The sequence below is a fragment of the Gobio gobio genome (assembly GCF_949357685.1).
Source record: "Gobio gobio genome assembly, chromosome: 3".
Taxonomy (NCBI): domain Eukaryota; kingdom Metazoa; phylum Chordata; class Actinopteri; order Cypriniformes; family Gobionidae; genus Gobio; species Gobio gobio.
In genome coordinates this window covers 68,082,092-68,154,180 of record NC_137099.1, presented here as the reverse complement: position 1 = coordinate 68,154,180, position 72,089 = coordinate 68,082,092, and the positions used below count along the sequence as shown (strand labels likewise).

At 40.5% G+C, this 72,089-nt stretch overlaps 2 protein-coding genes across 3 annotated transcripts in view; one reads left to right on the top strand and one right to left on the bottom strand.

The window, feature by feature from the left end:
* LOC307123832 (uncharacterized protein) overlaps nucleotides 1-474 on the bottom strand; it is a 7,557-nt gene extending 7,083 nt beyond the window's left edge. The window contains exon 1 of one of the 2 annotated variants that reach the window (XM_079812572.1): nucleotides 460-474. The gene's annotated coding sequence lies outside the window, so the exon portion shown is untranslated. Of the gene's footprint in view, nucleotides 1-130; nucleotides 189-459 lie in introns of those variants that run through there. The other variant, XM_079812571.1, reaches the window with a different exon arrangement.
* A 30,176-nt stretch (nucleotides 475-30,650) lies between these two features.
* LOC307124258 (uncharacterized protein) lies at nucleotides 30,651-71,648 on the top strand (the record flags this gene model as incomplete). Its single annotated transcript, XM_079813304.1, has 13 exons — nucleotides 30,651-32,082; nucleotides 32,124-32,706; nucleotides 44,952-45,125; nucleotides 53,615-53,788; nucleotides 53,900-54,073; nucleotides 54,145-54,318; nucleotides 60,849-61,001; nucleotides 61,228-61,416; nucleotides 63,525-63,579; nucleotides 63,833-63,939; nucleotides 68,216-68,262; nucleotides 68,343-68,919; nucleotides 70,496-71,648. Exons 1-13 carry the CDS (start codon nucleotides 30,666-30,668, stop codon nucleotides 71,646-71,648), a joined length of 4,977 nt encoding a protein of 1,658 aa, XP_079669430.1. The 5' UTR covers nucleotides 30,651-30,665.
* Nucleotides 71,649-72,089: the final 441 nt, after the last annotated feature.

The window sequence follows — 72,089 nt, the reverse complement described above, 5'->3', positions numbered from 1 at the left end:
TCTGGTTGTCACTCTAAGAGAGTGAGTATTTTGTGTATAATGTAAAATGTATATATTCAAGCAAAAATCACTTTTGTTTAATAGAGAAATATATTCTTCCACAAGTGATACAGAGAAAAAGAGACCATACCTTGTTGAAAACCGTCATATATTGTACCTTCCTGCTGTAGAAGAACAGATAAGCTGAAATGTGCGCTCACTATCTGAGAAACACTAAACCAGACGCCAGTCTGGGCGTGTCATAACTTCACGCTTCGGCTTCTACATGGGTTTCTGTACTGATTCTGTATCCTCCTCAGCACTAACTGCACATTTCTGATGTTTCTCTTATTAAAATGCCTGAATTAACTCTTCTTCTGATGAGTAATTACTTCATTGTGCTGGTGAGGCTCCAGAAACAGTTTGAAAATGACTCGACTACTGGGGCTTCATAAGATCCTGAAAGACAATACATCTTACCTGTGTGCAATTTTGTCCACTGAATCATATGATGTTTGGGTGTGGTTTACCTCAAGAGCTTGTAACGCTGTCCTTAAAGCGATAGTTCACCCAAAAATGAAAATATTCAAAAATATTCTTCCTTTGTGTTCAGCAGAACAACGAAATTCATACAGGTTTGGAACAATTTGACCGTGACTAAATTATGACAGAATTTTAATTTTTGGGTGAACTATCGCTTTAATGAAAATGTGGAAGTGGGAGGAGCTTCAGTGCTTCTGCTCAAAGGAGAAACTATAATTACTCATGGTAAGTTAGTACTATATACTAACTATAATCCTAATACTTGGATTCTGGAGCATTTTATTTTATTCTTAAAAATTAAAGCAATTACATTTTTTCAGATCTGACTTAAAAGTCTGAATGTGTTTCATGACTGAACTGAACTGACTGATATATTGAATTATTGTGTAATCTGTTCCTTATGTTATGTGTTATGTCACTAAGTAGGAGTTGTGAGAGCTTGTCATCATCTCAATCCTCAACCCTGACATGATGTTTGAGTGTGGAATGCACATCTGCAAACATAGATATACACTTGACCAGTAATTGTTTTGAATTAATGGATTTTAAATTCAATATTTTCTGAAATCTATTTTGTCAAGCTAACAACAATCAGTGTTTGTCTCTACTTCTGAGAACAAAGTGTGTTCCGCGAATTGGACCAGAAGAAGCTGCGAAGATCACTGTGATAATCCTGAGGAAGATGAACCAGAACAGTTAAAGAACAATCATAGTGAAGGCGATTCTGCTTGTTATCATCAGGTGTCTTCAATAATGGCCAATCATCACTCAATTAATCACTTAATTATCTCATTAACTTTAACACTGCTTCAGTGTTACTTTAACACTCTTATTTTAACACTTTAGCACTCTTAAGTGTGGTCTCACATACACTCCCAGGAGAGTTAATTTAACACTGGAGTTTTTGCTGTGTATGTATATGTGTGTGTGTATATATATATATATATATATATATATATATATATATATATATATATATATATATATATATATTAGGGATGAAACGGTATGGAAATTTCACATCACGATTATAGTGACCCAAATTATCACGGTTATCAATATTATCACGGTTTTGTTCAAACGAGTTGAAGGTGTTCAAAAAGAATAGATGCACACACTTCAAACATTTCAAGAAGTTTTATGTTTGAAAATCAACAAATAACTAAAGCAGCTCTATGCACTTTTTTTCTTCTGAGATTCTATGGGATTTCCTTCCTTATAATGGCCGTCGTCAATAGCAACACATAACGCATAAATAATAATAATTTGTCGTAAATATAATCTCTAATATTATCTCTGTAAATATATTCTCAAGCAATATTCTCATCAGTGTTCAGCAATGATGCATTTAAATCTAGCATATTTTGTGTAAGAGCCCAAACAGTATCCTAGTGAAATAATGCATATCCATATTTCCATATGATTTGACAGTTTATTTGATTAAATATCAAAATGTGTGCATCATACCTGACACCTAGATGATCACTTTACAGTCAGTTTTATGACTGTCATTCTCTTCAAATGCTATTGAAATTTGAAACGTGTATAACGTTACTAATGTTGTGTGTAACTTTAGAGACGGTCCCTAAATTCGCCAGCGTTATGCCAGTCATATCAGATGCGCTGTGGTTCTGCTGTGTTTTTTTTTAAACCATTTTCGCTACTGAAATAGAACAAAAACAGTCAACCACCACGGTATGATGACTGAATCTCTTGCGAACATCCCACGTTTTTCACTGCTTTGAGTGCAGATTTCATCGAGTGTGAGAGCGGCGCGCGCTCTGAACTCCGGCTAATCTGAACGCCTCTGATTATGAGACATTGCATTCATAAACTCAATAGAAACACGTGTGAGTGGTTATAATGCGCAACGCGATTATAACAGATGGCTTTTGAGAAGACTATAATAAGTTCAACCGCCAGAGTGGTGCAGCCGAAATAACGTTAACTTACACCCGCAAATGGCGGTTGTTAATGTCAAGCCCTGATTATTACCCCTTAAATGTCACCCTAGTCTTGTCTGAATTTGTTCGTTCGCTTCACGTTATTATTTCCCAGACGTAGTTTTGGTATTGAGGTCAAAGTCCACTTACCTTGCGTTCATAGTTTTGAAGTGTTTGTGTGTTTGACTTTCTTCTGGCATGTTCTGCAGACAGGGTGACCATCTTCGATTAAGTTTCCGTCAGGACTTTTGTAAAAGCCAAAATATACCACGCCTCAGATTTGGTCTTTTTAGAAGTCTGAAAAATCTCCCGGCGCTGTCACTGCCTTCTGCCATTTCTTCTCATTCAAAAAACATCGGTGTGCTGCGCCAGACTGACGCTGACTGGACAAGATTTACCGTGAGTTTTCACAATCGTGATAATCACACGGCGGTTTTAACCCTTGTGTTATGTTGTGGGTCAATTTGACCCGTTTTGATTTTTAAGTTGTCAGAAATATCAGTTAACCTATATTTTTTTTCTTTAGATTTTTTAAAATCAAAGCTAAATAACTGAACAAATTCTGTACCAAATTTGAGTTTGTTTTTGTGCGCAGTACCAATATTTTCCACTAGATGACATGTAGACTCTTCGATTTCCATATATGGTTTGAGTGATCCGAACGTTATATTTTCATACTTTTCAAAATATCTATGAAGTAGACATCCTATTCAGAAGTAGTTTGGGCAGAAATGTTAATATTTGATTTGAATTCAATCTCTAAAATGCATATAAATAACATATGGAAAGATTCAGAGCGCGCGTTATAGTTTGGCACCGCATTATAAATGACGAATATATCGCTATTTATCTACTGCTCTGTCATCTCTTTTGAAAATCAGTCACAAAATATGAAAATTTGAGTCTGAAAGCTTTAAAATGCTATATAGTTGGTCAAGATTACTTTAGGTTTAGACTAAGATATTATTGTTCTAAATGTATAAAGGCAAGTGTCCTAAGGGCCAATCTTAAAAATAGTGGTTAAAAGTATTTTTATAAATCGTAAATTCAGATATTCTTTGTAATGTGTGAAAAGTATTGATATTAAAAGTTAATTGTTTGTACCTGATTGTATGTGTTTTTTCATAGTGTGATTTTTGGGCAATTGTATTGAATCCAATTAGGGTCAATTTGACCCGGACCATAAGGAGTGCAACCAGAAATCGAACAGTGCACAAGGGTTAATGATAATTAAATTTTATACGATATTACTAACCGTCACTAAATTTTATCATGGTTTATCGTGAAACCGGTAATCGTTTCATTCCTAATATATATATATATATAAAATAATGACAGTTTACAAGTGTGATTGTTTAATTGTAAAGAATACAGAAGTAATCGTTGCCTTTCAGCTTAAAATCTTATTTTTTTGCTGATGTGTTTGAGTGGTATATGTAACTATTTTCCATAATTCTTCTCTCTAACAGTTCAAGCTGAGGGAGATATGAAGGCTGCTGCTTCAAAACAGATGGGGTGAATAAAGATCACTGTATGTGTAACCCAAGTGTCGAATTTAACATTGGAAAAGAAAAGGAGGAAAATATCTACTTGGGTCTGGGCTCACCAAATACAGCTAATTTCTATTTATACTAGTATTTGGAGTCCCGGGTTCGAGGTCTCACACCTTGCACTGAATCAGAAAAATAAATAAATAATTCTCACTTGTGTTAAATGTGTCTGCACTTGTATGCGCTTAGTAGTTTACAGTACTAACAAAAAAAATAATTAAATAAATGTATTAGTAAATACAATCAAAGATAAAATGAAATGAATGAATGAATGAGTGAAACACAAATCAATTCACTTAACAGTAACTGTATTCATTGATTTTCTTTTCTCTCGATTTCTTTCTTTTCTCTCGATTTCTTTCTTTTCTTTCAATTGGATTCAAGTTCAATATGCACTTAACACTTTGCACAAATCACAAGAATATAATTTGTTCCCCTTTCAAATCACCAATTGAACACCAGGTATTTCGTTCAACAGTAACAAAAAAAAAAAAAAAAATAATAATAATAATAATAATAAAAAATTAAAACAATGTGTGTGTACAGTAGTCCTGAATGTATTTTTCTCAGTTCAGTTTGTGTGGATGTGTCTCAGTTCAGTTTGTGTGGATGTATGAATGCCTACAGTATTTGCAGGAATGAACGAGAAAGAGACGTTGCCTCCTTAAATCGAAGTCCTCCTTAAATCGAAGTCCTCGGATGACGCAATCACATCCAGCGCGGTTCTCTCTCTCTCTCACAGTGCAAATCCAACACGGTCACCAAGCGCTGAGACAATCCGAACTCCTTGAGCTTGCGATGCAACGTCCAACTAATGCAATAAGACAGTTCAGACACCCATTTAGAAAAATATAGGTGAAGATGGTTAAGATTAACGATAGCCGCACATGTGGCTCACATATATCTCTTCAATGAGCTGGCGCGAATGTGACGTCAGCACCCATCACGAAATGCATATAACATAATAACTTTTAAACATACAACAATATTTCATAACATAAATGTGCAAACAGGTTTAACAAGTATACAAATACAGTGGAAACACTTTACATGTATTGTATTGCACACTTTATAGCCGATTAACGAACAGCATTAACCATCCACATTTCATTATATGAACAAACACATACTTAAAACAAAATGTATGAAAATATGAAACAATAGTGACTTACCTAATGCAATAAGACAGTTCAGACACCCATTTAGAAAAATATAGGTGAAGATGGTTAAGATTAACGATAGCCGCACATGTGGCTCACATATATCTCTTCAATGAGCTGGCGCGAATGTGACGTCAGCACCCATCGACTCACTTTAATTATCACTTATTTTCACCCCTCACGAAAACAAAATAATTTAAATAATAAAACCACATGTCTGAACATTTTATGCATTAGGCACAAAAACAAAATAGAAAAAAATTGCATTAGGCAAAAAAAAATACATGAAAATACACAGTAATACAACCTCAATTTTATGGGTGGGTTACATCCTCCCCTGCTGAAACTCTGATGTCCTCATCAGATACTTAATTCGAAACATGACCCACAAGGCTAAAAAACAATTCACTTTGAGTTTGTTGCACCCTCATTTGTTGTTGCATCATTTCAAGTACCTGACTGAAATAATTAGGTTTGGGTTCTACATTTGCATTCTGCATTCCACATTGTGCTTTCCAAACAAAATCTTTCAGTTTACTAGGAGGTTTCCTATCTCTTTGAGACCTCCTTAACTCAACGGGAGAATCAAGTCTCTCTTCAGCACTCAACTCGTCAGGATGTACTGATGCTTCATCAACCTCATCCACTAAGGACAAGACATCCTGTTGAATTACAGGCTCACAGCCCTCTTCCACCCTTTTCTCAACATTTTCCTCATTCAACAAACTATGCAACACAGAAAATTCAGAGGCTTCTTCTTGCTCATTCAACGAACTGTGAGACCCAGAAGAATTAGAGACTTCTTGCAAAGTTGTCCCCAACTGAAACTCTGGGGCATAAGGGTTCAGAGACACCTTGAGACCTTCAGTTTCCACATTATCATCACAACAATCATCTTCCATGTCCCCTTTCGACTCACGTTTACGCATCCTGCGTGTCACTGCTCTTTCTACCACTGGAGCCTCCTCAATCTCATCAGGGCTGGTTGGAAGGAACCCACATGGGAGTAAAAGTTCTCTGTGAAGGACGCGCTCAGGACCTTCACCATTCTCAGGCTGAACAACATACACGGGGATCTCTGCATTAGGCTGCTTTACCACTACATAGACGGTGGATTCCCAACGATCTGCAATCTTGTGCTTTCTGCGGATGTTGACATTCTTTACAAGAACCCTATCGCCAACTTCTACCGCAGCAGCCGTCACTTTCTTATCCCATCTAGCTTTATTCATCAATTGCCTCTTTTCAGCATTTTGAACAGCCAATTGATAAGCATATCTTAGCCTTCGTTTTAACTCACTGACATAATGGGTATGAGTTTTAGAATTATGCCCTTTTGGGTTAATCCCAAAACAAAGATCAATTGGCAGCCGAGGTTGGCGTCCGAACATCAAAAAGAAAGGAGACTCACCAGTCGTGTCATTCCGCGTACAATTATACGCATGCACTAAAGGACGGACGTATTTTCTCCAGTGCTCCTTCTTTTTATCACTCAGGGTACCCAGTAAATCCAGAAGGGTTCGATTAAATCTTTCTACTGGGTTTCCCCGCGGGTGATAAGGTGTAGTGCGGGATTTAACTCCAGCTAGCGTGCACAACTCCTTCACAAGCTCAGACTCAAAATTGGCCCCCTGGTCACTATGTATTCTCTTAGGAAAACCAAAATTGCAAATCAGATTTTCCCACAACACTGAAGCCACAGTTTTGGCTGTTTGGTCTTTAGTGGGAAATGCCCAAGAAAACTTAGTGAAATGGTCAGTGATGACTAAGATGTTACGAGTGTCATTTGAGTCTGGTTCTAATGAAAGGTAGTCAATACAGACCAACTCTAAGGGCGAGTAAGCTTTGATATTCACTAGTTCTGCAGCCCTTTGTGCACGAGCCTTTCTCTTGACGCACCTCTCACAAGTCCTGCACTTTCTCTCCACATATTCCGCCATTTTAGGCCAATAAAACCTGCCTCTTGCAAGCTCCAGAGTCCTTTCATACCCCATGTGCCCTGTTTCGTCATGAACTCCTTCAAGAGCTCTGTCTCTGAAACTAAGGGGTACCACCAGCTGCTTGTATTTTTGCCCATACTGATCAGATACCAGACGATACAGTACACCATCGACCAAGCTTAATCTGGGCCTTTCCCTCAGCATTAGACTCACTTCTTTTGATTCTTTGAGTCTATCTGCATGAGTTAAATTTTCCCCAGACATCACAAGGTCGATTACCCTTCTGATAGCTACATCTTCCCGTTGTAACTTGTGCCAATCTGTGGGAGTCATACTGGGTAAAGTAGTTTGTCCAGGCCAGTGCTCAGGCTCTATTAACTCATCAGGAACCACAGTATCATTGCAAAGAAGCATCTCGACAGCGGGAGTTGGAATAACTCTGCCTTCCAACAGGTCTCCCTCCTCACACGACTGTGCGGTATGCGTCTCGCAACACACTGAATGTAGCAAACACACAGTTTTGACTGCTTCATGCTCAATGTTTTCAAACTCAGTTGCTGCACATTCTGCTCTGCTTATCAAGTTTGCTACTCGTTCATTAATCTGTATGGCCTCCGCATCATCCATAAGTGGTTCTTGAGGACGCCGGGATAGCCCATCGGCGTCTACATTAGTTTTGCCAGCTCTATACTTAATATCAAAATCGTACATGGACAGAGCAGCGAGCCACCTATGGCCAGCCGCATCCAATTTAGCCGTAGTGAGCACATACACTAATGGATTGTTGTCTGTTAACACTGTAAACTTTGTGCCATACAGGAAATCGTGAAATTTTTCACAGACAGCCCATTTGAGTGCTAAGTACTCTAGCTTATGCACTGGGTAGTTTTTCTCACTCTTGGACAGACCGCGGCTGGCATAGGCGATCACTCTAGTCTTTCCATCTTGAACCTGATATAAAGCAGCACCAATCCCAGTGACGCTGGCGTCAGTGTGTAGAATGTATGGTAACTTCCAGTTTGCAAAACCTAGAACAGGCGCAGTTGTAAGCTTTTGAATGATGGTGTCAAAAGCAACTTGACACTCATCATCCCATTTTCCAGCTAGGGATTGTGATTTACTCTTAACACGATAAGATGATGTTGACCGTCCTCTAGTAGAAAATTCACCCTGTAATAGCGCATTCAGAGGCTTAACTATCTGGGAGTAGCCTTCAACAAATCGCCGGTAATACCCAGCAAAGCCTAGGAATGACCTTAGATCTCTGACAGTCTTTGGGAGGGGCCATTCTGTTAAAGCAGAAATCTTGTCAGGGTCAGGGTGTATACCTTCAGCAGAAATAACATGCCCTAGGTATTTAACAGAAGTTTGAAAAAACTTGCACTTGGAAGGTGCTAATTTCAGCCCAAAAGCGGAGATACGTTGGAGTACCTTCATGAGCCTTTCCTCATGTTGTTCAAGCGAGTCAGAGAAAATGATCAAGTCATCAAGAAAAGCTATGACTTCCTGCAAATTCAAACCAGCCAGGACTTTCTCCATGGTTCTTTGAAACGTTGCAGGAGAATTCATCAGTCCTTGTGGTAAGCGCCTAAATTGCCAGTTTCCAAACGGTGTCGTGAACGCAGTTTTGGGACGATCACTCTCTTCCACTTCCAACTGATAATATCCACTCTTTAAATCTAAGACGGTGAACCACTTTGAACCTGACAGCAAGGTAAAGGTCTCCTCAATCCTGGGGAGAGGGTATGCATCTCTCTTGGTCAACTTATTGAGCTTGCGGTAATCAACCACCATTCGCAAGTCTCCATTTTTCTTTCTCACTAGTACTACTGGTGAAGCGTAAGGACTATTAGATTCCTCTATAATCTCACTAGCAAGCAAATCTAATAGATGTTTCCTCAAGTCCTCGAAATCAGCTGGAGAGACACGACGAGTACGTTCTTTAAAAGGAACATGCTCCATTAATTCTATTCTGTGTGCCACGCCTGACACTCGTCCCACATCTAGATCATGCTTGGCAAAAGCACTTGAAGCTTCACGGTTTATTCTTTCAATGATGAGAGCTTTGAGCTCCTCAGAAATGGGAGAACCATCAAAATCCAGAATCACGGGTTCCTCTGTCTTTACCAAAAGACTTGACATCAGGGAAGTGGTAGCTTGGGAAGTGCTAGTGTTATCTAAAATAGGCACAGACTTAATCCAGTCCACCACTGAACATTCAGCGAGCACTCCTTTCGGCTGCAAGGTTACACTGTGGTCTGAAACATTTCGAATGACTACTTTGACTTTATTTCGAGCTCTAGCCTCAGATTGTATCAATTTACATTCCACAACTAAGCCCCCTGGAATGGGATGCATCAGTGGTTCATCAATAATCATCATCTTGCTCTGGCCACAATCTTTAGCTCGATACACCCCAGTGACTTCACACTTTTCTCCTTTACTGATCGTTACAGATTTCTTGCCCGACAGTCTAACTGGGGTGATGTGCTGTGCCCCTTTACAAGGTGTAAAAATTGCATCACAATTACGATAAGCAGCTATCCAGTTAGTGCTGATGGGCATTTGCTGTAGGTATTATTTTCCCTGTAGCATCTTACAATCTTGTACAAGCTGACGGAGGACATTTGTACCCACTAACAATGGCAAACGAGCATTGTAGGTCTGATCTGGGCAGACCAGCGCTAATACGGCAACAACTGCATCTGTCCCACAAGCAGACTTTGGAAACTGCACATCTATTTCAATGTATCCAAGGTAGGGAACTAATTGCCCTGCAGCCCCTTCAACCCGAAGTAGGTCTACCATGGGGGTAATACCCCTATGCTGTAAATTCTGCTTGTAGAAAGATTCAGCTACACAAGTCACCTGGGACCCAGTGTCGATTAGACAACAGCACTCAATTCCGTCCAACCAAGCCTTACTTTCCCAAGGATCTCCAATTAAGCCCTCTGGAACATGGTTTGTCTTTTCTATGGAACTTTTTACAACACCAGCCTCTGTTCGTTCCACAACAGAGGCTACTCCGTGTTTAAATGAGCAGTGGGTGTTGTCGCTTTGGTTGGAGAACTCCTTTGCTCATGTCTCTGCACTAACTTTTTCTGCACCAAGGCTGCATTCACTTCATTAGTGCATTGTTGCAAATAATGAGAGTCCTCACCACAGCGATAACAAAACCCACTACTAGGCAGCGCCTTAGCTTGAGTTTGAGGCACAGAACGTGATGGCTTCCCTTCTTTACCCTGTTTCTTAGCCACACTTGCCTGTTGATGCTCATAAGCTAGTTTCTTCACTGATGCTGGCTTCTGCGCCTTTGCTTTAGCCACCTCAGCTTCAAGCTCTTTTATGCGTTCTGTTAATGCCAGACTGGCTTGTGCTTCCTCAGGGTTTGCTGCAAATCCCTGATTGGCAGTAATGTGCACTTGACTCTGTGCTCTAACAGGAGGCGTACATAGGTGGAGATTCATACGTTTCTCCTTAAGCTGCTTCTCATGCTCGTAAGACCTCATTTTGAAAAGCAAGCTGGAATAGCTCAAGTCAGGCTGTGACGAATCTGTTAGCAAATCTTTAAGACGCAACTGAGTTATCAGGACTTCATCCCAGCACCCTCTGATGAATTGCTTGAGAAGCAGAGTGTCAGAGTTTTTACCAACCACTCCCTTCTTTTCAACCACTTCCTGCATTAAAGAATGGAGCCGCCTCAAATAATCAGAGGATTTCTCACCACGGTTTTGATGCGTCTCTATAAACTGGATGTACAGTTCGTCTCCACCAGTAACACTACCATAAGCCTTTTCTAGCTCCAGTGCATACACTTCTGGCGGTGCATTTGTACCAACCCCCAGAGCAACATTAAGAGCAGGGGGAAGAAGGCTATCCAAAATGTGCCTTCTCTTTTGCCTCTCCATCAGAGAAGTGTCTGAGAGTAACTGCCTAGCATACAACTGCCATGTGGTGAAATCAACTTCCCCATTAGGCTTGGGGCAATGTCCCGAAAACATTCGCAACTTAGGGGGTGAAGGAAAATGCCCCTGGAAGTCTGTGCCATGTTTCACCACATGTTCCACCACTACACGCTGTACCTCCTGTGGGATAGTGAAAGTGATAGGAGTTTCATGTGTTATGTTCCTCCCCACAGGAGGTGAATCTGCTCGAATCGCAAAAGACACTTTTGATGCCGAATTTGCGGCTATTGTTGGCATTGCATTACACGATTTTCTTGGAGCAGGGGTCGAAGTGGAAGGGCCCCTGTCAACACCATCGGCTTTGTGTGAAAGCTTAGTCACAACCTGCTGGCTTAGATCATCTACATTTACACAGTGAATTTGTGCCAAACTCTCTATTTGCGCCAACAACTGATCAGCCATATCATCTAAGGTTTGACCTGAATATTCACTCTGTAGAGGTGTTGGGGAGCTAGAGGGATGTCTCACATCTTTCAACTGTTTACCCTCTAGTGGCAACACGCCCCATACATTTCGGCCATCTGCATTCAAATATTCGTCTTCGGCTATCAATGGGGTAGTAATCTCCTGAAACTCACAAAGGAGCTCTCCTGAGAATCTGTCACCTAACCACTCAATTTTCTTCACTTCGTCAAGATGATCAAAGAATTTCCTCACATCCAAGAAAGTAGTATTTGGATCTACTTTTGTAAGCAAAACTGATCTTTCAGGATCAAAACTATGCCGTTTGCACAAGTCCATTGTGGAGGAGAAGAAAAAAAAATTATATAAAAAAAATTAAGACCAATATTCAGAACAGTTTGGACTGAAACAAGATTTTGTCACACAAGCGCAGCCCCACGTTGGGCGCCAAATTTTTCTCTCTTATTCTTGATGTAACCCAAGTGTCGAATTTAACATTGGAAAAGAAAAGGAGGAAAATATCTACTTGGGTCTGGGCTCACCAAATACAGCTAATTTCTATTTATACTAGTATTTGGAGTCCCGGGTTCGAGGTCTCACACCTTGCACTGAATCAGAAAAATAAATAAATAATTCTCACTTGTGTTAAATGTGTCTGCACTTGTATGCGCTTAGTAGTTTACAGTACTAACAAAAAAAATAATTAAATAAATGTATTAGTAAATACAATCAAAGATAAAATGAAATGAATGAATGAATGAGTGAAACACAAATCAATTCACTTAACAGTAACTGTATTCATTGATTTTCTTTTCTCTCGATTTCTTTCTTTTCTCTCGATTTCTTTCTTTTCTTTCAATTGGATTCAAGTTCAATATGCACTTAACACTTTGCACAAATCACAAGAATATAATTTGTTCCCCTTTCAAATCACCAATTGAACACCAGGTATTTCGTTCAACAGTAACAAAAATAAAAAAAAATAAAAAAATAAATAAATAAATAAAAAATTAAAACAATGTGTGTGTACAGTAGTCCTGAATGTATTTTTCTCAGTTCAGTTTGTGTGGATGTGTCTCAGTTCAGTTTGTGTGGATGTATGAATGCCTACAGTATTTGCAGGAATGAACGAGAAAGAGACGTTGCCTCCTTAAATCGAAGTCCTCCTTAAATCGAAGTCCTCGGATGACGCAATCACATCCAGCGCGGTTCTCTCTCTCTCTCACAGTGCAAATCCAACACGGTCACCAAGCGCTGAGACAATCCGAACTCCTTGAGCTTGCGATGCAACGTCCAACTAATGCAATAAGACAGTTCAGACACCCATTTAGAAAAATATAGGTGAAGATGGTTAAGATTAACGATAGCCGCACATGTGGCTCACATATATCTCTTCAATGAGCTGGCGCGAATGTGACGTCAGCACCCATCACGAAATGCATATAACATAATAACTTTTAAACATACAACAATATTTCATAACATAAATGTGCAAACAGGTTTAACAAGTATACAAATACAGTGGAAACACTTTACATGTATTGTATTGCACACTTTATAGCCGATTAACGAACAGCATTAACCATCCACATTTCATTATATGAACAAACACATACTTAAAACAAAATGTATGAAAATATGAAACAATAGTGACTTACCTAATGCAATAAGACAGTTCAGACACCCATTTAGAAAAATATAGGTGAAGATGGTTAAGATTAACGATAGCCGCACATGTGGCTCACATATATCTCTTCAATGAGCTGGCGCGAATGTGACGTCAGCACCCATCGACTCACTTTAATTATCACTTATTTTCACCCCTCACGAAAACAAAATAATTTAAATAATAAAACCACATGTCTGAACATTTTATGCATTAGGCACAAAAACAAAATAGAAAAAAATTGCATTAGGCAAAAAAAAATACATGAAAATACACAGTAATACAACCTCAATTTTATGGGTGGGTTACATCTGCATGTATGTATAGTATGTACACAGTAAAATCCCCAGTGTTAAATCAACACTGCTCAGAGTGTATTTGGTCCCACTCTAGATAGTGTTAAAGTAACACTGAATCAGTGTTAAAGTTAATGAGATAATTAAGTGATGATTGACCATTAGTGATGACACCTGATGATAATGAGAAAAATCATTGAAGAAAAGAGAAAAAAGAAAAACACAAGAACTATGACTGACAATAAAGAAGACATGAAATCTCTGAAGATCTCAGAAGAGGAGGATTAAACAACTCCACAAACAGCATTACCAGCTTCACACATTACTAACCAGACTGACTTTATATCTGTCAGATGTCTACAGAAGCTCTTATTGAGAATCAACAGATTTTTTGTTTGATTTTGTTTTGAAAAGTGTTTTTAATGTGACCATCATGGTGATCAGTGTTTTCTTTAGTTGGGCAGTTTGATGACTTTTTAATGTTAGTGTTTCTCTGGCTGCTGTAACTGAGTTTGCTATGGCAAGAAAAGCAAGAGTAAACACAATCAGATGCTCTCTGGTGATAAGAATATGATCATTGTGTTGTGACTTAAGTCATCGATTTAATGACTGAGTGTGAGCAATATACTATTAACTTTTTTTAATTTTTTTATTTTTTATTGTGATTTTAGAAAAGATCCAGCAGTGTTTTAATCAGAAAAGCTGAATTAGTTTTGAAAAAGATTTTACACTAATCGTTTCTAACTCCTGCGAGATTAACTCACACACAGACATCAAGAATCTGCCTATGAATCTCAACAATGGTGACATGCTTCATGCCGCAATGCATTCTGGGAGCCATAGATGAGTTTTGCGTGATGCACCCAGAATGCATTGCAGCATGTCACCATTGTTGAGATTCATAGGCTGATTCTTGATGTCTATGTGTGAGTTAAACTCGTAGGAGTTAGAAGTGCTTATTGTGTGATGTGTTATTAAACCGGAGTACAAAATTTATGTACAAATTTTTTGATAATCGTGTAATTTGTCTGACGAAAACACTGCTGGATCTTCTACTGTAGAGTCACAAGGCTACTATAATCAATGACTCTTAGGAGATCAGCAAATAAGGCACTATATGATGATAACAACTGTATCATATACAACAAGCATCAAGTTTCTCTTGCCGTTCGATCCGTATCAAACAGTTACAGCAGCCAGAGAAAAATAATGTTTTCAAGTCAAGGGTCAAGATCCCAACTAAAGCAAACACTGATCACCATAATGGTGACAACATTTATTTTCATTAAAACATCAACATCTAAACCTCAATAAGAGCTTCTGTAGACATCTGACAGAAATAAAGTCAATCTGGTTAGTAATGTGTGAAACTGGAGTTGTTTAATCCTCCTCTTCTGAGATCTTCAGAGATTTCATGTCTTCTTTATAGTCAGTCATAGTTCTTGTGTTTTTCTTTTTTCTCTTTTCTTCAGTGATTTTGCTCATTATCATCAGGTGTCATCACTAATGGTCAATCATCACTTAATTAATCTCTTAATTATCTCATTAACTTTAACACTGATTCAGTGTTATTTTAACTCTCTGTGGAGTGGGACCAAATACACTCTGAGCAGTGTTGATTTAACACTGGGGATTTTGCTGTGTATGTGTAACATAATTAGGTTTGTTTATATTTAGTCATATGGAATTACAGAATCCAGCACAACATCAGAAGGTTTGATACAATGTAATAAAACATAGCAGTAATGATTTTATGAATTGTTAAATTTGTTAAATTGTTACATTTTTACAATGGTTTAAAAGACATTATAAAAATAGCTTATGTTCGACCAAAAGGTGGCACTGTCACCAAATTTATTTTGTATTGTCAGGGCATAACACAATGATGTGTGCAAAGGTTTGTTTTAATGGGCCAAAACATGGCGGTTAGTTTCTCAGTTTCTCATCCGTTTTATACAGATGGTACTGTATAAGTGTAACCAGAATTTGTTCTTTGCTGCCGTAGGTTTCTGCTCTTGACCGCTAAGTGGCACTATAACCACAGATTTGAACAAGTTAAGATTTTTAAAAATCACATTTACATAGCTAAATGTAATAAAAAGCCTAAGAATTTATTGTTATATTATTATAACAGTAAATGTCAAATTTTTTACTTTTGGACTGTGTTTTTATTAGAATTTTTTAATACCCTGTATGTCATCAAAAGATTATTCCTAATATATGTTATTTTCTCCTTTCTCCTAAGGCAGCAGCTATAAAATAGTGATATATTCTATTTACACCATGTAAATGTAGCAGTTGTTTTCAATTTGTGTAAATAGTAATTAGATGCTATTTATGCTTTATTTTGGCAGATACTTACTATTTGTACTTCAGTATTGTTGTACATTAACAGGACGATAACAATAATAACATATTATATTTATTAAAATTATTAAAAGTATGTCATCTTAATCTGGTACAATAAAAGCCTTCCCTGTACCGACTCCTAACCCTACCCAATAAATATTTTTATTGTTATTAACCCTAGTGTGGTGTTGAAAACCCTACTACACTATTTGTGTTCATGGTCAAAAATTACCGGCTTACAAAAAAATTGCTTCTAAATTTCTCAATATACGATATTATCACTAAATATTAGATTCAAAATTTTGTCAACTTGTTTTCTTTAAATTGGCAACTTGTTTTTCTTAAATTTTGGACTGGTTTTGTGCTTCTATTTACATCTGATTAATCATAGCCCTCATTTATCTGAGAGTAGGCAAACTCCTTTTTTGGGTGAAAAAAGCATTATTTATTCACTATATATACATATAGCATATATTGATATATATATATATATATATATATATATATATATATAGCAGATTTTGAAACAGGTGATATAATAGTTTTGCAACGATAGCGCCATCACCCCCGTCCAAGCCTAAAAAAAAAGCGAATCCGTGACAACAGAGATCTCCTACATCATTCTGAAAAATTATTATAAAAGTTCTTACCTTGACTCTAAGTCAAATGATCCAAGGTATTTCTTTTCATTCAAGAATTTCCTTAAAAATTAATTAAGTTTAAACTGGCAAGGCTATAAAACGCATGCAAAGAGTAAACCTTCGTGATGACAATGAACTGCAATGTTAAGCGAGTGTAACGTAGCCCTGTCTATATCAATCGTCCTGTTTTCAACAGTAAGGCCTATTTAACAGAACAGGAATGTGTAGGCTATAGTCAGAATGTCATAAAGAAAATCTCTTCTTATATCATCAAACATTAATAGTTACTTACCCTCGCAGTGGATGACAAACAATCTTCTCCTGATAGATCTGGTTTTCTAAAATGGCCACCTCAAATTGCACACTTCATAGTCAATCAGCTAGCGAGGTACAGCATCACGTGGTAATCTGATGGATCCTAAAATATTATGTTAAATTGACTAAACTCCAGATTACTGTTGACTTTGCTCAAAATTGCTGGTTGTGTTTCTTTATTAATTAAAGTAAACAGTAAACTCAATATGTTAAGCAATAATTGTAGTTTTAAATCAGGGGCGTAGCCAGCGGGCCCGCCCACTATGATGACTAGCCGAGTTCATGTGAGTGAGTTCATGAAGTGTGTTTACCTATTCACTTAGCCTATAATTTGCAGTTGTGTGATAGATAAACATCAGCAATGCAAAATTATATAAAAAGGACTTTTAAAAACTTGCATTAACTCAGGAGACAACCCATCCATCAGGCCGCAATTAACAGTAAGACTTTTCAATTCCAAGTGCAGGTTCATTCTGTAAAGCCGGGAACACGGCATAAGTATCTGTCAGTTGTGACAGTGTAGGGGTAAGGTGTGTGGCACTAAGTTTTGGACACCTCCTGTTTGAACTGTTATCATCAGGACGGCGACTCCGATTACTGGCTACTAGAACATCTAGGCACAGGAACAGTTTCTTCCCACAGGCTATTTCCCTCTTGAACAGTTAAAATACTAACCCTCCCCCCAAACCAGCAGAAATCCCGCCCTGGAGCCTATTCTAAACATTTCATTGGCCATGTCAATCACAATAACGACTGCCTACACCCAACCCTGATCCCTAAACCTACCCGTCACTGTCCCCTCAGCCTTCACATCACCTTCCTGTTTAGTTTTTCTCAGATAGTGAGCGAGTCTCCCAGCTTATCTATTCTTCTACAGCAAGAAAAAAACTGAAGATTTACAATGCAACATGCACCAAAGAGGTACAATCTCATTTTCTGTTTCACTTTAATTTCAATACTTGAATTTTTACATAAACAGTACACACAAAATACTCTGTATTACTGATTCAATCTCCATTTTTTTTGTCATATCCTCACAGTATTTAAATCAATGTGTTGCTTTAGAAATCTTAGAGTGACAACCACACTGTAAAAAAATGTTTACAGTGTAACTATTAAGTGTGTCTTGCCATGTTGTTTAAATTTAAAACGACACTGATAGCCTACATCTTTTTCAATTCCTTTCTCATACTATGGTGATATGAAGTAATCACATTTCATGAATTCATAATTCACTCCTTTACCTGCTGTTGATAATCAACAGATACATTTTTGTTTAAATGTTGTGGGATTGTTTGTGCTTTAACCTAAATGCCATTTTAATTTAGCAAAACATTAATTTCAGGGACATTACAGGCAAGATACAGGCTAATGTTTTTTTCTTCCACACTCTAAAAAGAGATGTGTTAAAAATGACACATGTTGTGTTAGTTTTAACACATGTAGTGAGTGTGCTCAGGGACAACACATGTTGTGTCAAATTTAACACGATAAATGTGTAAGTCATTTTAACACACTAATTGTGTCAGGTAATCACATAATCAGATGTAATTTTAAAAATAAAGTGAAACTAAATTATTAAGCATTTAATCAATAGTCGAGTACAGAACGCATGTGCACACAAAGTACAATGTTTCAAACTCTCAAACTCTCAAACTCCTGTTTGTTTGAGAACATAAACACTGCATACAATGCACAATGATGGTGTGTGTCGCGCTTTATAATATGATGTGTTGAGAACAACACAACCAGATGTGTTAAAAATTGACTCATGTTGTGTCAGTTTTAACACATGTAGTGTGTGTGCTCAGGGACAACACATTTCGTGTAGATTTTAACACATGTAGTGTGTATGCTCAAGGACAACACAAGTTGTGTAGATTTTAACACATATTGTGTGTGTGTGTTCTCAGGGACAACACATGTTGTGTAGATTTTAACACATGTAGTGTGTGTGCTCAGGGACAACACATGTTGTGTAGATTTTAACACATGTAGTGTGTTTGCTCAGGGACAACACATGTTGTGTAGATTTTAACACATGTTGTGTAGATTTTAACACATGTAGTGTGTGTGCTCAGGGATAACACATGTTGTGTAGATGTTAACACATGTAGTGTGTGTGCTCAGGGACAACACATGTTGCGTAAAATTTAACACACAACCTGTGTCGTTTTCTTTAACACATCTCAGTGTTACCTGTAACTCAACTAATGTGTTATTCCTCTTACACAGAAGTGTGTTGAAACCTTTTACACAATAATGTGTTATAGTTCCACAACGTGTGTCAGATGTGTGTTACATGTTACTTCGTGTTTGGATGAACACTGACACGTATTGTTAACTTGTGTTTAGTCCATTGACGTTTAATAAAGAGTGTTTGACTGTTTATTGTATTACCTGGATGTTTTAGACATCATGAATCTACACACACCAGCTCTTATTGAGATAAACAGAGGTTTAGATGTTGATGGTTCATTGAATGGTTCATCTGAAGTCACCAGAATCGTGATCAGTGGCTCCTTTATTTGAGCTCTTGACCCTTTCCTTGTCTTTTAATTCTCCTCTTTCTGCTGTAACTGCCTTTTAATCAAATATGTTTGTTATGGCATGAAAGAAAACACGATCAGAAGTTTCTTGATCAAGTCATAATCTCAAGATCTGATCCAGTTTATGATTAAATGGATGGTATACATTTACTTTATTTATGTGCTGTTAGCTATAAAAGTTTTGTGAAGTTAGTCCATGATGTCCAGCAGTGCAGAATGAATTCTTAAAAAAATACAAATTCAATGTTTTCAGAAAGTTTAGAGCTGCAGCAGATACTCGTCAAACACAAACATCAAGAATCAGCTCATGAATCGCAACAATGGTGACAAACGCTTCATCCTGCAGTGCATGCTGGGAGTCATGGATGAGTTTTGTACTATGGTGACTCCCAGAATGCATTGCGGGATGAAGCTTTTGGTTTGTTACCATTATTGAGATTCATGAGCTGATTCTTGATATGTGTGTGTGCCTGTGTGACACCATAGACTAGAACATCCTATGTGCTCTGTGTATCTAAAATCAAATGTGCAGATAATGACAACAATAACATAAAAAAATTATTAATAACTGAAAATATCATTTACAGTAAAGTTTTAGATATCAAACACTTGCTGAGCTCAGCAAATGTATGTGATGATAACATCATCATCTGATCATAGTTTTCTCATGGTAATTTCTGCTGCTTCAAGTGTGCATAATAAACACACAGTCACAGCAAACAGAGTAAAACTGATGTGAAAGAGTCAAGGGTCAAGACCTCAAATAAAGGAGCCACTAATCACGATTCTGGTGACTTCAGATGAAACATTCAATGAACCATCAACACAAATACTGTTAATCTCAATAAGAGCTTCTGTCTGACAGAAATAAAGTCAGTCTGGTCAGTGATAACAAGTGAAAAGCGGTGAAAGCATTTGAAAAAGACATTGAAAAAGAGGCATGATGTGATTGGCTGCCAAAACACCCACTGACGTTCTATCCAGAGTAACATTTAACACACATTGTGTGTTATATCTACACAACATGTGTCAAAATACCATCAACACACTCAGTGTGTTGTTTTTTAACACATCTCTTTTTAGAGTGCATGCATTATAATGAAGGCTTTGTGAAACTGCACAGCTTTTCCAGTTCATATAGATTTGAATAACATAATATACTCTGCCCTATACAAAATACGAGCACATTTCCTTCCTATCATGAATGCCCATGAAAGACGAACAAGCTATCAGTCACGTGTAGTGACATGTGTAGCCCTGCCCCGTTCCACAGGCTGTAGCCAGGTGTACATGGCTTGAACTGACAAGGGGAAAACTAGCTGTGAACCAATCATAGTCATTTGGTGTCAGGTTGGGCCAATCAGGGTTTTTTTTCCCTGTCAGTATTTGTTTGAACACCTATAGACGTTTTTGAACCCTATGAAGTGAAATCGAAAGTTGACAGGACACCATTTCAGTGTTGTGGTTATATTTATCTGTAAGTTCAACCCAAATTGGTTTGCTTGCCTTATGTTGAAGCGATGTTGATTTCAGTTGGGTGTTTTTAAAATCTCAAATACTAAATCAGCCTTAATGTGTAATAATTAAGTAAATATGCATCACATTCAGTTGTCATTATTTTATTTATACAATTAAACAGTTACAAACACATATTTACAGTAAACTTTCTTAAGTAGGCTACACTGCAAAAAATGCTTTTCTTATTTAGCATTTTTGTCTCGTTTCCAGTCTTAATATCTAAACATTCTAAAATCAAGATGCTTTTACTTGATAAGTAAAATAAAATCAAAATAAAGTGAGTTTTTGCTTAAAACAAGCTAAATTATCTGCCAATGGGGTAAGAAAAATAATGTTTGAAATCTTATTATCTTAATATTTTTCATACCCCATTGGCAGATAATTTTGCTTGTTTTAAATATGGTGCCTTTTGCCCCAACAGCAGGTGTGCCTTTTACCCCATATACCGTACTTTTACATTTTCTTCCACTATTGAAAAACTGTTGCTTTAATTACCTTGAACAAAACTGAAAATCATTAAAAAGGCCTTTGTCTCAAAATATATTCAATCATTTTAGTGATTCTTATTTGCTATTTAAAGGCCCCCTGAAATCAAAATGGAAGTTTTTTAGCTTTTAGTATGACTATGTTAGCCTTAAGGTTATGAATAATCTGGTGTGTTCCAAAACAATGACAAAATTCGCATTTAGGAGATATAAGCATTCAAAACGTACAGTCTCTCACTTCCGTTAAAATGAATCATAGATTTTGATGACATCATCGCAGACTTCAAATCAAAACTTCTGTCCAATCAAATGGTCTCTAGAATCTGAAGCACCAGCCCCCTACACTATAAATAGACGCTGAAGCTGCATCTGAAATCGGTCATTTGTTCACACATTTACTATTTTCTACATGGTGAAAGGCACATAGCGCTACACATGCGATGGGAAATGATTCAGACCGTGTAAATATGCTTTCAGTTGAGATGATTGAAGTCTGGTTTCACATTACTTTAACGCGCACCGCCGCAGCACACACACATAGTCTAGACCAGAGCCGTTGACTAGAGACACGCTCAGTGCGTATCATATGTGCGAGTCGGCGCATACAACAAAACATATCGGACCAATTTAAATTCTGCACAGAATGGTGTATTTCAAAGCGATAGGGAGGAGATTATGATGATAAATGGTTAGAGATTAGGAGGACACTGGCTTTACCAAACAGAAAAAAAAAGGCTCTAGTGTAGTCAAACTGTGATATTAACGAAAATGCTATTGGCTGTTTCAAAAAAGGGGAAGAGCTGCTAACAGCTTGAGCTGTTTCAGGGGAAATTACGTCAAGACATTGAATAATTTTGCGTGTTTCAAGGCACTTCAGTGGGCCTTTAAACATAAATTTAAAAAAAACATCAAATATTAGATAAAATTTGCACAGAATCAACTTTGTGTTATACTGTCCATGATTGCGGCAAAGTACAGTAAATTTCAAGGTGCATCTTGAAAAGCGGATGTTTTGCAAAGTGCTGAGGCAAGTTTTTGTACCATCTTGTGGTTTAGAGGAAAATAAAATCAAAGCCTTTTACCCCGGGGAGCCTTAGCCCCGTTGTACCCTATAATAGAATTATATGGACTCCTTAAATTTGGTTATTTGGTGTCTCCAATGATCCATGAAGCTGCAGAAAATACAGTTTTCTGAGAATCACCCTTCAATCTGATTGTTTACTTTGGATATAGCAAATTATGACAAAATTAATGTGTTTAATAAGAAAATTGGCGTATGCTTAATTTCACAACAAAAGTGAGATTAATCGTGGTTAAAAAAAAGTTAAATAAAAAAAAAAAGTATTTTAATCAAATACATTTGTTATGATGAACGAAAATGTGATTAGATTTTCCTTGACGATGTCATAATCATCAAGATCTAATCTTAAGTTTTTGAGTATGGATGATGTGCATGCATTTTATTTATGAGCTGTTAGTTATAAAGGTTTTGTGAAACTACTCCATGATGTCCAGCAGTGCAGAATGATTTCTTAAAAAAAAAAAAAAGTTTTCAGAACGATTTGAGCTGCAGCAGAAACTCATGATTCTCAACAATGGTGACAAACCAAAAGCTTAATGTTGCAATGCATGCTGGGAGTCATGGATGAGTTTTGTACTATGGTGTCTCCCAGCGTGCATTGCGGCATGAAGCTTTTGGTTTGTCACCATTGTTGTGATTCTTGAGCTGATTCTTGATGTGTGTGTGTGTGTGTCTGTGTGACACCATAGACTATAACATCCTGTACACACTGTGTATCTAAAAACAAATGTGCAGATACTGACAACAATGTTCTATAAATAAAAATTACCAAAACAGGTAACACTTTACAATAACTACACGCTATGAAGCATTAGTTAAGCATTAGTAAATAGTTAATTCATCATTTATAAAGCATTAATAGACATTACTAAACAGTTTATAAATACAGCTATAAATGCTTTATTCTTGATTTATAATCATATATATAATGTGTTCAATAAATGTATTTTCATAATTTCTAAATTATCAATTTATCATTTCTAAATTAAGTATTACATTATTTACAAACCAGTTATTTAGGAGTTGTCAGTGGTTCATTTGATCATTTAGATAGTGTAAGTAAAGGATTAATAAACTATTTAAATATACATTTATACATCTTATTATTTAGACATATAGTAATAGTTACTCAGTGTATTAATACATGCTTTATAAACATGTATTCCTACTGTAATCATAAATTATTCCTACTGTGAATATAATCTACAGATGCATACACAAACAGATGTTCCTGCACAGCAAAATCCCCAGTGTTAAATTAACACTCCTCAGTGTACATATGTGTCCACACTACAGGGTGTTAAAAGTAACACTTAAGAAGTGTTAAAGTTAATGAGATAATTAAGTGATTAATTAAGTTATGATTGACCATTAGTGATGAGAAACAAAAGAACTACAACTGACTTCAGCCACAGCTTTAGATGAAATCAACTGAAGATAAAAGAAGACATTAAATCTCTGAAGATCTCAGCAGAGGAGGATTAAACAACTCCACAAACAGCATTACCAGCTTCACACATTATTAACCAGACTGACTTTATTTCTGTCAGACGTCTACAGAAGCTCTTACTGAGGTTTAGATGTTTATGATTTATTGCAAATAATAGTTTTGTTTGACGTCACCATTATGGTGATCAGTGTTGCTTTAGTTGGGCTCTTGACCCTTGACTTGTCAGCAGTTTCTCTCTGGCTGCTGTAACTATTTGTTACGGTGAGAACAGCAAGAGAAATTTACGATGACAAGTTGATGACAGATGATGCTGGCTTGTTGTTGTTGATGATAGAGTTGTTATCATCATATAGTGCCTTATTTGCTGTTGTCCTGAGAGTCATGGATTATAGTAGCCTTGTGACTCTTCAGCAGGAGATCCAGCAGTGTTTTCATCAGATAAACTGATCAATGTTTAAAACATGTACACAAGTCTTGTTTTCCGGTTTAATAACACATCACACAATAAGCACCTCTAACTCCTGCGAGATTTTCTCACACACAGACATCAAGAATCAGCCTATGAATCTCAACAATGGTGACATGCTTCATGCCGCAATGCATTCTGGGTGCATCATGCAAAACTCATCCCTGGCTCCCAGAATGCATTGCGGCATGAAGCATGTCACCATTGTTGAGATTCATAGGCTGATTCTTCATGTCTGTGTGTGAGTTAGGCTCGCAGGAGTTACAAGTGATTAGTGTAGAATCTGCTTTAAAACCTTATTCAGCTCTACTGATTAAAACCAATCTGGATTTTTCCTGGAATCACAGTAAAAACAAAGTTAATCAGTGATTTAAATCACTATACAATGATCATATTCTTATCACTGAGCAGCCAACGCATCTGATTGTGTTTACTCTTGTTTTTTTGCCATAGCAAACTCAGAAATAGCAGCCAGAGAAACACTAACATTAAAATGTCATCAAACTGCCCAACTAAAGAACACACTTATCACCATGATGGTGACATTAAAAATGTAATTTTCAATAAGAGCTTCTGTAGTTGTCTGACAGAAATAAAGTCAGTCTGGTTAATAATGTGTGAAGCTGGTAATGCTGTTTGTGAAGTTGTTTAATCCTCCTCTGCTGAGATCTTCAGAGATTTAATGTCTTCTTTTATCTTAAGTTGATTTCATCTAAAGCTGTGGCTGAAGTCAGTTGTAGTTCTTGTGTTTCTCATCACTAATGGTCAATCATCACTTAATTAATCACTTAATTATCTCATTAACTTTAACACTTCTTAAGTGTTACTTTTAACACACTGTAGTGTGGACACATATGTACACTGAGGAGTGTTAATTTAACACTGGGGATTTTGCTGTGTGGTTAGATCAGCGTAGCAGTCAATAAACGGGACAAGGCAGGTCACGCACAGTATATTTAGGCCCAATAAATGTGACGTCCCAGTTAATACAGGACAGTTGGCAACCCTACTTTTATATCAAGCTGTGTTTAATATCAAGCTGTGACTCAAATTAAACATTCAATAAAATTAATAGAAATAAAGTCAATCTGGTTTGTAATAACAAGTGAAAAGCACGTGTGAAAGAGGCATGACGTGATCGGCTTCCAAAAAACACCCGTTATTCTTTAAATCAAGTCAAGTCAAGTCAACCTTATTTATATAGCGCTTTTAACAATGCAGATTGTTTCAAAGCAGCTTTACAGTGTTAAACAGGAAAATAATGCAACAATTTTATTCAGCCGTATAGCCATTTTGGATAAAACGGTTATGTCATCAGTTCATTTCAATTATCATACAGTGACAGTGTGGGCTTTAGATCAGTAATTAGATCAGTAATTTAGTTTATATGGTTAATTTAGTTTAATAATTAGATTTATTTGGATATTTAGTTGACAAATTTAGAAAGATTTAGTGTCCCCAACTGAGCACGCCAAGCCAGAGGCAACAGTGGCAAGGAAAACAAAACCCCATCAGGTGACCTAATGGAGAAAAATAAACCTTGGGAGAAACCAGGCTCAGTCGGGGTGCCAGTTCTCCTCTGGCCAATTAACAAACAGCGTATGATTATTATTCTGGAAACTTTACAGGTTAGAGGTCATAATAGATCCCAATATTCGAAGGATCGGAGGCAACACGCCGGAGACGGATTTATTGAGGATGATGTGTTGATTAAATAATTATTAAAGTGCAATATTCTAAAGATCTGAGGCAACATGCTGGAGACAGGTTTATTGAGGATGACATATCGATTTAAGAATTATTAAATTGTAATATTCGAACAATCAGAGTCATCACGCCGGAGACGGGTTTATTGTGGATGCCGTGTCGACGAGGCAATTTCAGGGGGAGTCTAATTGACACGGTCTCTGCAGACACTTCAGGGTCATGTCAAGTCAAGTCAGTCAAGTCAACTTTATTTATATAGCGCTTTTAACAATGTAGATTGTTTCAAAGCAGCTTTACAGTGTTAAACAGGAAAAAAATGCAGCATAATTTTAATCAGCTGTATAGCCATTCTGGAAACATTTCAAGTATCATACAGTGACAGTGTGGGCGTTAGATCAATAATTTGATCAGTAATTTAGTTTAAATGGTTAATTTAGTTTAAATTTTTCAACTAAACATCGAAATTAATCTAAATAATAATGTCCTCAACTGAGCACGCCAAGCCAGAGGCAACATGTGTTGGTCATTCATGTCTGGGCGCAGGTCCACCATCTGAACTGGATACAGCCCGGATCCGGCTGACTGCAGTAAACCTCGGGATAAAACAGAGAAACTATCATTAGCGTAGATGCCATTCTTCTGATGATGTAACGAGTACATCAGGTGTTATTGGAAGTGTTCCCGGTTCCGGCTGACCTTGTTAATGCAGCCTAACAATCATTTCATTGAAAAAGTGTTTTATGTGTATGCCACAGTAAAGAGATTTTGTGAGTGTTGTGAGGGATGTTTTTAGTCTAGATTTAAACTGACAGAGTGTGTCTGCTTCCCGTACAATGTTAGGAAGACTATTCCAGAGTTTAGATGCTAAATATATTATCAACTGGCCAGAATTTTGAGACCGCAGTAGACGTGATGGAGTATAATATGTTAAGAGCTCGCTCAAGTATTGGGGAGCTAAACCATTTCATGCTTTGTAAGTAATAAGCAAGATTTTAAAATGTATGCGATGTTTAATAGGCAGCCAGTGCAGTGTTGACAGAACTGGGCTAATATGATCATACTTCCTCGTTCTAGTAAGAACTGGAGCTGCTGCGTTTTGGACCAGCTGGAGTTTATTTTTTAGTGAGCAGGGGAACCACCCAGTAGAGCATTACAATAATCTAACCTTGAGGTCATGAACGCATGAACTAACTGTTCAGCATTTTGCATTGAGAGCATGTGCCGTAATTTAGATATATTTTTAAGATGGTAGAATGCAATTTTACAGATGCTAGAAACGTGGCTTTCAAACGAAAGATTGGTATCAAAGAGCACACCCAGGCTCCTCACTGACGACGAGGACTTGACAGAGCAGCCATCAAGTGTTAGATAGTATTCTAGGTTACTACTTGTGGAGCTTTTTTGTCCAATAATTAAAAATTAAGTTTTTTCTGAATTGAGTTGCAGGAAATTACTGGTCATCCAATGTTTTATATCAGCTATGCATTCCGTTAATCTTGTGAATTGGTAAGTTTCGTCAGGGCGTGAAGAAATATAGAGCTGAGTATCGTCAGCATAAAGAAAACTAACGCCATGCTTCCTAATGATATCTCCCAGTGGTAGCATGTACAGGGTGAAGAGCAGCGGTCCTAGCACTGAGCCTTGTGGTACTCCAAACTGAACTTGTGATCGGTGGGACATCTCTTCATTTGCTGCTACAAACTGATAACGGTCACATAGGTATGATTTAAACCATGACAAAGCAATTCCACTAATGCCTACATAATTTTCGAGCATATTCAGAATAATGTTGTGGTCGATTTAAGGTTTTATAAATTTAGATATTACTTATTTATTTATTTTATGGTTTTATTTATTTTAGAGCTTTTTATAGGATACCATATAAAATATACCTAGTGTTTTTTCATGAACACAAACTGCCCTCCACCCAGTGCTATTCTATCCAGTTACATTTGAACACACATATTATGTTGAATCTAAGCAACGTGTGTTTAACAAATCTCTTTTTGCATTCTATATCTAATTATATGTGGCTTCATGCCTATGGCTTAGTCATAGCCATGCTGATATTGAGCCATATTGTACTACTGCTCATGTGATATTATTTAAGAATATTGTGAAACGTTTGCTTATCTCCTTCCACTGCTATAGAAGAACCTCTTAAGTTCAGTGATGGACCTGAGGTGAGACACTAGCCAGAAAGAATAGATGAAATACTAACATGAATTATTATGAATACAATAATATGAAAGAAAACATAAATTATTTCCATGCCTAGAGAGAAAAAGGTTGCAGCATCTATGTGTGAAAAATCCATGTCTCTGGAATCAGTGACCTCTGACCTCAGGTAAGATTATAACTACACTGTAAAAAATGGCAGTGAAATCTACAGTTATTTTCTGTAGATTTCACAGTAACAGTACTGTAAACGATTTTTACAGTAGAATATTGTAAAGTTTACAGTAAGACCGTAAAAAACACAGTAGTCCAAGCATTACAGTTGAAATCACAGTAGTCAAAGTATTACTGTAAAAAAATCACAATTTAGCCACTATAGTACTGTAAATAGTAAAGTAAACTACTGTAATTTTCTTTTTTTTATCATATCTTTCTTTGTACCCCTTTCACATGGACGGCCCCAGATTATTGTTGTTCAGAATTCATTACCGGAATATGATATAAATACTCGAAGGTGAGCTTTAAGTCAGGGCCATGCAGAGAGTTCGTCAGGGGCAGGGGCTCAAATGTAAATGGAAGTAGGGCTGGGCTATATAAATCGTGAGATTGTTATGCGCTTCTCATCAGTAAAGCCGGTTAATTGATTAGTAGTAAATCGCCTTCACCTGCTTTCAGATGGAGCGGCATTTACTACAAAGCTAAAACTCCAGTGTTAAATTAAGAAAGAAGTTAGAGAAGTTAATGAGATAATTAAGTGATTAATTTAGTGATGATTGAGCATTATTGAAGACACCTGATGTTAACAAGCAGAATCACTGAAGGAGAAAATCATAAATTGTAAGCCACCGTTATGGGGATGGGTGTGTGCATTAGTTGGGCTCTTGACCCTTATATTCTTAACTTTAGATTTTGTTTGTCTGCTGTTATTGATTTATAGCAGTCAAATTAACAAAGAAAAGTGTGATCTGATAGTGTTGACTATGTTTTGACATAATCATGCTGTGATCAGAAAAATGAAACATTTTGAGAAAGTTTGGTTTAACTTGTTAACAGCAGCTTTGTGATTATACAGCATGTGATTATCATTTTTTTCTTATAATCTAAAATATTTAATACATATTGTTCTGATCAAAAATCTCTCAAATTAATTTCTTTAGAAACACAGACATCAATAATCAGCCTGTGAGTCTCAACAATGGTGACAATAATAAAGCATGTTGCAGTGGCTACCACCAATCACAACTCATTAATGGCTCCCATCATGCATTGCGGTATGAATAAATTATGATCTGAATTGTCTATGTAATTTTCTTTTCCTAATTGACTATTCTTCTCGTCACCATTGTTGAGATGCATAGACTGAATCTTGACGTCTGTGTGTGGCTAAAAGAAAAGCTTTTTTTTTTTTAAAACAACTTTTAAGAAATCCTTTATATTATGTCTAAAACTTTGTATATTTATGCAGAATCACAGTTATGCTGTAAACCGCAACATAAATCAAAAATATAGTTCAAATGATGCTGGTCATAATATAACCAACAGATCACTTTTTATCTTTGTTCTTCTGGCAGTCACAACTCAGATACAGCAGCCAGACAAAATCTAAAGTTAATAACATAAGGGTCAAGAGCCCAACTAAAGCAAACACCCATCCCCATAACGGTGGCTTACAATTTGAGATTTTCTCCTTCAGAGATTCTGCTTGTTATCATCAGGTGTCTTCAATAATGATCAATCATCACTAAATTAATCACTTAATTATCTCATTACCTTCAACACTCTTGAGTGGACTCATATACACTCCCAGGAGTGTTAATTTAACACTGGAGTTTTTGCTGTGTACAAAGAGCCGTAGTTAACTGACAAGCTGAGCCATATCGCATTAATTATCGCTGGCCATACGTCCACGATATTAATGCGATATGGCTCAGCTTGTCAGTTAACTACGGCTCTTTGTAGTAAATGCCGCGCCATCTGAAAGCAGGTGAAGCCGATTTACTACTAATCAATTAACCGGCTTTACTGATGAGATGCGCATAACAATCTCACGATATATATCGCCCAGCCCTAAATGGAAGTACAGTACCCTTACTGTAAAAAGGATTCACAGTAACTTACTGGCCAATCGTTGCCAGTAAGTTACTGTAAATTTTACGGTAAATTTTTTACAGTGTAGTCTTTCTGCAGAACAACTAGCTACAAAGTACTCATTGGAGAATGTATGTGTTACGTTTTTGAGAGTTTCATTAGTGCCACTTCTGGTCTTTGCAGTGTTGTGAGGGATGATCTGACCCAGGTTCAGTCCAGATGTGGAGTTTGTGAGAAAGTTCAGAGAGATCCAGTCTCTATCAACTGTGGACACAGTTTCTGCAGACAGTGCATAAGTTTGTACTGGGATCAATCCAGACCATCAGAAGACTTTGACTGTCCTCTGTGCAGAAAGAGGTCCAGAACACGTCCTATTCTACAAACACACACAGACATGAAAGGATTCAGCTCTGCTCGAACTGTTCATTGTTACACACAAGCAACCCTGCAGGAGGAGACTGGAAACCTGCAGAAACCAGTGGATGATGAACTGCAGAAAATCAAAGACCAGCACAAAACCAGCATGAAGAACAAGTACGAGAGATTATTTGAAGGACTGAAACTTCAAGAGAATGAAGCCCTCCTGAACAGGATCTACACACAGCTCTACATCATAGAGGGAGAGAGAGAAGGAGTGAATGAAGAACATGAGGTTTTACAGATGGAGAAAACAGCCAGAACACAACACTCACAAGACGCTCCAATCTACTGCAATGACATCTTTACAGCCTCACCTGAACCAGGACGTGAGGAGAAAGAGCAGATCAAGACTGTTCTTACTAAAGGCATCGCTGGAATCGGAAAAACCGTCTCTGTGCAGAAGTTCATTCTAGACTGGGCAGAGGGAAAAAACAATCAGGATGTAGATTTCATGTTTGTGCTTCCATTTCGAGAGCTGAACTTGATCCGAGATCATCAGTACAGTCTTCACAGACTTCTGCTGGACTTTCATCCTGAACTTCAAGATCTGGACTCAAAGATTTATGAGCAGAGTAAAGTTGTGTTTATCTTGGATGGTCTAGATGAAAGCAGAATCACACAAATGTTTTCAGACACTCAGAAAGTTTCTGGTGTGACTGAGACTTCATCAGTGGGTGTGTTGATGTCAAACCTCATGAAAGGAGAGCTTCTTCCCTCTGCTCTCATCTGGATCACCTCCAGACCAGCAGCAGCCAATCAGATCCCCTCCAAATACATCAACCGTCTGACGGAGATTCAGGGATTCAATGAGCCTCAGAAGGAGGAATATTTCAGGAAGAGAATCAGTGACGAGCATCAAGCCAGCAGAATCATCTCACACATCAGAAGAGCAAGAAGCCTCAACATCATGTGCCACATACCTGTCTTCTGCTGGATCTCATCCACTGTGCTTCAAAAGCTCCTGGACGAAGATCTGAGGGCAGAAATCCCTCAAACTCTGACTGAAATGTACATCCACTTCCTGCTGATTCAGATCAACGTGAGGAATCAGAAGTATGAAGAGAGAGATCCAGAGAAACTCCTGCCGTCCAACAGAGAAGTGATTGTGAAACTTGCTGAAGTGGCTTACAAACAGCTGATGAAGGGCAATGTGATGTTCTATGAGGAGGACCTGAGAGAGAGTGGCATAGACATCACTGACGCCGCAGTGTATTCTGGGATTTGCACTGAGATCTTCAAGGAGGAATCTGTGATTCATCAGAGGAAAGTCTACAGCTTCATTCATCTGAGCATTCAGGAGTTTCTCGCTGCTTTCTATGTGTTTTACTCACATAGAAATGGAATGTTGGATAAAAAAATGAGCACGACCATGAGTATGACTCTGACCATGAGTATGACTCTGACCATGAGTATGACACTGACCATGAGTATGACTCTGACTCTGAGTATGACTCTGAGTATGACTCTGAATATGACATCTACCATGAATATAACTATGACAATGAGTGTGACTCTGAATATGATTATAAGCTTAAATTTGAAGGCTCTCTGGATACGCTCCTAACATCAGCAGTAGATAAAGCCCTTAGTAGAACGAATGGGCAGCTGGATCTGTTCCTGCGGTTCCTGCTGGGCATCTCACTGGAGTCCAATCAGAGACTCTTACAGGATCTACTGACACACACAGAGAACCGCTCAGAGAGCAACAATGAAATCACACAGTACATTCAAAAGAAGATCAAAGATGGAGATGGACTCTCAGCTGATCAATCCATCAATCTGTTCCTCTGTCTGCTGGAAGTCAAAGATCAGACTCTGTCCAGAGAGATTCAGGAGTTTGTGAAATCCGACAAACACTCAGAGGAGAAACTCTCTCCTGCCCACTGCTCAACAATAGCCTACATGCTTCAGATGTCAGAGGAGGTGCTGGATGAGCTGGACCTCAAGAAATACAACACGTCAGATGAGGGGAGGAGAAGACTGATACCAGCTGTGACCAACTGCACAAAAGCCCTGTGAGTATTTCATTAACAAATAATGAATGAATAAAACAGCAAAATAATATATGTTGATAAAGAATCTAACATATTTTAAAATTAACATCGCTAAGTAAACAGCAACTTAACCCTCTGGAGTCTGAGCTCTTTTGGGGCCCTTTAGAAGTTTTGACATGCTCTGACATTTGTGTTTTTTTCAGTTGGTTATAAACACATTCATGGCAAAAGTGTAATTACACTGTATTCAGCACAAACTAGGCTACCATAATATGTGAGCAACATGTATGTACATGCTTGTATTTTTGAGAGAAAAATGTTTATGCACGGATTTTGAAAAAAACAAAAACATTTGTTTTAAAATTAAGGCCTCAAAAAACACAATAGATATGTGTTCACAAGACTTTTGACTCCATCTTGTATTTCCATAGAGTTTTTTCTTTAAACTGATGTGAGAATCATTGAGCCTATTCATTCACACACAGCAAAATCCTCAGTGTTAAATGAACACTGCTGGTGTTCATATGAGTCCACTATGAGTCCACACTCAGAGTGTTAAAAGGTAACACTGCATCAGTGTTGAAGTTAATGAGATAATTAAGTGATTAATTAAGTGATGATTGAGCATTAGTGATGAACACCTGATGATAATGAGAAAAATCACTGAAGGACAGAGAAACACAAGAACTACAACTGACTTCAGCCACAGGCTTAGATGAAATCAACTGAAGATAAAAGAAGACATTAAATCTCTGAAGATCTCAGCAGAGGAGGATTAAACAACTCCACAAACAGCATTACCAGCTTCACACATTACTAACCAGACTGACTTTATTTCTGTCAGAAATCTAGTCGTCTACAGAAGCTCTTATTTTTTATGTCACCATTATGATGATTAGTGTTTTCATTAGTTGGGCAGTTTGATGACTTTAATGTTAGTGTTTTTCTGGCTGTTGTAACTGAGTTTGCTATGGCAAGAAAAGCAAGAGAAAACACAATCAAATACTGTCAGCTGCTCAGTGATAAGAATATGATAATTGTGAAGTGGCATAATTCACAGATAGTATGACTGAGTATGAGCAATATACTATTAACTTTGTTTTATTGTGATTGTGCACTGTTTTAATCAGAAAAGCTGAATAAGTTTTAAAGCTGAATGTCTGTTAAGTACTTTGCCCTCCTGCGAGTTTTACTCACACACAGACATCAATAATAAGCCTATGAATCTCAACCATGGTGACATGCTTCATGCCGCAATGCATTCTGGGAGCCATGGATGAGGTTTGCATGATGCACCCAGAATGCATTGCAGCATGAATCATGTCACCATTGCTGAGATTCATAGGCTGATTCTTGATGTCTGTGTGTGAGTAAAGCTCGCAGGAGTTAGAAGTGCTTCTTGTGTGATGTGTTATTAAACTGGAGAACAAAACCTATGTACACGTTTTTAAAACCGTTTAGCTGTTCTGATTAACACACTGCTGGATCTCCTGCTGTAGAGTTGCATGTATACTTTAGTCAATTACACTTAGGAGATCATCAAATAAGGCCACTATATGATAATAACAACTTTATCGTTTTTCAATAACTTCATCATCAATTTCCTCTTGCTGTTCTCACCATAACAAACAGTTACAGCAGCCAAAGGACAGACTAGGGTTAAAAAGTCAAGAGCCCAACTAAAGCAAACACTAATCACCATAATGGTGACTTCAAACAAATCTATTATTTTCAATAAAATATCAACATCTAAACCTCTGTTAATCTCAGTAAGAGCTTCTGTAGACATCTGACAGAAATAAAGTCAGTCTGGTTAGTAATGTGTGAAGCTGGTAATGCTGTTTGGGGAGTTGTTTAATCCTCTGCTGAGATCTTCAGAGATTCAATGTCTTCTTTTATCTTCGGTTGATTTCATCTAAGGCTCTGGCTGAAGTCAGTTGTAGTTCTTGTTTCTCTTTCCTTCAGTGTTTCTCATTATCATCAGGTGTTCATCACTAATGGTCAATCATCACTTAATTAATCACTTAATTATCTCATTAACTTCAACACTGATTCAGTGTTACCTTTTAACACTCTGAGTGTGGACTCATAGTGGACTCATATGAACACCAGCAGTGTTCAATTAACACTGAGGATTTTGCTGTGCATAAAACAATACACTGATTTAAAATTTGTAAGACAGTTTCTCTTCTCAAAGCCAATATGCGAGGAGGCGTGATATCTAATGAATAATGATGAGATAGCACCTGAGATAACAAAGGACTTGCATTAATGAGCTGCATAATAGTAAGTAAGTAAGTACATTTTATTTATATAGCACATTTAAACATAGCAGAACTATCCAAAGTGCTGAACAGAGTAAAAGGAAATATAAATATAAAATATAAAATAGAATAGAAACAAGGTGAAGCTAGACCAAACAAACAATCTGACAGAAGTATAGTAATATTAAAATGCCAGAGAAAATAGATATGTTTTCAGTTTTGATTTAAAAATATTAATGGAAGGTTCAAGGCGGATGTCCAGGGGCAGTTGGTTCCAAAGACGGGGGGCAGCAACAGAAAAAGCTCTATCTCCCTTAGTTTTAAGACGAGAGCGAGGGATTGATAAAAGAGCCCTGTCCGAGGATCTTAAAAATCTGAATGATGACTGAGAAGTAAGAAGATCTTTAAGATAATGAGGAGCTTGATCATTAAGAGCTTTAAAAACAAACAACAAGAGCTTAAACTGAATTCTAAAATGGATCGGTAGCCAATGAAGCGAGGCCAAAATTGGGGTGACATGATCATATTTCTTTGTCCCGGTCAACAGCCTTGCAGCTGCATTTTGCACCATCTGGAGGCGTGCAAGCGATGACTGAGGAAGACCCAGATATAATGAATTGCAGTAATCTAAGCGTGAAGTAATGAAAGCATGAATAACTCTCTCCATGTCTTGGAATGACAAAAATGATTTGAGTTTGGAAATGACCCGCAGTTGGTAAAAACTATTCTTAACAACAGAATTAATTTGTTTGGTTAAACATAATTCTGAATCCAAAATAAAACCAAGGTTCCTAACCTGGGATGAAACTGACGGGAAATGATTTCCCAACTCCTTAATAATACAACTCCTTAATTTTGGCGGACCAAAAACAATTATTTCAGTTTTGTCATTATTAAGTTGAAGAAAATTATTCGATAACCATTCCTTAATGTCCCTGATACAATCTAACAAAGGTTGAATGGAATCGTCTCGGTTACGGATGTAACCCTCGTTCCCTGAGGAGGGAACGGAGACGTAACGTTAGTGACTAACGAATGGGGGTTTCGCTTAGAAGCCTATCAACTTCGAGTTTTGAGAAAACGCCCAATGGCGTGCCAATGCCATGGGGCATGCGGAATTTGCATACGTAGCTCCGCCTCACTGCGTGAGTATATAAGGAAGTACGAGGCAATATCGCATTATGTTACCTGCTTGAGGAGCCAAGACTGAACTCCTGCGTTCCAGGCAACACAGCTCGATGTGGCAAGGGGACGTTACGTCTCCGTTCCCTCCTCAGGGAACGAGGGTTACATCCGTAACCGAGACGTTCCCTTTCGTTCAGTCACTACGACGTAACGTTAGTGACTAACGAATGGGGGTCCCAATATAATCCCGCCACTCAGCTGTCTTCCAGTGCCCTGCGTAAGTGTGAGTACCCTGTCGTAAGACTAGTACGGACGAAGGACTCCCACTTAACACAGGATTACCAAGGTACACTGGGAAGCATATCCCAGTGAGGGAATGCCAAAGATGCCTACCCGTGGGGAGGACTTAAGAGACACATATGACCCGGAGAGGGTTGCATATGGAAGATCTCTAGGGTACCAGCCGAAGGTGGATTTTTAACCCTAGGGGTGGCGGGGACACGCCAAGGGAAGAAACCCGCTCACTGCGGAGACTTACGGTGAAATACACATGTGGGGGTCGCCAGAGGGAACCATGCACATGGGGCACCTGGCCGGACATGAGGGTCTGGGCTCGAAAGGGCAGACTGAACTGATGTCGGCGTCGACAGTGCTGGAGGAGCTCAGGGCTCTCGGGGAACTCACCTGAGGAAATATCGCACGTATCCAGTCCGTGGAGTGGAGTGGCGAGCAAGCGAAGACACCTGAACCTGGTCCAACACCGGTCCCTCGGGGGGGGCGAGTACATAGTCGGACACTGGCTCCACTCGGAGATTATAGAATCTGGCGAATGTGTTGGGTGTCGCCCAGCCTGCAGCTCTGCAGATGTCTGCTAGCGAGGCGCCATGCGCTAGAGCCCAAGAGGAAGCCACACTCCGGGTGGAGTGTGCCCTCACACCAAGGGGACATGGTCGGCCTTGCTGCTGGTAAGCCAAAGCAATGGTGTCCACTATCCAGTGAGACAGCCTTTGCTTTGAGAGAGCACTTCCCTTCCGCTCTCCACCATAACAGACAAAGAGCTGGTCTGAGGTCCTGAAACACTGCGTCATGTCTACGTAGGCGCGGAGGGCGCGTACTGGACAGAGCAATGCCAAGGCTGGGTCTGCCTCCTCCAAAGGCAGCGCTTGCAGGTTCACCACCTGGTCCTTAAACGGAGTGGTGGGAACCTTGGGCACATATCCAGGCCGGGGTCTCAGGATCACGTGAGAGTTAGCCAGCCCGAATTCCAGGCACACTTCGTCAACCGAAAAAGCCTGCAGGTCCCCGAGCCTCTTAAGAGAGGCCAATGCGGTCAGCAGAGCCGTCTTCATCGACAGGAACTTAATATCAACCGACCGCAAAGGCTCAAAGGGAGGCCTCTACAGAGCACTTAGAACTACTGAGAGGTCCCAAGAGGGTACGAGAGGAGAGCGAGGAGGATTCAGTCTCCTCGCCCCCCTCAGGAACCTGATGATCAGGTCGTGCTGACTTACCTTTTTGTTCTCCAAAAGATTGTGGCGGGCAGATATAGCGGCCACATAAACTTTGAGGGTGGAGGGAGACAGCCCACGCTCCAGCCTGTCTTGGAGAAACTCAAGCACGACCCGAACGGGCATTTCCAGGGGTCTTCTGGCTTTTTGGAAGAGCACCAGGTGACGAAGAGGTTCCACTTCAACGCATAGGCATGCCGAGTGGACTCTGCCCTAGCGGAAGTGATGGTGGCGACCACCGTAGGTGGCAGGCCACTCAAACCTGCCGCGTCCCGTCTAGGAGCCACACGTGGAGGTTCCAGAAGTTGGGACGCGGGTGCCATAGGGTGCCCCGTCTCTGAGTAAGGATTCTCAGAGGAATAGGCCAGGGAGGGGCTGTCGCAAGGAGTAAGAGTTCGGGGAACCAGGTCCGGTCGTGCCAGTACGGGGCGACCAAAAGGACCTGCTCCTTGTCCTCCCTGATCTTGCACAGGTGTTGTGCGAGTCGGCTCACTGGGGGGGAACGCATATTTGCGTAGGCCCCGCGGCCAGCTGTGCGCCAGTGCATCCGTGCCGAGCGTGCCCTCGGTCAGGGAAAAGAACAGGCTGCAGTGGGAAGAGTCGTGGGAGGCAACCAATCGTGAGGACAAACGCATTCGAAAAGGCGTTTCGCAGTCAACATCTTGAACGGAAGCCGGTGAAGGGATCGGTTCAAGATGCGAAGGTCCAGGATTGGTCGTAACCCACCGGTTTTCTTGGGTACAATGAAGTAGGGGCTGTAGGACCCCGACTTCATTTCGGCCGGAGGGACAGGCTCGATCGCACCCTTCGCCAGTAGGGTGGCAATCTCCGCACGCATGACGGGGGCATGGGCCCCGGTCACGGTATAGCGGACTCCCCTGTAACGGGGAGGAGCCTGCGCGAACTGAATCGCGTAGCCGAGCCTGATGGTCCGGCAACCCAGCGGGACAGCCCCGGAAGCTGAAGCCAGACTTCCAGAGACTGCACCAACGGGGTCATACGGACGACAGACGTACCCTGGGTGGGGCAGCGAGGCAGCGTTACCGGCGCGGACAGGGGAGGCTGTTGGGCGTCCCCGGGTCGGAGCACGGTTAACGGCTGCGCCCTGACAGAGGAGACCAGGGAAGGACTCGCGTTCCACTGGGGTGCAATGGAAACGTGACACATCCGCAAACACTGCCCGAACGTGCTGAAGCCCAAACACGTTGAGCAGTGAATGCGCCCATAGACAGCAGCGGAAAATCGATCGCACCCGGAAGTGCACGGGCGAGCCGTCTTGAAAAAGACGTGCCACGCGCAAGCTCTTTTTGTGAGAGGAAAGCCTCGCAGTCGATGCCGAAGCGCCCAGGGAAACACACACCAGCTGTCAGGCGGACCACTGCACAGATCAGCATGCAGGAAGTATGCGATCACTGGAACGCGCCGTCACACCAACACCGACTGGAAAGCTGCTCGTCTCGAAGAAGCTGACAGAGTCTCAGAAGGCTGTAGGAGTGAAGAGGTAGGTACTCTTGGCTCCGAAAGCAGAAACATAATGCGATATTGCCTCGTACTTCCTTATATACTCACGCAGTGAGGCGGAGCTACGTATGCAAATTCCGCATGCCCCATGGCATTGGCACGCCATTGGGCGTTTTCTCAAAACTCGAAGTTGATAGGCTTCTAAGCGAAACCCCCATTCGTTAGTCACTAACGTTACGTCGTAGTGACTGAACGAAAGGGAACTCCAGCTTTCAATGGAAGGTACAGCTGTGTATCATCAGCATAAAAATTAAATAAAACATTGTGCTTCTTAATAATATCCCCCAGAGGACGCATGTATAAGTTAAAAAGAAGTGGACCCAAAATAGATCCCTGAGGTACTCCACTAATAATTGGGGTAGAAGATGAAGAAAACTTACCTAACTCTACGGAAAAAGACCTGTCTTTAAGGTATGAACTAAACCACCGTAAAGCTGTCCCCTTGATACCGAATAAATGTTCTAAATGCCAAATAAGAACATCATGGTCAACAGTATCAAAGGCAGCCGTAAGATCAAGTAAGATCAAAACAGCATTTTTACCAGCATCAACTGCAAGCAAAATGTCATTGAACACCTTCAGTAAGGCCGACTCTGTGCTATGATGGGAGGTAAAACCAGTTTGAAAGGGTTCTAATAACTTAGTTGCATTTAAAAAATGGATTAATTGAGACTGCACAACTTTTTCTAAAAGTTTTGATAAAAATGATAGCTTAGAGACAGGCCGATAATTACTTAAACAACCCTCATCTAGACCTTGTTTCTTAAGCAAGGGCTGAACAACTGCATGCTTAAAAGTCTTCGGGACCACCCCAGTGTCCAAAGATGAATTAATTAACACTTGGATACTGGGTCCAATTATAGGAAAAGCAGTTTTTATAATCTCTGAGGGAATAACGTCAAGTGAGGAGGAAGTTGTCTTCATCTTTTTTACCAAATCACAAAGTTTTAGTAGAGAGACCTGCTGAAAACTATGAAAGACTGAACTAGCCAGCGAAACCAGGGACTGATCTGAGAGCTGTGAACTGAAAGATGAACGGATAGCTATCACTTTATCAGAAAAGAATGTTAAAAATTTCTCACATAAAGCAGCCGAGGGTTCCTGATGAAAGTGACAGCTAGGATTAATTACTGAATTTAATGTAGAGAATACAATTCTAGGTCTATGACAGTGTGTAGAAATTAACTCAGAAAAATGCCTTGCTCTGGCCGACTTTGCAGCAGTCTGAAACTTAGCCAGACACTCTTTGAAAATCTCTAATGACACAGTTAAGCGATCATGCTTCCATCTCCTCTCTGCCCTACGACAAGCCTGTCTGAGAGAACGAGCATCGTCATCCAGCCAATAATACGATTTTCGTTTTGGTTGTTTCAATTTAAGAGGTGCAATGGCATCTAAAATATCAGAACAAGCTGCATAAAAAAGAGAGGTTAAATCGTCAGGCCCAAAGAAAGACACAGCATTTGAGATGGACATTTCAACAGCATTTACCAAACATTTCTCGCTAAACTGAGAGGCAGTGAGTGGGTTTATAAAGCGAGAATACGAGCCTACCGGCTTATTCACGATAACGGCAGAGCTCACACCAGGGATCGTAAATAAAATGGGCTTATGATCAGAGAAGGAAGCATTTTCAATATATACATTATCTACAGATGTACCATATGACATAATCAGATCAAGAGTATGACCAAGGACATGTGTTGCTTGATTCATATGTTGGGTAAAACCAAATGAGTCCAGAACATTGCAAAGCTCAGCAACCAAGGGACGTCCGGGGCAACAAACATATACATTAAAATCACCCAGCATTAACATACGATCATACAACGGAACAACAGAAGTTAAAAATTCTGATAAATCACTTAAAAATGCACTGTCCGAGTTCGGTGGCCTATAAATTAGAGCACAGAGCAGCGCGGAGGAGGCAGAATGTAACGCTACGCACTGTACCTCGAACAACGAATAACTTCGAACAGAAACAGTGTGTATTTTAAGTGATTGCTTGAAAACCATTGCAACACCACCACCCCTACCAGTAGTCCTTGGGGCACTAATGAAACAACAGTTCAATGGACAAAGTTCGTCAAAAACTGACAACTCACCAACGCCGGCCCAGGTTTCCGTCAAAAATAAAGTGTCCAAATCGCGTCCAGTAAAAAAGTAATTTAAGATAAAAGTTTTGTTGCATATGGACCTAGCATTAACTAGGGCCATATTCAGAGGAGGCTCTGATGACAAGACCACATCCAGTTGAACAAAGTCCAGTTGACGTAGATTTTGACAGTTCACTCCTCTCTTGCGAATCCGTAAACGCGGAGGAGCTGATTGAATAGATGAATGAGAGAAGTCCGGGAAAACAGAGCGATGAAAAGCATATCTATAATCCCAAGAGCGCCGCATCAAATGGAGACCCTCCGTGCTCATAATTTCCAAGGGAAACTCCATCGAAGATTGTCTGGAAGAGACAATTGTCCGCCTGATTCTCACCCGAACACCACCACAACAACCTCTTTTCCTGCGGCGCTTCCCTCGAAGAGGAACGCAGCAAGGTCGCCAACGAACACATTCCACCACAGGTTGGCTGAACGAGGATTTAAAGCGAGAATACAGAGCAGGACAAAATCCATGGTGAGCTCCCATACAGCTATGGATGTTAAGTAAGGTTTGTCGATCATAGGTCAGCACTGAGACCACATTATGCCAGTGCAACACCGTGCATAATACAAACAGAATAGATGTCAGACGAACAGGTACAACAAACTGGGACAAACGAGAGAGACGGCAAGCCGGGTACACTGGCGCCATCTTAGGAGTTGATGTGATTGTGAATGAGCTTCAGGTAGGCCTATGTGAACGAGAGCAACAGAGCAAAGGAAATATATATTTTTTGTAGTTTATTTTATTTGGAATGTAATCAACAAAGGCCTATTATATTTTAAATGACCAGAAGATTTGACTACACTGCAAAAAATGCTCTTCTTATTTGGTATTTTTTCTTGTTTCCAGTCTAAATATTTAAAATTCTTAAATCAAGATTAATTTACTAGATATTAAAAATTTCTGGGGGGGGGGATCAAAATGAAGGGAGTTTTTGCTTAGTTAGTTAGTTAACTTTATTGTCCCCAAGGGGAAATTCTGCTTGGGCACAGTGCAGAGTTGCTTCATAAAGGTAGACCAGATAACTTAAAACAATCTATATTCTCTGCCACAACAATTTATGCTTTATTAAACTATAATTTATGATTTGTTACACTAATTTATTAAAACACAACAATTAGCTAATGAGATTAAAACCATGTTTTTACTCCAAACTTACTTTACTTTTGGCTTTGGATCAAAAAATCAGACAGAAAATATATTTTACAATATTCTTCATAATTATAAAAGTTCGAGTAGCATTTCATTATAAATATAATCTATTATGAAAACACCCAACATGGTATAAATAACACAGATAAGCCATATATTGTCGCAATTGTGTGTTTATTATCTTCAAACGTGTCTATCTGTATGTGAGCGATTTCTGGAAGCTGTTTATGTCAATGTCACATGGTATCTTCTTCATGCGTGCTATATATGGACTATATATGGACATTATATATGGCTGCCAGTATGAAGTATGAAGAGTTTTTTTATGAATGAGAGCAGCTGGTGCTCGTATTACAATCTTTAGAAGGTACCGACAGTGTTCATATTCATAACTCCTGACACATATTAACAAATTACGGTCACTATATGTCTTTGAGAATAAAACAGAGGTCAAAAATGGAAGCTTGATTCTTAGATCTTTTAAATGATGTATAGTTTGTCAAGGTAATTACTTACATCTGACAGTAATTTTGAGCTAATTTAAACAAAGAAGGCTTCAGTGCGCCCTCGTGCATGATGTGTTTGTTTGAGCTGATGTGTGTGTGGGCGTCGCCTCAGTATTTGAATTTCAATAGAGCGCGTGCCTCGTGGGCGTGATCGCATTAATGTATAATGAGCCGCTCAGGAACGACTAACATCTCTCTGCTTTCAAAGGGATTACATAAACACAGAATACTTGTTTTTGATTTGGTTTACAGTGTTTAAAACCTGATATTTCAACGTTTCTTTAGACACATGTCTAATGTTTGTAAGACAAGAATTCACCAAGCTAGAGTTCCTTTTCTGAAGACTATCTGAATGAATGTCTTTGACAGAGAGGCTGCAGATCGCGCATCATGTTTGATTTCTTTATTTTGCAAAAAGCACAACAATTTGTTTTTATTGGGTCTGTACTAAAAAAAAAAGAAATTTAACAGATTATAATGATGTATAACACTTGCCTGACTACGCCGGCGTGACCGCCGACTCGAGAGGGTTAATAAACAATTGTCTCTGAAAGACTGCACTAAACTACAGAAGTAAAACTGCATTTAAATGACTTGTGCCGAGTTCAGACTGCCCAATTTTAGCCCCGATTTTGACTCACCGACAGGTTTTGCGAAATTGCTGACAAATGTCCGAAATCATAGGCAAAACGGTGCTCGTGCACATGAGTGACAATCACACAGTGTGAATGATCAAAGACGTGATCAGAGAAAATCAATGATGAGTCGCAGACGCCTGTGAGATATTTGGCATGCTAAATATCTGGACCTGTCGTGATTCAAACTCCTGCTGTGTGAAATGTGTTTTGACTGAAAATTACATCTGCGATGACCGACAGCCAATGAGAGAGCGAGATACAGAGCAGCGGGATGTTCGCGGAGGAGTTATGGACCAGAATATCAGCTTTTAATAGATATATTTACAATTATATCAAACAGAAACAAAGCACAAACATTTTCTTGACCAGCCACAACAGCAGCACGGTGCAAAACAATTTCTGAATCTCTTTGCAGAACACAATCCTTGCTCCCTGGGTCTCCCCAACCATTTCCTCCGCCATAATACTTTTTCTTTTTCTTTTTTCTTTTTGCTGCTAATCAGCGCACATACAATTTGGATTGCAAGTTTCAACAATTCTAGTCTGACGCATGTGTGATCTTGCATTGTTTCCTTCTCACTTCTCGTCTGTGTTTGGCAGTGAAATGTAGTTTGCGGACAGGACAGAGCTGTCTGTGATTCTTCCTCTTGTACAGTCATGCAGTGTGAATCCCCCTGTCGCAAATCCATCGTGCAGTGTGAACACAGCAACAACTGAATGCTGGCCCAGATAGTCATGCAGTGTGAGAAGAGCAGTGATCCGACGAGTTTGAAAATCATGCAGTCTGAACTCGGCTTAACTTGGACTAGTCACAGCACTTGCCTATTGTTGGTTTGATTGCTTCTGTTATTCTCCTCATTTTCAAGTTGCTTTAGATAAAAGTGTCTGCTAAATTATTCAATATAACTGAAGCACATTTGTAATCAGCTCTACACTGCAGCACAGATGCAGTTCATTTCAGTCTAATGACATTCTCATAATATGACTGCAGGTCCGTGTGGTATATTTGCATTTCAAGGTTCATTGCAATACAAATTTAACTCAGTACTGTGCAAGTGCAGTTGAACAAAATTAACTAGACTGCAGTACCATGGTAACAGTGTCAGGTTTCATATTGCACTGAATTGCAGTTGTTGTTGTTGTTATGATGACTGGGTCTCAGTGTTTCCTGCAACACTTTTCGCCACCACTGTGAAATCTTCAATACCACAACAAAAATCATATTTGGGTGAAAAGGAACTGATAACTCCATTTACAGTTTTGCTTTTGTAGTAAAAAACTAAATTCAATAATTTTATTATCAAAATGCTTTTCAAAGAGGCCCTGTCACCGCTTGGAGAAAACAGTAACAGATCTGAAGTCTAACCTTTTGTGTTTTTATCTCCCTTCTAGTTTTGCTTGCTGTAATCTCACTACTCAGGATTGTGAGAGTTTGTCAATGGCTCTACAATCCTCAAACTGTGTCCTGAGAGAGCTGGACCTGAGCTGCAATGACCCACGTGATTCAGGAGTGAAGCTACTCTTGGATGGACTGAAGAGTCCAAACTGTCAGCTGCAGAAACTCAGGTTTGACTTTCACATGTCTTTATTGATGTTTTGCATTAATGGCACGATATGTAATATTTTTGGATTAAAATAACAACAAAAAAACCCACTAAATCATAGTTTTATATTTTGTTGGCTTGTGTACTTACAGTATCCCAAATGTTCCCAACAAATCCAGAGAACTATTTGTTTAAATTGTTTTAACCAGTGTAATGGCCCTTGTCATTGCATCGCCTGTAAATGATGTCATATCCACTTTACCCTTGATTTCTGATTACTTTATTACTTCCGGAGAAACCATGGAAACACCAACAATGTTTTAACCCTCTGGAGTCTGAGCTGTTTTGGGGCCCTTAAGAAGTTTTGACTTGCTCTGAGATTTGTGCTTTTTCCAGTTGCTTATAAACATATACAGTGAGGAAAATAAGTATTTGAACACCCTGCTATTTTGCAAGTTCTCCCACTTGGATATCATGGAGGGGTCTGAAATTGTCATCGAAGGTGCATGTCCACTGTGAGAGACATAATCTTAAAAAAAAAATCCAGAAATCACAATATATGATTTTTTAACTATTTATTTGTATGATACAGCTGCAAATACGTATTTGAACACCTGTCTATCAGCTAGAATTCTGACCCTCAAAGACCTGTTAGTCTGCCTTTAAAATGTCCACCTCCACTCCATTTATTATCCTAAATTAGATGCACCTGTTTGAGGTTGTTAGCTGCATAAAGACACCTGTCCACCCCATACAATCAGTAAGAATCCAACTACTAACATGGCCAAGACCAAAGAGCTGTCCAAAGACACTAGAGACAAAATTGAACACCTCCACGGTGTTCGGGCTACGGGGAAATTGCCAAGCAGCTTGGTGAAAAAAGGTCCACTGTTGGAGCAATCATTAGAAAATGGAGGAAGCTAAACATGACTGTCAATCTCCCTCGGACTGGGGCTCCATGCAAGATCTCACCTCGTGGGGTCTCAATGATCCTAAGAAAGGTGAGAAATCAGCCCAGAACTACACGGGAGGAGCTGGTCAATGACCTGAAAAGAGCTGGGACCACCGTTTCCAAGGTTACTGTAGGCAATACACTAAGACGTCATGGTTTGAAATCATGCATGGCACGGAAGGTTCCCCTGCTTAAACCAGCACATGTCCAGGCCCGTCTTAAGTTTGCCAATGACCATTTGGATTATCCAGAGGAGTCATGGAAGAAAGTCATGTGGTCAGATGAGACCAAAATAGAACTTTTTGGTCATAATTCCACTAAACGTGTTTGGAGGAAGAAGAATGATGAGTACCATCCCAAGAACACCATCCCTACTGTGAAGCATGGGGGTGGTAGCATCATGCTTTGTTTTTCTGCACATGGGACAGGGCGACTGCACTGTATCAAGGAGAGGATGACCGGGGCCATGTATTGCGAGATTTTGGGGAACAACCTCCTTCCCTCAGTTAGAGCATTGAAGATGGGTCGAGGCTGGGTCTTCCAACATGACAATGACCCGAAGCACACAGTCAGGATAACCAAGGAGTGGCTCTGTAAGAAGCATATCAAGGTTCTGGCGTGGCCTAGCCAGTATCCAGACCTAAACCCAATAGAGAATCTTTGGAGGGAGCTCAAACTCTGTGTTTCTCAGTGACAGGCCAGAAACCTGACTGATATAGAGAAGATCTGTGTGGAGGAGTGGGCCAAAATCCCTCCTGCAGTGTGTGTAAACCTGGTGAAAAACTACAGGAAACGTTTGACTTCTGTAATTTACAGAGGTATAGCAAACTATTATTTGGTACAGAAAACTACTGTCCCAAATATTAACATTGATTTTCTCAGGTGTTCAAATACTTATTTGCAGCTGTATCATACAAATAAATAGTTAAAAAATCATACATTGTGATTTCTGGATTTTTTTTATTTAGATTATGTCTCTCACAGTGGACATGCACCTATGATGACAATTTCAGACCCCTCCATGATTTCTAAGTGGGAGAACTTGCAAAATAGCAGGGTGTTCAAATACTTATTTTCCTCACTGTAAATGGTAAAAGTGTAATTACACTGTATTCAGCACAAACTGGGCTACCATAATATCTAAGCAAAATGTATGTACATGTTTGTATTTTTGAGAGAAAAATGTTTATGCATGATTTTTGAAAAAAAAAAAATTTAAATGAAGGCCTCAAAACACACAATAGATATGTGTTCACAAGGCTTTTGACTCCATGGTGTATTTGCATTGAGTTTTTGCTTCAAACTGATCGTTGAGCCTACTCATTCACATAAAACAATACACTGATTAAAAATTTGTAAGACATTTTTTCTTCACAATGCCCGTATGCGAGGAGGCGTGATATCTAATGAATAATGATGAGATAACACCTGAGATAACAATAGAACATAATAGCCCGCATTAATGAGCTACATAATAAGCTGCATAATGAATTAGCTTCATACCTGACTGAGAGAGCAAAAAAATGCTCTTCTTATTTAGTTGAAAACGTCTCGGTTACGTATGTAACCCTCGTTCCCTGAGGAGGGAACGGAGACGTGCGTTAGTGACTAACGAATGGGGGTTTCGCTTAGAAGCCAATTACCTTCTAGGAATTTAACAGCGCCCAATGGCAGTGCCAATGCCATGGGCATGCGGAATTTGCATGCGTAACTCTGCCCTACCTCGTGGGTATATAAGGAAGTACGCTGGCAACATCGCATTATGTATCTGCTGCGGAGCCAAGATCTGAACTCCGCGTTCCAGTAGCACAGCTGATGTGGCAAAGGAACGTACGTCTCCGTTCCCTCCTCAGGGAACGAGGGTTACATACGTAACCGAGACGTTCCCTGAGGAGGGAACGGAGACGTACGTTAGTGACTAACGAATGGGGGTTCCAATATAACAACACTACTCAGCTGTCTTCCAGTGCCCTGCGTAAGTGTGAGATCCCGCCATATAGGGCCGAAGGACTCCCACTTATCACAGGAATACCAAGGTACACTGGGAAGCATATCCCAGTGAGGGAATGCCAAGATGCCTACCCGTGGGGAGGACTTAGAGAGTACACATATGACCCGCTAAGGGCTGCATATGGGAACTCTAGGGTACCAGCCGAAGGTGGATTTTTAACCCTAGGGGTGGCAGGGACTTGCCAAGGGAAAGACACCTGCTCACTGAGGAGGCTTACGGTGGAAACAGCGCCCAATGGCAGTGCCAATGCCATGGGCATGCGGAATTTGCATGCGTAACTCTGCCCCACCTCGTGGGTATATAAGGAAGTACACTGGCAACATCGCATTATGTATCTGCTGCGGAGCCAAGATCAGAACTCCGCGTTCCAGCAGCACAGCTGATGTGGCAAAGGAACGTACACGGGGCACCTGGCCTGACATGAGGGTCTGGGATCGAGAGGGCAGACTGAACTGATGTCGGCTGATGTCGGCGTCGACAGTGCTGGAGGAACTCAGGGTTGCAGGTTCACCACCTGATCTCACCACCGAATTCTAGGCACGCTTCGTCAACCGAAAATGCCTGCAGATCCCTGACCCTCTTAACGGAGGTCAGTGCCGTCAGCAGTGCCGTCTTCATCGACAGGAACTTAATATCAACCGACCGCAAAGGCTCAAAGACTACTGAGAGGTCCCAAGAGGGAACAAGAGGAGACCGAGGATGATTCAGTCTCCTCGTCCCCCTCAGGAACCTGATGATCAGGTCATGCTGACTTACCTTTTTGTCCCCCAAGAGGCCGTGATAGGCAGATATTGCAGCCACATACACTTTAAGGGTGGAGGGAGAGAGCCTTCGCTCCAACCCCTCTTGGAGGAACGATAGCACGGACCCGATCGGGCACTTCCAGGGGTCTTCTTGGCGTGAAGAGCACCAGGTGACGAAGAGGTTCCACTTCAACGCATCGACGTGTCGAGTAGGCTCTGCCCTAGCGGAAGTGATGGTGGCGACCACCGTAGTTGGTAGGCCACTCAAACCTGCCGCGTCCCGTCCAGAAGCCACACGTGGAGCTTCCAGAGCGCTGGACGCGGGTGCCATAGGGTGCCCCGTCTCTGAGAGAGGAGGTCCGGTCTCAGAGGGATAGGCCAGGGAGGGGCTGTCGCAAGGAGTAGCAGTTCTGAGAACCAGGTCTGGCCGTGCCAATACGGGGCGAACTGAATCGTGTAGCCGCGCCTGACAGTCTTCGTGACCCAGCGGGACAGTCCTGGAAGCTGAAGCCAGTCTCCCAGGAACTGCACCAGCGGGATCATTCGGACCACAGACGTACCCAGGGTTGGGCAGCGAGGCAGGGTTACCGGCCCGGACGTGGGGGCACAGTTAACGGCTGCGCCCTGACAGAGGTTCCACTGGGGTCTGCTCTGAGAGGAGGCTGGCGAGAGACAGGGACGAGAGCGGCACGGCCCGGCCTGGAGGCGGCGCACACTGCCATCACCGGTCTCTGGGTCCTCAGAGACAGGGACATGAGTTCTTCCCAAGCGCTGCTAGCCCGGGGGCCAGCAGCAGAAGGATTTTCCCCCGGCCCTCCACCAGGGGAAGGAGAGGCCCTGCTACCATCCCCTGGGAAGAACTGGAACCCATCTCTGAGTTGTCCACCTCCAGCCTGGCGTTTAGTCAGGCTGTAGAGCGGACTGGGCATCATCCTGCAACCACCTCCACGGCGTGGCCCAGGTGAAGGCTGCTGCTGGGGCCGGGCGGGAGGGGGAGGGCGCCCTCGGCGGTAAGCTGGTGGTAAGCTTTCGGGCAGCCGAGAACCGTTGGGCGCAGTTCTCAGTCGCACTGCCGAAGAGGCCAGCCTGGGAAATGGGCAAGTTGAGGAGGCGGGCCCGCTCAACGTCCTCCACATCACCAGGTAAGGCCAGGTGTTCTCCCGGACCACAGCTGTGGACATCGCCCGACCCAGGGAGCGTGTGGCCACCTTCACCGCCCGGGGGGCGGGATCAGTTGTGCACGCAGCTCATTGAAGAGCCCTGGGTCGGCTCCACCCTTGTGCATGTGCAAAGGGGCGGCGGCCTGCCCGTAGCTCTGCAGGATCACGCCACCGAAGTAGACGAGCCCACAGGCTTTGGGAGGGTGCTTAGGATAGCCACGCCACGTCAAAGCCCTCTGTGGACACCGTAGTGCACAACAGAGAGTTCAACGGGGGGGGGGGACCCCAGTGTACCCTTAGGCCGTGGCCCCATCAAGGGCAGAGAAGGCGGAGGAGGCCACCAAACAGTCGTGGGAAGCACGGGGACTTCCGGGACCGCATGATCTCCTCATGCACCTCGGGAGCGAAAGGCATTGGGGGCGGGGCCCAACAACTGTCAGGTGCCGCCCCCAAAAACCAATCGCTCAACCACGAGCGCTCGCGACTGGGCGGAGTTCCACACCAGTGCGAGGCTCGCGGCTGCCCGAGATAACATGGCTGTCAACTTTAGGTCGGATCAGGCAGCGCTGACACACCCGGAGGCGGAGCACAACCTAATCATCATCCCCAAAGGACTCCAGCCCACCTTGGGATGCGGAGATTGACATCTCACTGCTATCTGGAGTGTGAACGAAATGAACGAGGCGTCAGAGACGGGCCGCTGTTTCAGTCCAACACTCGTGGGAAGCGATGTGCGAGAGGGGGACGTGGCCAGAGGAACGTATCGTCGGGGTTCTTAATACCACGGCAACGCCCTCAGGTCACCCTCGCCACCAGCCAAAGTACCACCTCTCTCGGAGACGGTAGACTGGGGTGTGGCAGAATCTCATTAGAGCGCATGCTGCGTGGGCGTTGGCGCATTAACAGATAATGAAGTGGCTAGCGGATGACTGACATGTATCGCTTTTCAACCAGATTACATAAACACAGAATATTTGTTTTCAATTTGGTTTACATTGTCTAAAACCTGATATTTCAGCGTTTCTTTAGACATATGTCTCATGTTTGTGAGACAAGTTTTCACTAAGCTACAGGTCATTTTCTGAAGAGAATCAGATTAGGCATCATTGAGAGAGAGGCTCATGTGTGTTTTCTTTAATTAGCAAAAAGCACAACGATTTGTTTTTATTGTGACTGTACACAAAAAAATTGAAACTTAACAGATTATAATGACGTATAATACTTGCCTGAACGATAAAAAATGTCTCTTTGCCACTGATAAGAAAAAGAGAGAGCCGATCGCGCCGGCGCGACCGCCGACTCGAGAGGGTTAATATATTATGTTTTATTAGAGAGACGAGCAACGGTTTGGATACCTTTATTGACAAAAAAATGAATCATTGTTATTTAGTTCAGCACGCTTTGGCAGAAAGCATTTTTTCAGAAGGCTGGCTGGCGTATCCAAGTGTTTTAAATGGGAGCACTGCATGTTTAGAACGCCATGAGCATAACGAGGCGCTGAGTGTCTATTTCACACTTAAGCGCTGAGCGCTCATCTTTTTTTACCGGACAACAACAAGCATAATAATAGAACAAAATGATATGGTATAAAACAAGAGCCAGGGCATTGTATCTGCATTTATAAATAGAAACAATACAAACAACAGCTATCTATGAAATTAGATACTAGTAACACTTCCACAGATATTACAGATCATAGCAAGCAAAGAGTCTCAATTCGAAGAAAAAAACCCCTGCTGCCCTGCCAAAATGCTTGCAAGCAATCACAGCTAGGCGCTTTCAGCAGAGAGCCTAGCATTTTTCAGCTGGCTAAAAATACTTTGGTGGACACACGGCCTTATGGTGCGTTCACACCGGATGCGATTTGCGCGAGTGATTTACATGTTAAGTCAATGCAGAGACACGAAATGGCATTCGGCGGCGAGATTCGCGCGATTGAGGCGGCGTGAAGGACGCAAATTAAGTGTTTTGAACGCACGATTCCCGCAAATCGCTCAAGTTGAAAAATCTGAACTTTGGCGGATATTTCGCGCTGCGTTAACCAATCAGGAGCTTGCTCTAGTAGTGACAACAATGAGGAGAAAATCTGTATATTAATATCTGTTTCAGACAATATGATTATCACTGTGATAACATTAAATGACATGAAACACAACCCAGTCTCTTTTTTTTAAATGCAAGTTTATGTATGATCAATAATACAAAAGTATAAGTAATGTATAACAAGCTATACATGAAATAAAGCAAACAATTCAGTCAAACATTCAAAGTCAGTGCTAGTAGGCTAACGTTACAACTGCAACGTACAGTTATAGCCTAAAAATATAAAGTAATGAAACTTCTCTTTGCCCTCAGCCTAAACGATTTGCCAGGGAACAAATTATAGATCCATGAGACCAAAGATCGGCCGTTACAAGACGAATTATAGCTTGAGACACACCAGAGACATCAGAGCCAGCGGGAGACGGCAGAAGGACTGGCCGAGGAAAGGTTGCCCTCGCCGGCTTTGACGAGCGCTGAACTCCGAAAACGCCAGATAAAATGTTCAAATAGGCACTCTTTATATAAATAAACCACAGATTTGAGCTTTAAACAACTACATTATCGACTGAAAAAGTCTTAAAACTATGTTTTGTCACACATTAACAGTAGATTTTAACAAAAAAAAGACATGTAAACACAGCCCATGTCAGCCATTTCTCAACGAGACGAGCCGCTGGCGGAAGCCCCGCCCATGATGCGAATTCGCGTCTGTTGTGCAGTGAATGTCACGCGCGAATCACGTCCGGTGTGAACGCCACATTAGACTTATTGTATGAATCTCATTTTCTTGATTTATCGCAAGTAACATGTTTTTATCATGCCAGAGACACTATTATGTCAAGCGGTTAACATAGCATCATCAGAAAAAGTTTTATTTGTAGTAACAGTAATCCAGCATTTTTTCCACCATACAATGTTTCAAAAAGAATTGCATGCCATCAACACAAGTTATCCAGCTTTTATTAACATGTTCTAATAACATATTCTAATATCAATCTAGATTACTGCAGTGTGCAACAAGTGTATCATTGCAACCAATTCACAGAGTAACATTATAGCAACTTTCAACACACTTCAATATATTTTAGCATGATTGTTTTGACCCAAGTAAAACAGCCCTGCATTACCCCACAATTTTAATTAGTCAGATAAAGTGACCTGTATGAGTAGTAATTCAGCATTTGCAGTTATTTCTTTAGAATAAAATAATTTGAATTTAAGTGTTTAAACATGACTGTAACAAAGTTCAAGTTCAGGGAAAAAGGAGACTGATGTTAAGTGTAACTTTAATCATAAAAAATACATGAACAACAAAACGAAAGGAGTGGCAGCCGCTGACTGCGGCATATAAGCACAATAAAAACAGCAATGTAAAATGTCCCAGGCTCCCGGCCCCTCCCTGCTTCATACCACAGTAACTCAGAGTCAGAGTCCTGTCTGATTGCTTTCCATTGGCTGTGGAGGTGAAGATGACAAATTTCATGATTCCATGCTCATTCACAGCATCGTCAAGCTACACCTTTGTTATTGTTTTGCTGATTGAAAAAAAAACTGTGCAAAGATTGATTATACATGTATTATACATGTGTCTTTCTTGTTCAGAATTTCCAGATGCAATCTCACCTCTCAGGCCTGTGAAATTATGTCATCAGCTCTTCAATCCTCGAACTGTGTCCTGAGAGAGCTGGACCTGAGCTACAATGACTTGCAGGATTCAGGGGTGAAGCTGCTCTCTGATGGACTGAAGAGTCCAAACTGTCACCTGCACATACTGAGGTGTGTAAGAACATATAAGGGATAATGTACAGTCAGCCGTTCATAAAGTTGATGGGTGTCTGTAGATGATCTATATGTGTTTGTAGATGATCTGACTGTGTGTGTCTGTAGGTTGTCAGGCTGTATGGTGACAGAGGAAGGCTGTGGTTTTGTGTCTTCAGTTCTAAGTTCAAACCCCTCACACCTGAGAGAGCTGGATCTAAGTAACAATGATCTGCATGATTCAGGAGTGAATCTGCTCTCTGGTGGACTGAAGAGCCCAGACTGCCAGCTGCACATACTGAGGTGTGTAAAAAACATAATGTACAGTCAGCTGGTCATGAGTTTGTAGATTGTCTGAATGTGTGTGTCTGTAGGTTGTCTGGCTGTATGGTGACAGAGGAAGGCTGTGGTTATGTGTCTTCAGCTCTGAGTTCAAACCCCTCACACCTCAGAGAGCTGGATCTGAGCTACAATCACCCAGGAGATTCAGGAGCCAAACTGCTCTCTGACAAACTGGAGGATCCATACTGCTCTCTGACGATACTCAAGTATGTGGGCAGTAATATACCCTGTATTACCCGTTATTAAGTTCCACCCCAGGTGATCTGAGAACAAGTGTATCTCTAAAATCACATTCGAAATTCAGAAACTCATTTGCAGCATAAACATGAATGCATCCTGAACAGCACTGAAGGACCAACTATACTAACTTTAAACAATCGTAGTGTCAAAACAAGGGTCTAACCAGCTTGGTTAAAAGAAAATATCAGTCTACTTGAAATGTGTACCATGTACAGGCACAAGCCTTTAGTGGAAGTGATGTACAAACCCGAGAACCTCCACTAGAAAGCCGACAAAAATTCAGATAACTGAAGACAATGTAATTTTGCAATGTAATGGTACTCAAAAACATTCAGCAATACCAAAAAATTAAATGGATACCAGAATTGTGGAAATTTCGGTAACTGACGACAGTGAGCCAGCATGAATGATAAAAAAACAGATAATATAAAAGATACTGCAGCACCCAACTCATTGTAAATTGATTTGAGAATAGACAAAACAAAAACTATGAACCTGCAGCTCTGATGGCACCAGTCTGCAAACATACCACAATAAATGCTACCTTGCACAGAATCTGCCTTGTGATCATCCCAAATTATACAATCTTAAACAAACAAAAGTTCTAAGATCAACAAGTTGATAACATAAACCCTCTGGGGTATGAGGGTTTTATGGGCCCTGGAGAATAGGGCTGAGACATTTGTGCAGTGCCACCGGTGGTAGTGTGCATGTGACGCCATACACCAGAGTCCTGCACGGGTTTGGGTACCCGCGGGAATATTGCTGAAACGGGTGAAAAACATCCTAATTGTGTCGGATATGGGTGCGGGTCGGGTCGGACAAGGGAGAAACACGGGTCTAAACACAGGCTTAAAATAGTCACGTGCAAACGTAGAAATATATGCATTTATATTGTAGATTTGTTGATTTACAAAAATATGCCTTGCCTGTGTTTCAAGTTGATAAAATAATTTTTAATCCATATCAGTATATTCGTAATTACAAAATCGGACCCGTGCAGGACTCTGTCATACACTCTATGACAGGTATACAAGTGTATACATTTAGCTGTAGATAGTTTTATTTAGACTAGCCTATAAGCGATTTTTGAAACACAAAAATTTAAGTTCTATCATTAATTACTCACCCACATGTCGATCCAGAACTTCTCTCACATTCGGAACACTAATTAAGATATTTTTGATGAAATCCGAGAGCTTTCTGACTCCCCATAGACAGCAATGCCATTACCACTTTCAAGGCCCAGAAAGGTGTGTAAACACATTGTTAAAAACTCTTGGATTTCATCAAAATTGATTGTTCACACCTGGGCTTTGTAAACAAAAATGTCTTACAACATTTAAATCAATATATTGTTTTATGTGAATGAGTAGGCACACAGATTTTCAAAACTCTAGGCAACAACATCCATTAGTCAAAAGTCTTGTGGACACATATTTCCACAAGAAACAGTGTTTTGTGTCCTTTTTAAACCACGCATAATCATTGTTTTCTAAAAAATGCAAACATGTAGGGGCCTACATCCATTTAGCTCACATATTATTGTAGCAGAATTTGTGCTGAATACAGCTAAATTACTTGTTGGTCAATAATATGTTATAAGTAGCTGAAATAAGCACAAATGTCAGGCCATGTCGAAACATCTCAGGGGGCTCAATGGGTTAATATTTATACCTGAAAAGATGAAATTCTCAGTTATGGTAAGGGACGTGATATTTCTTGAACGCACTAAGGGGGGCTAATCGCAACGCGTTAATATGTGAGCAACATGTAATATATGTGCATATTTGTAATTTTGAGGAGGAAAAAAACATTTATGTCTGTATGTTGAAAAAAATTAAGAAATTAAGTCACGGGGAAAAAAAAGCCATAAAACACATACTAAACATTTGTTCACAAGACTTTTGAGTACTGGATCTTGTAGACTAGAGTTTTTTGTTACAGAATAATGTAAAACGTATCCTGCCCACTAATTCACATAAAACAATATATTGGTTTAAATTTTGTAAGACATATTTTGTTTAGGAAGACCATATGCAATGAGGTGTAATTGATCATTAATAATTCTGTGATTCACACCTGAGGAGATTAAGACCCTCCCCTAATGGGCCTATACATAAGGAATGTGACTGAAAGGGAAATACAAGAAAGAATGTAAGGAAAAAATAAATGTATTTACAATATAGTTAACAATACAATCCAACTATGAATGAATGAATGAATGAATGAATGAATGAATGAATGAATGAATGAATGAATGAAGGCAAATTTTTGTACATTAAATCAAATCCTGTTCAAATATATAAGTGACATATATAAGTGATATATAAAATAATCAGAAAATGGAGCTGAAAGATAATACTCTTTATTTTTCCAACATGTTTCGGTGCACAGGCCTTCAACAGGGCTAAAAGATTGGATGAAAAAAGGCTCATTTAAATACAAACAAAATTCTAACTTACAGATAACCAATGAAAAGTCAGATGGTAAGGCATTCACCAATCACAAAACATATCAAGTGAGTGATCACATATCAGTCCAAAAGCCTTTTAATATCTCTGAAAGTCCCCCTGTAGTCAATAATTTTACCCCTTAAAACTCATCTTTGATCAACAAATTACATATTTAAACGGTTTTTTTTCCTGTGAAAAAAAAAATTCATGTCTATAAAATAGCTTGACGCTAACTCTATACCCTTGCTTCATTTAGTATATATGTAGGTTTCCACTGAATGAAGCCCTAGCTTGACACTTTGTCCATTATCTTCGTCCAAATCCACATCAATAAATCCACAGAACCACTCATGCAAAAATGAATCCGTTTACTTGTTTAGAAACAAAAAACATAATCACAAGAATATTACAGAAAATTAACCCTTTAAGACCTAAGGGTATTTTTACAATAAATTTTCCGCCTGGTTTTATTTACTAAAAAAGCTTGTAAAACATCAACCCTGTTGTGCACAGACAATTGACACACCTCTTTTTTTATCAGTAAATGTGTGTTGCATTGATGTCACCTGAATGTAAAATAAGTTATGGGACCATAAAGACAAATGAAAACATAAAACGGAAATTGAATCACTCAAATATTTATTGAAAACACACACAAATAAATAAAAGCTAAGCCTATTTCCTCTGGAAAACAGTTTGTTCAAGTCTTTGGAGTCCTGGAACTCAGTAATAAACATGAGAACTTATACAGAATTTACATTTGTCCTAAAAAAGTCCAGGCGTTTTTGGCCTCTTTGGATTTTGGATATTTACTGGTGCCAAGCCTCAAAACAGTTCCTATCAGAAACTTCTCCTCAAACTTTCTCCTCAAACTTTTTCCTCAAACTTTCTCCACAAAACTGCAGCGCCTCTCTCTCTCTATCTCCTCAATACTAGCCGTGCGTCTCTCTCTCTCCACAATAACAGAGCTGTGGTTCATGCGTAATGACGCACACCAACGTGGATGACGGATCAGCCTGTCATTGGTCAAACCCTCATCCAAAATGGCAGCTAGCATCGCGCTAGCGGCAAAAATGACGGAAAATTTATAAATTATGGACATCAAGTGGATAAATCTTGGATGTAAGCGTTTTGATTTATTGCTGAACAACTCCAAAAAGATGCACATGTTCCAGGCTGGATAGAAAACCTTCTGTAAAGGCTACAAAGACACCAAAGACACCCCCATGATGGCTAGCTCGTTAGCTTTCTGCTGGAAAAAACGGTAAGAAAATCGATAAAAGTTTCATGAAATAATATAGATATTTATCGGAGGTGCCGTGTGACGTCGTGGGCGATGCCGTCGGGCTCTGAGGGTTAAAATAAAAAAGGGAAGAGAGAGAAAAGGTAAAAAAACTATGAGGCTCCACTCTCTGCTTGCCTAACTTTTTTACTTCCTCTCCCAATACTCGCGAGAGTGTTCCCCGCAATTAAAGGTCCTTGTATTACAGTAAATATTAACTGAATGTAAATACTGCAACTATTCCCTACAATTTCCTCCACATAAATGAATCATGTAAATTACTCTTTAACGCATACATTTAAATTATTTATCAACTGCATTTAGGCTCCTACATTACCGGCCCCTAATTGTTATCAATGTCCTTGAAACAATTACCCAAAACTTAAATTAAAGGAGCCTACATGCTAACTAACAAACTATCTAAAGAAATCTTCTTGGTCTTCGCCCTGTCCAAAATAGGGTCTTTCCTTTGGAACAGTTTATACATTGTCCTCAGATCCTTGAAGAAGACATAGCTTTGTTATCGGGCGACAAAGCTCGTTGCTCTTAGTCTTGACTTTCACTTGACGAGCGAAGCCTTTTTTGTCAGGAAAAATTTCAACAATTCTTCCAAGTGGCCATGAATTTCTGGCCGATGTATCATCCACAATCAGCACTACATCACCAACACTGAAGTTTCTTCCAGGAGTGGACCATCGTTGACGTTCCTGGAGCTGCATAAGATATTCTTTACACCAGCGTTTCCAGAAGACATCCGCGAGGTACTGGACTTGCCTCCATCGGCGGTTAGTGTACCGGTCATCCTTGCTGAACACTCCTGGGGGTAATTCAGGCTTGACCTTGAGTAACAACAGGTGGTTGGGCATTAAGGCCTCTAAATCGTTGAGATCTGAAGATGCCTGGGTGATAGGCCTGCTGTTTATGATGGCCTCAGCTTCACAAAGTAAGGTGTGGAGACCCTCTTCATCCAAAAGTTGTTCCTTCACTGAGATGTTCAGAATTTTTCTCAACGAGCGGATCAGTCGCTCCCAGTTTCCTCCGTGGTGAGAAAATGCTGGTGGATTAAAGTGCCACAGAACTCCCTACTCTTGCAAGTTCTTTGCTATCTTGCTGGTGTTCCATTCTTTTACTGATTTTTTCAACTCACTGTCAGCCGACCTGAAGTTGGTTCCATTATCAGAGTACATCTCTTTGACTTGTCCTCTTCTTGCAATAAATCTTCTAATTGCATTGAGGCATGCATCAGTGTCAAGTGAAGATGCGACTTCTAGATGTCCGGCTCGTATGGCAAGACATGTAAAGATGACACCGTATCTCTTTGTTTGCCCTCTTCCTCTTTTCACCAGAAATGGACCAAAGTAGTCAACACGGACTCTTGTGAATGGAGGACTGTCAGGCAGGACCCTGCACCTTGGTAGATCAGCCATGAGTTGTTTGCCGGCAGTTCCGTGTAGTTTCTTACAGCTGATGCATCTGGACAAGAACTTTCTAATAGCGGCGTTTGCTCCGGGGACCCAGAATCTTTGACGCAGTTGTGCCAACATATGATTTCTCCCGGCATGAGCTGTAACATCGTGAATGTGCTTCAGCACAAGCATCGTGATGTGTGAATCTTTTGACAAGATGGCTTGCTGCGTGGAATCCTCTGGCATTGCTGTGCGGCTCATCCTTCCACCAACTCTCATGACTCCGTTTTCAAGTACAGGGTTCAGCTTGTAAAGTAAACTCTTTTTCTTTACCCTTTGATGTTCCTTTAGCATAGTCAAGTCTTCTTTGAAGCTTTGTTTTTGACAGTACTTCATAATTTCTGTTTCTGCTTCAGTCAAATCTTCACAGGTTAAGTGTGTTCCTTTGAAAGCTTTCTTGAACTGATTCATTCTGTTTTCTCCATGTGAGTTTGGTTCCTTTCTCTTTGCTTTCAACTCCTTAAGCAAATCCTTACATTTCAAGAACCAGGCCACAGCGTGTTTTAGCTTTGTCCAGGATGAGTAATAGGTCATCAACTGTTCTGTAGCATCTTTGGGCTCTTGTGTCTGAATAAAATGCACTTGAACTACCTTTTTAACCTCTGAGTCGTCAATGTCCAACATTCCAGGATCTGGATTTTTGTGCCATTGGTCTTGTGCACAGAGCAGGAAACTTGGTCCTGAAAGCCATCTTTCACTTTTCAAGAATGCATCAACAGTCTGTCCTCTCGAGACATGATCAGCAGGATTTAGGTTAAAATTTACATATCTCCACTGTGAAGTCTGAAAGTGCTCCAGGATTGTTGTGATCCTATTGGCAACGAAAGTCTTGAATCTTGTGCCTTCGCTGTTCAGATATTTCAGCGCAGCCGTGCTATTGGTCCAAAAAATTGATTCGTTAAGTTCCAGTTCAAGCTCTGTCTTCAGAAGCTTGTCCATCTTGACGGCAACTGTTGCTGCAGTCAATTCCATTCTTGGTATGGTTGGAGATTTTAAGGGCACAACCCTTGCCTTTGCCATAATCAGGGTGGATTGAGCTTCACCGCTCACAGTGCTTAGCAGTAGGTATCTTGTTGTTCCGTATGCGTCTTCACTAGCATCAGCAAAATTATGTAACTGTGCAAAGACTGGGGCACCAAACTGCTTTGACTTAACACATCTGTCAACTTCAAAGGTCTCAAGCTGTCGCAAACCAGACATCCCCCTTTTCCAACTCTTAATAATGTTATCAGGCTGGTCTTCATCCCAGCTATACTTCTGCCGGCATAAGTCTTGCAAGATTCTTTTGGCAGGCAGTACCACGGGAGCGAGAAAACCCAATGGATCAAAAGTGGAACAGAGGGAAAGCAGGCCTCTCCTAGTGTGCAGTCGAACTTTGAGGTTGATTTTGAACTTGAACTGATCCGTTTCGGCACACCACTGGATTCCCAATACTCTCTTTATTGGCAAGTTATCTTCATCCAAGTCCAAATCCTGAAAACCCTGGGCCCTTTCCTCTTCAGGAATGGAGTTGAGCAGCCTTCGACTGTTACTCAACCACTTCGTTAGTCGAAAATCCACCTCTTGCCAACATGCTCCTCAAGTCAGCGCAAAGGGTAACTGCTGTATCTTCATCTGTGACTGACTTAAGACAATCGTCTACATAAAAATGTTTCTTTACTGTTTTGGCAGCTTCTTGACCAAATTCATCCTCAAAATCTATAGCATATTTCTGAAGTGCAAAGTTTGCAACACTTGGCGAAGACGTCGCACCGAAGATGTGGACCAACATCTTGTGCTCGACAAGTGCCTGCTCGCAGTTCCCTTCGGGCCACCAAAGAAACCTGAAGAAATCTGTGTCTTCATTACTGACCCTGCCTGGTGAAACATAGCCTCCACGTCAGCCATGACCGCCACGGTCTCTTGTCGGAACCTTAAGAGGACCCCCACCAGTGAACTTGTTAGGTCCGGTCCCTGCAGGACTTGTTGGTTCAGGGATGTTCCTTGAAAGCTCGCTCCACAATCAAAAACAACACACAGTTTTTGTTTAACTGGATGTCTAACTCCGTGATGAGGCAGATACCATGTTCGTCCCTCAGTAGGCTGACCTTCAACGGTATCCAGCTTCACTGCGTAGCCTTTCTTGAGTAGGTCATCCATAAATGCAACTTATTCTGCATTAAACTTGACATCTCTGGAGAATATTTTCCGTAGGTTCAACGCCCGTTGCTCTGCGACTGATCTGTTGTTTGGCATGCACAATGACTTTTTCTTCACCGGCAGGCAAACACTGTTTTTGAGGACTGAGACACCATGTTGATAAACTTGTGATCATCTTTGGACATTTCAATGTCTTCATTTACATTTACATTTACATTTACATTTATGCATTTAGCAGATGCTTTTATCCAAAGCGACTTACAACTTGGGGGTACAATAAGCGATTGGTCATGAAGAGTCGAGTGAGCGCAACAAGTGCCTGAAATACTTAGTCCGTATACATTTCTCAGTGTAGCACAGGCTAGAGTAGGGAGGGAAAGAGGAGGAGAAAGAGGAAAGGAAAGTTTTTTTTTTTTAAGAGGTTAAGTGCTCATGGAAGAGATTAGTTTTTAGTTGACTTTTGAATGTTGTCAACGAATCAGCATTTCGGATGGCGGTGGGAAGATCGTTCCACCAGCTGGGAACATTGAATGAAAATGTTCTGAAAAGGGATTTTTTTGCCTCTCTGTGATGGTACTACAAGCCTTCACTCCTTGGCTGAATGAAGGCTTCTGGTGGGGGTGTGGAGTCGCAGAATCGAGTCAAAGTATGCAGGAGCTGAGCGCGTGGTGGCTCTGTAGGCAAGCGTCAGCGCCTTAAACTTGATGCGAGCAGCGAGTGGTAGCCAGTGCAGAGAGATGAAGAGTGGTGTGACGTGGGTCCTTTTGGGCTCGTTGAAGACCAGATGTGCCGCTGCATTCTGGATCATTCGACGTCTTCATTTTGTCCAACATCAGGAAAGTCCTGCTTGAACTGCAGTTGCCAAAGCTCTTCTAGCTTGGCTACTGAGATACGATTGGTGGTGACTCCTGTCAATGTGTTTGTCTCCCTCATATCGCTTCCACCTCTGAGTGGCCCATTTACTGTCCAGCCAAATATTGTTCTCACAGCGTATGGGCCGTCATCCACGATGCTAACCACCTGCAGTGGCTCCATCACCTTGGGAACATTTTCTCCTATGAGTAATCCAACCTCTGCTTGGATAGTGGGGAGTTTCACCTCCTTTAGATGAGGCCAATTGTCAACATCCTCTTGGCGGGGAATATTGTCTTTGGTTACAGGGATGTTTTTCTGTGAAAACACCTCTGAAAGTTTAATAAAGTGATTGCCATCCAAGCTACTGATTTCTATTCCATTCACAATGCAATTATAAACAAGAGATTAATTCCCCATTGTTTGCAACAAGATGCTTGTATTGCGTCCGTTCATACTCAGTTGGTTTATTAGTGACTCCGTAGCGAAAGTAGCTGAGCTACCTGGATCCAAAAATGTGTACGTTGTCACTGCCTTGGTTCCTTTTTGTGCTTTGACACACACTGGGATGATCGAAAGAGCACAGTTTTCCTTACCGGCCCCGGTGACAGCAAAATTTTCTTTCATGTGTACAAGAGCACTTGAAGAGCACAAGAAACAGATTGCTGCTCAATGCTCGCTGATGACTTCTTCTCGCAAGCCCTTAGTGTTCATGTGCAGCAGTGTGGGATGCAGTCGAGAACATTCTTGACATTGAGCTTTCTCTTTACAGCTGCTACTCATATGACCATGTTTCAAACATGCAAAACACAAACCCTTGCTTCGCAGGAAGTCAATCTTTTCTTTGTGTGGCTTGCTCTTGACTTTTCTGCAGAGTTTGAGACTGTGTTGCTCTCCCTTGCAATAAACACAAGGCTTGCTGTTTGCGTCCACTGAGACATTCTGTGTTTTTGACGTTGGTTGTTTGTCGCTTTCAGTTTTGGAGGAGACAATGGCCGCTGTGAATACTTTCTTTGGTTTGAGTGTCTCTGCGTATTTTAGGTTTGGTTTCTGTTGTACTGGTTGTTTTGGCCTGGTGGTGGCTTTTTGTATGTTCCCATAGAGTGGGTGTAGTAAATATCTAACTTGCTTGTTGACAAATTCGACAAACTCCTTGAACTTCACCCTTTTTCTTGTTTTTTCTTGCAGATCGCATGCAGATTTTCTCCAAGATTCTTTGAGTTTGTATGGAAGCTTGTTACCCAGTGCTATTATGTTAGCTGTGTTGTCCAAATCTTCCATGTAGCTTATATCAGTCATTGTGTTTCAGCAGCCTGTGAGGAACAATGCGAAAGACTGCAGTGCAGCACCATCTTCTGGCCTGATTGTCTGCCAATCCAAAGCCTCCTTTATGTAAGCTTCTGCAATCTTGTAGTCATCATCGTAAAACTCCTTCAGCATTTCTTTCGCTTTAGCATAACCTGCAGAGGGTTCCATGTGAATGCAGTTTTTTACCAACTCATGTGGTTATCCACTTGACAAAAACTGTTGGCGATCACGACTGTCACCAGTGCGATCTTCAACTCCATGTTCGATAGATCTGATAAAGGATTTATACTCAAGCGGATCACCCTTGGTGAGCTCAGGGAGTAACGTGGCTTTGTGATATTTCACAAGGTATTCAGTGACGTCAACTTGCTGAGAGATAGCCTTGCATAAACTATCAAGCACTGGTCCATCATTGACTTCCATGTTCGATGCAGGCAGGGCTCTCTGTGGCCTTGCTAGCTGAACCTTGTTTTCAAGGTTGGACGTAGGCGGGGTGTGCTGTGTTGGTGGTTGGTAGATGGTGTTCACCTTTGTTTCAGCGATCTGTTCATTAGCTTCTATACTGCTCTCGGCTGTTTGTGTGCATTTATATTTTTGCAATCTGACTTTCTGAATTTTGCAATTTTTGCATCTGACTCTGCAAGAGCAGTCTGCATTGCATGCATCTCCTTTCTAGCCTTTATCACAGCCTATATTCTTTTTTGCTCAGCCTCAAACTCCGCCTCTCACCACTTTTCTTCCGCTTGCAGCTGAGCTTCCCTGCATCGTTTTTCTGCATGCCAATCTGCTTCTTCCTTTTCTATGGCTAACTTCTCTTTTAAAGCTGCACCCACCTTTTAGATAATTACACAATTAACTCCTTGTATTACTGTAAATATTAGCTGAATGTAGATACTGCAAATATTCCCTACAATTTCCTCCACATAAATGAATAATATAAATTACTCTTTAACGCATACATTTAAATTATTTATCAACTACATTTAGGCTCCTACAATATACACAAAACCATGAAAATGCAAATCAGCCCTGCCTCTACTCAAACCAATTCAGAGATCCCTTCGGTCAACTGTACTGTAGTAAATGCTGCACAAAGAGTGAAAGTCTTTGTGTTCTTAAAGGGGTCATGAACTAAGAAATCAAAATTCTCATTGGTCTAAAAACAACTTATATTGAAGCCAATCTGCCACAACAACAGGATGTGGAAATTTATTATGTAATAGTGTAGCTAAAAACTGCCTCCACAAAAGATGATCAATGCTACTGATCAATTCTGCTTCTACATCATTGCCTATTTGGCCCCGCCCACTGAATCACACATGCCAGTATAGTAAGTTCACTGTGGATTATTTGGTAAATTGCATTACTGCAAACAGACTTGACAGCAATGACACAGCATGTGAGTAACGTCTCGGTTACGTATGGTAACCCTCGTTCCCTGAAGGAGGGAACGGAGACGTACGTCGGTAATACCGACGAATTGGGATCACTTCAGAGAGCCCCTATCAGCTTCGAGAACTTAAGAACAGCCCAATGAACAATTGGCGTGCGAGATTTGCATCTCGCGCTCCGCCCCGCGCCGCGGGTATAAACAGGAAGCGAGAGCAACGCACTGACGTTTTTCACTGAGGAGCCGAACCAGTGACTCGGCCATGCAGTGATGGAAGGAACTGTGGCGACGGGACGTACGTCTCCGTTCCCTCCTTCAGGGAACGAGGGTTACCATACGTAACCGAGACGTTCCCTTTCAGTCGGTCACTACGACGTACGTCGGTAATACCGACGAATTGGGATCCCTATGGAAAGCGCCACAGTTACTACCACTACCAGCGCCCAGCGAGAGCCCCTCAGACCCCGTTCTGAAGCGGGCGGGGAGATTCACGCCAGGAGAGTCATACTGCTGTTCCGCAAGACCCATTCAGCAGACTGTATTGGATAACGCTGGGAAAGCGTGCCCGAAGGACGCTGCGGGAGCCACATCATGCCCAGAGGGAGTTACCATGTGGAAAGAACGTATGGGCTGGCCGTGGGCAGCTCAACATACGAAAGTCCAAGGGGTGGCCCCGGCCTAATGCAGGCGGGGGACGACACCGTACTGAGATGGCAGAGGAACTCTGCCAAGGGAAAGACACGAGCTCGCCGTAGGGAGCTGTACCGTGGAAATACACGTATGGGACTGCCGTAGGAGTCACGACATACGGAACCCAGCCTGACACAAGTTCCACCAATGCATACGAGTGCCAGACCTGGCGTCGGACGCTCCGCAACATCCGACTGCCGAGGGGTGCGGAGGACTCAACAGGGTTCGCCAAACCTGGGGAACTCGCCTGGAGAAAATAAGCGCACGTATCCGTTTCAGGGGAAGGGAATGGCGCAGCAAGCCGACACTAGAACGGGCACTTCAGTGAAGCTGACTATGGGAAGCGAGCACACGAGAAGCCACCGGCTCTACACGCAGGCTATAAAACCTAGCGAACGTGTTGGGTGTCGCCCAGCCCGCAGCTCTACAAATGTCTGTCAGCGAGGCGCCACGAGCCAGCGCCCAGGAAGAAGCTACACCCCTGGTGGAGTGAGCTCTAACCCCGAGCGGGCAGGGCATCCAGTGGGCCATCCTCTGCTTGGAGACAGCCTTTCCCTTCTGCTGTCCTCCGGAACAGACGAAGAGCTGCTCTGAGGTCCTGAAGCTTTGCCTTCTGTCCACGTAAGTCCGGAGAGCACGGACGGGACAGAGAAAAGCTAGGGCTGGGTCTGCCTCCTCCGAAGGCAGCGCTTGCAGGCTCACCACTTGGTCCCGGAACACTTGGTCACTTGGTCACTTCGGCTCCGAAGTGAATGGCGTCAGTGCGTTGCTCTCGCTTCCTGTTTATACCCGCGGCGCGGGGCGGAGCGCGAGATGCAAATCTCGCACGCCAATTGTTCATTGGTCTGTTCTTAAGTTCTCGAAGCTGATAGGGGCTCTCTGAAGTGATCCCAATTCGTCGGTATTACCGACGTACGTCGTAGTGACCGACTGAAAGGGAACTGTGTTTATTCTAATGCCTGACCAGTGATTTCTGATTACACCTGTGGGAGATGAGGATTTCAAGGCTCTTTATTAAAAGGCCTGTAGTGAGTGACTTAATTTAAATCGAATATGGGACTAGACTCCTGTCCATCGTCATGTGCACACTGATCAGGACAGCTGCTGAAAGAGGTTTGATTAAACGATTCATTAGTTTTGACTGTGCTAAAATAATTTTGTGGCAAAAAAAACAAACATGAAAATAATATCCTGCACATAAGTGCAGGATATACAATGGTTGCATAAGTGCAGGATATACAATGGTTGAATAAGTGCAGGACATGGATATGTACGGAATATATATATAGAGATGGTTATTACTATAAACAGAATTTACAGGTGAATATGTACAATGAATATAATATAATATACAGATGGCTATTACTATAAAAAGAATTTACAGGTGAATATATACTATGAATATATATAATATACAGATGGCTATTACGATAAACAGAATTTTACAGATAGTTTTATTTGCTTGGTCAGTGTTGGTTGGTCAGTGTTTTGGTTCTTTTGCTGTTGTCGCTGTAAATTCCTTTGAAATAACTAAAAACATAGGGCGAAGTGATATGGAACTCTAATGCAGTCAAGACCTGCTGGAACTACTTTAGCTGTGCTTTTCCCTGAAAATATTTGCATACCTTAGAACATTTGACAACCAATCAGATTCAAGCATTCAACCGCCCATAGTATACATTTATATAAATGTTTATTTTAATATTAATTTAATGAAAGGGGTTTTATTGAGCAACAGAGATGTTGCCCTCCCTGGGAGTTGGTTCCCTAAGCAAGCGGCATACTCTGGGTTTAGGGAGCACCTACAGTGTTACTTTCACTCACCCTCATGTCATTCCAAACCTGTGTAATGGAGGCCAGCTAGTAGTAGCTGTGCGAGTAAACCTCAAGAGATGTTCTAGTGACTGATGCTAGAGTTTGCAGCCTTTAGTCTTCTTGTTAGAGCGTCCGACTCTCATGCTGGCGGACCCGGGTTTGAGTCCCGCTTAGAGCGGGGCGGGTCTAACAGGAGGGGTTACACCAGTATGGCTTTCTTTCTTCTGTGGAACACAAAGGGAGATTTTTAATAATGTCTCAGTGTTTTTTAATAGGGTCCATTATATGTTTTTTTTTTCTTTAGCAGCAGAAATAAAGTCATAGGGATTTAGAATGACATGAGGGTGAATTATGACATTTTGTGTCTGTGGATTTGTCACCTAAAAGATTTATTTTTCCTTTTTGCCTTTACGATATGAATATGTTTATGTTCATGTTTATGTGTTTTTTATTTGTGCTTTATAGTGTGGATCATGGGGGAGAGTTCAGAATTAAGGCAGGACAACAAAGATGTAGGTCTACAATAACACTCTCATTTAGTGATTTGTTATTGATTTCTTATCTTATTTAGTGCTTATCTTCTTGTGTTCAGATGCCTGTGATCTTACACTGAATCCAGACACAGCAAACCCTCATCTCATTATCTCTGATGGAAACAGGAAGGTGACGTGTGTCGAAGAGAAGCAGCCGTATCCTGATCATCCAGAGAGATTTGATGGGTGGTTTCAGGTTTTATGTGGAGAGAGTTTGACTGGACGCTGTTACTGGGAGGCTGAATGGGATGGACTAGGGACAGAAATATCAGTGACGTATAAAGGAATTGGGAGGAAAGGTGGAAGTGACTGTCAGTTTGGATACAGTGACAAATCCTGGAGTTTGTTCTGCTCTGATAACATATTCACTATCTGCCACAATAATAAGCAAATTGTCAAACACATCCCTCCACCACCGTCTGATAGAGTAGGAGTGTATCTGGACTGGTGGGCCGGCACTCTGTCCTTCTTCAGCATCTCTGACACACACACACTCACACACTTACACACATTCAATACCACTTTCACTGAACCCCTCTATGCTGGATTTAGGGTTCATACGTTTAACTCCTCAGTGTCTCTGTGTGATATTAAACAGCCTCCTTTGAGAAACAACAGTGAGGCACACACAACCGGGTGAGTGAAATATATACTGTGTCTTAGTTAAGTTTTTTTTTTCAGAGTGTGACATATCAGTCAGGGCTCGATTACTAAATACATCTGAGCTAACGTGATGGCAGATTTTCTAAAAATTGATAATTCCTCTCTGGTTAATTTTGTTCTTCTAAACACATGTGCAGATTTTATAGTATATCTGGTTGGAGTTGCTGTATTCACTGGAATATTTTGAATATGATTGTTTAATTATATATATATATATATATATATATATATATATATATATATATATATATATATATATATATATATATATATATATATATATATATATATATATATATATAATTAAACAATCATATTCAAAATATTCCAGTGAATACAGCAACACAACTAACAACACAATTAACATGATAATAAACATATATATATATATATATATGTTTATTATCATGTTAATTGTGTCTTTTGCCCCAATAGCAGGTGCACTTTTTACCCCAAATACCATACTTTTACATATTCTTCCGTTATTTAAAAACTGTTGCTTTAATTACCTTGAATAAGACTCTGAGAACCTTTGTCTAAAAATATAAACATTCATTTTATCGATTCTCATTTGCTACTTATATTTGATATTTGATCTTATATTATATATATATATCAATCAATATATATATATCTTATATCAAATGAGCGCAGAATCAACTTTGCATTGCCGCCCATGATCACATCAAAGATGAGACAAATTTCCATGTGCATCTTGAAAAGTGGATGCTTTGGAAAGTGCTGCGGAATGTTTTTGTGCCATTTAGTGGTTTAAAGGAAAATAAAATCAAAGGCTCCTTTTCCCCTGTGGTGCCTTTAGCCCTGTTGTACCCTATATGTCAAAAATTGAGTTCTGATGCGGCAAAAAAATAACAGCAGAAGTAGTTAGGATGTGTGCGAATATACTTTTTAGTTATTTTTAGTAGATAGTTTCTGTGTTGATTTAATTTATTATGTTGGCCGTTACGAGTGTGTTGCATTTTAATATATTTCTAAAAAGTATACTAAAAGTACTTTGGTAATGAATATATACTTAATTATACTTTTAAAAAATATGCTAAACACAAGCGTACTTTTAATATATTTCTAAAAAGTATACTAGAAGTACTTTGGTAATAAATATATACTTAATTATACTTTTAAGAAATATGCTAAACACAAGCATACTTTTAATATATTTCTAAAAAGTATACTAGAAGTACTTTGGTAATAAATATATGCTTAATTATACTTTTAAGAAATATGCTAAACACAAGCGTACTTTTAATATATTTCTAAAAAGTATACTAGAAATACTTTGGTTATAAATATATGCTTAATTATACTTTTAAGAAATATGTTAAACACAAGCATCCTTTTAATATATTTCAAAAAAAGTATACTAGAAATACTTTGGTAATAAATATACGCTTAATTATACTTTTAAGATTTAATTTATTATGTTGCAGGTCCTTATAAAGTCACTATCCACTCATTTATTGATTAATTTGTACCCTGTTTGTTCATATAACCATCTCACTCGTTCATTCTGTCTTCTGGTTCTCCACAGGTTCACTGAGCCCAAACCTTCTGGGTTCAATATTCAGCCGCTGCTGAACTGCCAGTCTTGTGTCCATATCGCTGATTCTGATCAGTGGGTTCAGATTGAGCCGTTGGCCTGTACAGATAAAGGGTCAAAGTTCAGGGTCAGCACTGGCCCAGGCCGTTACGAGTGTGTCAGGACCAGAATGCGATGGGTCTGTGACTGTGACGTCACCCTTCAGTACCATAACGTAGACGGATACTTCCTCAACGCAGAGCTGGAGAGACTGCAGTGCCACCGAATCGCTCCAGTGATGGACGTGACGGTGATCTCAGGGAAACTGGAGGAAGTTCATCTGCCCCATTATGCCTGTTTAGGAGAGTCTGACCCCTCTCTCAAAGATGCTGTGAAACTCCTCACCGTAAAAGCCGAGGGAATAACCACAGAACCTGTGCAGTTGACCCGATTCCACGCTAAGATTGTCCAACCATCCTTCTCTCTTATAACATTGATTATAAATTGGATAATGCGAGTGAATGAACATTGCGATCTTCTTCTCTACATGCGTTCTAAAGATCCTCTCATTCTACATGTCTACTTTTTTCCAGTTGATGATTGTGCAAAAGAAAAAGTTGAGAAGAATGAAAAGTCAAGTGACCCAATCATGCATCCCAGACCTGACCGTCCATTTCGGATGAAAACGCCACACATTCTTGATGTTCCTGGTGCCACTATCCATCCCAAAGAAGGGATCACATTTAGAAGAGAAACTGATCCAAACTTCTTCAAGGTCAAGACACGTCTGGAGAATGATCTTCAAATTACTATTATCAGAGAAGAGGATCAGAAGACTGTCTGGATTGCCACAATTGAGAAAGATGAACTTGATCTGATTCATCCTAAGAGAGACGAGCAACGTCTGAACAGTGAGGCAGATAAAGCAAGATATTACGATAACCATTGGTCAAATCTCATTCAAGAGGTTACAGATGTTAAGATCATTGCAGATAAACTGTGTCAGCAGGAACTAATTCATAAGGAACAATACTCAGAAATCACACAGAGTTCAACCAGTCAGGAGAGCATGAGAAAGATCTGTGATATTATATGCAAACACGGAGATGCTGCGAAAGCTAAACTCATCTCAGTACTTCAGGAAGAGAAGCTCTACCACTTTTGAACATTGGTCTGATTCACACTTTGAGCTCAATCTGCATCTTTTTAAACTGCTCTAAAACAGCAACATCTGATAAACCCAAGGCCTCTCTAGTGATGATACAGGAAAATATGGTTTATCAGAAGTTATCAAAATATACTAGTTTCAAAATATTCATTCATAGTAACATTATAAATAAATCTCACAACTGTTTTTTTTTCTCCCAAGATTAAAATGTTCAACATGACAGATACATCTCAATGTTCAATGTCAAAACAGATGTATAGCAAGATTTTTCTTTATATTTAACTGTGCATTTAACCCCTTCGAGTTTTCTTATCATTGCCAAAGAGACTCAAATAACTGTCATTTTTTATCATTCAGGCAAGTGTTATACATCATTATAATCTGTTAAGTTTCTATTTTTTTGTGTACATTCACAATAAAAACAAAATGTTTTGCTTT